Below are 72,089 nucleotides of genomic sequence, written 5' to 3'. Positions count from 1 at the left end.
GATGGCCTCAAACCGGGAGCGTGTCATGGCCGTACTGTACAGTGGGGTCTGGTAGAGTATGTCCCCACTCCAGTATTGCCTGACACTGGGTTTTTGCACTAGACCCATATGCAGCACGAGGCCCCAAAATGTCCTCATCTCGGCTGCACTGACCGGCGTCCAGCCACCGGGTCTAGCCAAAAATGAGCCCGGGTTTTGAGCGACGAACTGTTGGGCGTACAGATTCGTCTGCTCCACCATCAGATTCACCAGTGGGTTACTGAAAAAAAAACTAAAAAAGTCCATTTCAGTAAACCCCACTGTGGGAATCTGGATTCCTGGATTGCCAGCAAAATCCGGAATCTCGGGCTCAAAGTCCACTGGGGGACACCAGCTAAGTTCATCGGCAGGGGGCTCCGATGGGCTTATTTGGTGGGCCGGGAAACCAGTACGAACCCCAGGGCGGCTCGTACTAGGGTGGGCCACAGGATCCCTAGCATGTGGGGCCCCTGGCTCCGCCTGGCGGCGTCTCCGCTGCCTTGGTGGCTCATCGTCATCCGATGATGATGAGGAGGATGCGGATGACAAAAGGAACGTGGGGTCATCCTCATCCTCACTGGGGCTCTCGGAGTCGGAGGCAATCTGGGCGTATGCCTCCTCCACCGAGAACATCCGGCGGGCCATGGGTGTGTGTGTGTGCGTGTGTATGTGCGTGCGTGTAAACCTTTATTCTATGTGCGTGTGTGTGGGGGCACGGGTGTTCACGTACTAAAAAGTCCAGGCAAAAAAAATGGGCAAATGTTAGGAAAAAAAAAAAAAAAAAGTTCAAACTTGCTGATCAGCGGTTCAACGCTGATCAGCGGTCGGTGGGGTGGTGGGGCGGGCGATGCGCTAACAGTGGCCGGACGCTAAGAGTGCCGGAAAGTCAGCGCACGCAGAAAAAAAAAAAAGTGGTGGTGGGGGAAGGGTCTGGTGGGGGGGGGGGGGGGGGGGTTGGTGGGTGGATTGGGGGGGCTGGTGGGGGGGGGGGGGGCTGGTGGTGGGGGGGATGCGGGGGGGGGCTGGTGGTGGGGGGGATGCGGGGGGGGCAAGTGGCAGGGGGGGTCTGGGGTCTGAAAGCTGAAACAAAAAAGTGCTGGACAGGAAGAGGAGGGGAGAGAGGAGCGCAGGAAGTTTGAATCTCGCGCCTCTCTCCCCTGCACCAATCAGCACCCTGGACAGCGGCATTCAGCACCAGGGCCAGCACCGCCTCTCCAAATCCTCGGACTGCGATAGGTGGTGTATAATTACGCCACCGATCGCAGTCTTTTTCCGGTTCATCGGGTCACAGGACACCCGAATGGACCGGAAACGCAGAAAACCGCAGGTCTGAATTGACCTGCGGTTTTCTGCGATCGTCGATGCGGGGGGGTCAAATGACCCCCCCCTGCATTGTTACAGGATGCCGGCTGAATGATTTCAGCTGGCATCCCGTTCCGATTAACCCCCGCGGCGCCGGCATCGCTATTTAAAGCCATGACGTACCGGTACGTCATGTGTCCTTAAGGACTCGGGAAACATGCCGTACCGGTACGTCATGTGTCCTTAAGGGGTTAAATAAAAAAAATCCCCTCACTGGAATACTTTCAGTCTTTTGACTGTATGGATTACAGATGGAATGACTGTTATATGTGAGTACCGCTTTCTTTGACAGATTCTAGTATGGGTACATATATGTTTTCCCAACCCCAGCACATTAGTTTGCTAATTCCAGATGTATGAAACGCAGGCCTAACTGTATCTAGTATATTGAACGCCAGATAAACTAACTTGGCCTTTTTTAAATAAAAAAAATTCCCTCACTGGAATACTTTCAGTCTTTTGACTGTATGGATTACAGATGGAATGACTGTTATATGTGAGTACCGCTTTCTTTGACAGATTCTAGTATGGGTACATATATGTTTTCCCAACCCCAGCACATTAGTTTGCTAATTCCAGATGTATGAAACGCAGGCCTAACTGTATCTAGTATATTGAACGCCAGATAAACTAACTTGGCCTTTTTTAAATAAAAAAAATTCCCTCACTGGAATACTTTCAGTCTTTTGACTGTATGGATTACAGATGGAATGACTGTTATATGTGAGTACCGCTTTCTTTGACCGATTCTAGTATGGGTACATATATGTTTTCCCAACCCCAGCACATTAGTTTGCTAATTCCAGATGTATGAAACGCAGGCCTAACTGTATCTAGTATATTGAACGCCAGATAAACTAACTTGGCCTTTTTTAAATAAAAAAAATTCCCTCACTGGAATACTTTCAGTCTTTTGACTGTATGGATTACAGATGGAATGACTGTTATATGTGAGTACCGCTTTCTTTGACAGATTCTAGTATGGGTACATATATGTTTTCCCAACCCCAGCACATTAGTTTGCTAATTCCAGATGTATGAAACGCAGGCCTAACTGTATCTAGTATATTGAACGCCAGATAAACTAACTTGGCCTTTTTTAAATAAAAAAAATTCCCTCACTGGAATACTTTCAGTCTTTTGACTGTATGGATTACAGATGGAATGACTGTTATATGTGAGTACCGCTTTCTTTGACAGATTCTAGTATGGGTACATATATGTTTTCCCAACCCCAGCACATTAGTTTGCTAATTCCAGATGTATGAAACGCAGGCCTAACTGTATCTAGTATATTGAACGCCAGATAAACTAACTTGGCCTTTTTTAAATAAAAAAAAAATTCCCTCACTGGAATACTTTCAGTCTTTTGACTGTATGGATTACAGATGGAATGACTGTTATATGTGAGTACCGCTTTCTTTGACAGATTCTAGTATGGGTACATATATGTTTTCCCAACCCCAACACATTAGTTTGCTAATTCCAGATGTATGAAACGCAGGCCTAACTGTATCTAGTATATTGAACGCCAGATAAACTAACTTGGCCTTTTTTAAATAAAAAAAAAATTCCCTCACTGGAATACTTTCAGTCTTTTGACTGTATGGATTACAGATGGAATGACTGTTATATGTGAGTACCGCTTTCTTTGACAGATTCTAGTATGGGTACATATATGTTTTCCCAACCCCAGCACATTAGTTTGCTAATTCCAGATGTATGAAACGCAGGCCTAACTGTATCTAGTATATTGAACGCCAGATAAACTAACTTGGCCTTTTTTAAATAAAAAAAATCCCCTCACTGGAATACTTTCAGTCTTTTGACTGTATGGATTACAGATGGAATGACTGTTATATGTGAGTACCGCTTTCTTTGACAGATTCTAGTATGGGTACATATATGTTTTCCCAACCCCAGCACATTAGTTTGCTAATTCCAGATGTATGAAACGCAGGCCTAACTGTATCTAGTATATTGAACGCCAGATAAACTAACTTGGCCTTTTTTAAATAAAAAAAATTCCCTCACTGGAATACTTTCAGTCTTTTGACTGTATGGATTACAGATGGAATGACTGTTATATGTGAGTACCGCTTTCTTTGACAGATTCTAGTATGGGTACATATATGTTTTCCCAACCCCAGCACATTAGTTTGCTAATTCCAGATGTATGAAACGCAGGCCTAACTGTATCTAGTATATTGAACGCCAGATAAACTAACTTGGCCTTTTTTAAATAAAAAAAATTCCCTCACTGGAATACTTTCAGTCTTTTGACTGTATGGATTACAGATGGAATGACTGTTATATGTGAGTACCGCTTTCTTTGACAGATTCTAGTATGGGTACATATATGTTTTCCCAACCCCAGCACATTAGTTTGCTAATTCCAGATGTATGAAACGCAGGCCTAACTGTATCTAGTATATTGAACGCCAGATAAACTAACTTGGCCTTTTTTAAATAAAAAAAATCCCCTCACTGGAATACTTTCAGTCTTTTGACTGTATGGATTACAGATGGAATGACTGTTATATGTGAGTACCGCTTTCTTTGACAGATTCTAGTATGGGTACATATATGTTTTCCCAACCCCAGCACATTAGTTTGCTAATTCCAGATGTATGAAACGCAGGCCTAACTGTATCTAGTATATTGAACGCCAGATAAACTAACTTGGCCTTTTTTAAATAAAAAAAAAATTCCCTCACTGGAATACTTTATGGCTTTTCACTGTATGGATTACAGGTGGACTGGTATTAGTAGGGGTGACACAAGCACACCCAAGTCCCTGATGTAGGATTTCTATGGCACAGACCACTATTACAAGTGATTAATGGACGTTGGGAGAGATTGTGCTGCAGCACTAGTCCCAAGATGGCCGCCGCCTATCAGCCCAGTAACATGTGCCACAAAATGGTCTGCACAACCTTTAAAAAAAATAGCCTTGGACTGTGCTGCTAAATCGCTATTGGTCTGAATCCCAGGTGTAGATGTCTGACTTGTTTGGAGCTTTGGAATGCACACTGTGGCAGCTTCTGCTGCAGCACTACAAGTCGCAAAATGGCGGCCGGCGGTCAGCCCAGGTACATGTGGATGGAAAAATCACTCTGGCAACTCTAAAAATAGCCAATCCCTATCAAAAAAGCAGCTCAGCTGCAGTTGTTCAGATGAATCACAGGTGGAGGAGAGAAATTTGCTTCCAGTTATTCAATTATCCCTGCCTATTCTCGCCCTAGCATCAGCTGCGTCTATCCCTGTTCTATTCACATCGGGAGTGAGCACGTCCCGACGTGCGCACAAGCTTATAAAGAGGCTGAGTCACATGCTGCACTTGGCCAATCACAGCCTTGCCAATAGTAGGCATGGCTGCGATGGCATCTTAGGGCAAGTAGTATGATGCATGTTGATTGGCTGCTTTGCAGCCTTTCAAAATGCGCCAAAATACATGCCGAACGACGAACCCGAACTTTTACGAAAAAGTTCGGGTTCGGGTCCGTGTCACGAACACCCCAAAATTCGGTACGGACCCGAACTATGCTCGAACTGTTCGCTCAACACTAATCCTGAGCAGTGGTCATCAAATTAAAATCCCGGAAAACCCCTTTAACTCTTGAGAAGGCATACCTGTTAACTGAAAACCATTTCAGACGACTACCTCATGAAAATGATTGAGAGAACGCCAATGCCAAAGAATGCCAAGAGGGTGCAAAGCTGTCATCAAAGCAAAAGGGGGCTACTTTCAAGAATCTAAAATATAAAACATATTCTGGTTTGTGTAACACCTTTCCGTTTACTACTTAATTCCATATGTGTTTCTTCATTGTCTTCATAACTTTAATATGATTATACAAGAAAAAAAATACAATGGAATGAAAAGGTGCGTCCAAACTTTTGACTGGTAATGTAGGTCTGGGTGATATGGCCTAAAAATCAAATATTGATTATGCACTGGCTTTTTAAAAAATATCATTTTTTTTTACATACACAAGAATACAACCATGCCCACTACGTTTTCGCTGTCCTTTTCTAGGAATATACATATAAGTATAAGTTATATAAGTATAAGTTCCCCAAAAATAACTTTCCCTCCCTGACCCCTCCCACTGAGAACACCCTTACTACCACCCTTCGCCCAGTCCAAATGCCAACCACCTTACTCCACCATCTACCCGCATTACCACTATCCTTAGTTCCCTAAGAAAGTCAATGCACCTTCAGAGCCCCTAACCTTCCCCCTATATCAGTCTTTAATTAAGTACCATTCAGTATCCCTGAACAAGGTCACAATAAGGTTGATGGCTTCCCTGTCATGCAAAGCTATTATAAAACTTCCTCCACTTTCGGAAGAAGGGGGCCATTTTGACGACTTTCCACTGTCTTTTTATACGGCGACACCTTATGGGGTACCTTTTGGTTGGCACGCCTTTCTCACCTGCTGCTGATAATTAAAAGAAAAAAAGTGTCATCCATGATACAAAATCTCTACATTTAACCTCAGTTTAATGTGTCATGAAACAAACCACAAACCATGCCGCAATGTTAGTAGTTTTTGGCCACACAAATATTGCTGCATGTAGAGGTATTTTTCTAGCCGAAACAGAGCATTTATGCCAGAAAGCCACCGGATCTCAATCGGATCCAATTACAGTCAATGGAGATTTGGTGGTGCCTGGTGGTGTGTGGTGGTATCCGGCTTTGCCCGATACAGCAAACTCTAGTAGTCTCTTCCTCTGCCAGAATTAGGGTGGACATTGGCTTCATCCAAGAAAGCTGGTCCTCGCTGGCCATGCCCCCAAAACGATAACCACGCCCACCTCCGTGAAGCCATGCCCCAACTCTCCATGAAGCCACGCCCCCATCACCACTGGTGAAGGGGGGGACTGGGGGAAGGCCCTTCACAATAATTATTAACTCCTTTCAGCAGTCCCCCCATTCACAGTATCTATTAATCCCTTTCAGTCCCCTCTTCACAGTAGTTACCTATTCCCCCCTTTCAGCTCCCACACTAGTTATTAACCCCTTTCAAAATCAGCAGCGCCAGCCCAGTAGACGGAGGACCAGGAGTGTAAAAACCGGACTGTCCGGCCTAAAACCAGACGTCTGACCACCCTAGCCAGAATAGACGGATAGATTTTGTGCAGGAGATGTAAACATAGCGTTAAAGGGGTTGTCCTGCCATATATATTGATGACCTAGCCTCAGGATAGGTCATCAATATCTGATTGGTGGGGTAGCTGAGTGTCGAACCCCGCTGATCAGATATTGATTACCTATCCTGAGGCTAGATCATCAATATACACTCACCTAAAGAATTATTAGGAACACCTGTTCTATTTCTCATTAATGCAATTATCTAGTCAACCAATCACATGGCAGTTGCTTCAATGCATTTAGGGGGGTGGTCCTGGTCAAGACAATCTCCTGAACTCCAAACTGAATGTCAGAATGGGAAAGAAAGGTGATTTAAGCAATTTTGAGCGTGGCATGGTTGTTGGTGCCAGACGGGCCGGTCTGAGTATTTCGCAATCTGCTCAGTTACTGGGATTTTCACGCACAACCATTTCTAGGGTTTACAAAGAATGGTGTGAAAAGGGAAAAACATCCAGTATGCGGCAGTCCTGTGGGCAAAAATGCCTTGTGGATGCTAGAGGTCAGAGGAGAATGGGCCGACTGATTCAAGCTGATAGAAGAGCAACGTTGACTGAAATAACCACTCGTTACAACCGAGGTATGCAGCAAAGCATTTGTGAAGCCACAACACGCACAACCTTGAGGCGGATGGGCTACAACAGCAGAAGACCCCACCGGGTACCACTCATCTCCACTACAAATAGGAAAAAGAGGCTACAATTTGCACAATTTCACCATAATTGGACTGTTGAAGACTGGAAAAATGTTGCCTGGTCTGATGAGTCTCAATTTCTGTTGAGACAGTCAAATGGTAGAGTCCGAATTTGGCGTAAACAGAATGAGAACATGTATCCATCCTCTGATAATGCACCATGTCACAAAGCTCGAATCATTTCAAATTGGTTTCTTGAACATGACAATGAGTTCACTGTACTAAAATGGCCCCCACAGTCACCAGATCTCAACCCGATAGAGCATCTTTGGGATGTGGTGGAACGGGAGCTTTGTGCCCTGGATGTGCATCCCTCAAATCTCCATCAACTGCAAGATGCTATCCTATCAATATGGGCCAACATTTCTAAAGAATGCTATCAGCACCTTGTTGAATCAATGCCACGTAGAATTAAGGCAGTTCTGAAGGCAAAAGGGGGTCCAACACCGTATTAGTATGGTGTTCCTAATAATTCTTTAGGTGAGTGTATATGTCAGGACAACTCCTTTAAGGCCCCTTTACACCGGCCGAGCATTGGCCAGATAATCGCTAACAAGCATCAGTAGGAACGCTCGGTAGCAATTATCTGCTGATGTAAAGGTGACGAAGGACTCATTTATCCTTTGTGCGGTCACCTAAACTGGTGTTTGCCGGCAGCAGTTCATGCCATCTGCTGCCAGCAAACAATGATTCTGTACGGAGACGAGCAATGGTATTACATGCAGCTTTCTAGCTTTTTCCTTCACTTATAAACGCTTTCTTCCCGACAAACGTCTGCCATATCTAGCCGTGTAATGCGGCCCTTACACATATATCTTTTTCTTAGAAAGTCTAAAAATAAGGCATGTAAAACAACCATTTGGTAGGTTCAGCTGTTACTAGCTACCAGCCTGATTAGCCGACCACCTACCTGATTTGTTTGTCATGTGATTATAATGTGACTATGATAATATCATCAACCGGAAAATCTGCTAGATACTATCAGTATATATATGATTCCTGATACTGAATATTTAACTACTATCTTCCACACATTGTTCAAGTGAGTACTACAATGAATTGCCGATAATATTTTATGTCTTTGTGCTTAAAGGGATTGTCTCACTTCATCAAATAACATTTATTATGTAGATGCATTTAATACAAGACACTTATGTATTGTGATTATCCATATTGCTTCCTTTGCTGGCTGGATTCATTTTTCTATCACATTATACACTGCTCGTTTCCATAGTTATGACCACCCTGCAATACAGCACAGTATAGGAAAAAGCACTAGTGTATGTGAACTCCAAGGTACTTTTTCCTATAGTGTGCAAACATGACCACCACTGATGGATTATAGGGTGGTCGTAACCATGGAAACGCGCAATGTATAATTTCCATTGTGATGGAAATATGAATTAAGACAGCAAAGGAAACAATATGGATAATAACAATACATTAGTAAGTGGCTTGTATTACCTTTCTCTACATGATGAATGCCACTTGCTGAAGCTAGACAACCCCTTTAACTTCATGTTCACACTGGGATAAAAAAGGGAAAACTATTCCAATAATATAGGGTGGTAGCTGAGCCCTGGGAGAGGAGGAACTAGGGTACAGGGGGCTCCTTGGACAGGATATTCAGATATGTGTTGCCCGAGGTGCCTTTCTACAGTTCTGCCATAACATGTATTATCAGCAATAGTACTGTATAGATCCACATATCATTCACTGCGTAGCCTATGTTTAATACAAGCATTCAGTGTAAAATACAGTAGGTCTCTTGTGAACAGAGCAGAATATAAGGTGCAGATTTATTGCTGATTTGGATGTAGATTTGCAATGGATTTAACCCTATGCATTACAAATTATGAAATGCAGCATGTGGATGAGAGTTCCTGAAATCTTACCCACTGTAGAAAGCTGAGGACTTGCTGCACACAAATCCACACAGGCAAATTCACACTGTGGTACACTTAGAATTAAAGGGCCCATTCACACAACTGTATTTTTTCATCCGCAACCGCACTTCCGTTCTATGGCCCCGCAAAAAAGATAGAACACGTCCTATTCTTGTCTGTATTTGCGGACAAGAATAGGCATTTCAATCACGGAGAAGGATGTTCCCATCCGCAAAATGCAGACAGCCGGTATTCGTCTTTTGCATATCAGCAATTAGCGTGCGCAAAAGCGGATATGGTTGTGTGAATGAGCCCTTAGCTTGGTAACTAAAGGTGGATTTACAAAGGGCGAGGAGAAGCCGATTGTTCTGAAGGAAGCGCTCCTTCCCGACAGTCGGCCGCTCATTAAGTGGAGGTGAAGCATTTACATGAAGCGATCGCCTCCACAGTATGTTGCTGCTGCTATCACTCGTCCACATACAAAATCATTGCTCCTGGGCAGCAGAGTGCTGTTTAGACAGGAACGATGATTGAGATGTCTGCACCTCCGATCATTTCATCGGAGGCACCTTTAGACGGGCAGATTATCGGGAATGAGTGTTCGTAGGGCCATGTAAATCCACCTTAACTGTGCTATCCAGATATAGATAAGAAGTGGGGTTGTTTATCAAACTGGTGTAAAGCAGAACTGGCTTAGTTGCCCATAGCAACCAATCAGATTTCACCTTTCACTTTCCAAATGAGCTGACCAAAATGAAAGGTGGAATCTGATTGGTTTCTACGGGTAACTAAGCCAGTTCTACTTTACACCAGTTTGATAAATGAGATCATCCTTGTAAAATGTCTTTAAGTTAACCTAATGCATTGTCATAAAACTGGCCATAGACATTTGACAGCTGTTGGCCAAACACTCCTACTGCCGACAGCTGATCCTCCATATGCACACTTGGTGTTTTGAATAGGGAGAGGAAAGGAAGCTGCTGCCAGACACTTTGGCTTATGTCCCTTGATAACAAAGGTGAGGCATGTTGAAATACTGTATAATTGCCCAACTTAGGCTACCTTCACACTTGCGTTTATAATTCCGGTATTGAGATCCGGCAGAGAATCTTAATACCCCAATTAAACTGATGAATTTGGATTTTGCACATCACCAGGGTTTATCCGTTCTGTTAGGATGCGGTTGTGTGAAATCAAAACGGAAAAAAACGGATCTGTCACTACATCCATTGAAAGTTAATGGGTGACAGATTGTTTTTTTTAGGCTCCTAAAAAAACGGATCCTTCACCATTGACTTACATAGTTTTCAGAGCCGGATCAGTTTTTTTTTTTGTTTTTTTTTAGACAGGACACAAAACCGCAGCTTCCAGCAATTGTGTGTCCAGTCACAAAATGAAATGTTGCCAGAACGGAGGACATCCTGATGAATCCTGTAGGATTCTCTTTCCATTCACAATGCATGGGGACAAAACAGAAATGTCTTTTTTCCAGTGTTGAGATCCTCTGCCGGATGTCAATATCGGAAAACAATAATGCAAGTGTGAAAGTATCCTAAGAACAAACAAACATCAGCTGAATATCAAATAAATATTTTAATGTTGGCCAGTCCCGCAGAAATTATTGTGCTCAGATGCCCTTCGTCTAATATAGTTACCTTAAAGGGAATTAAGAAAATTAAAATACTTAAAGGGGTTCTTAAGTTTGTTTAAACTGATGATCTATCCTCTGGATAGATCATCAGTTTCTGATCGGCAGGGGTCCGACACCCGGGACCCCCAGCCAATCAGCTGTTTGAGAAGGCAGCGGTGCTCCAGCAGCGCTGCGGCCTTCTCACTGTTTACCGCTGGCCCAGTGACGTCACTACTAGTATCAATGGCCTCGGCTGGGCTACGCTCCATTTAAGTGAACAGAGCTTAGCCGCGCACAGGCCAGTTGATACTAGTCGTGACGTCACTGGGCCAGTGGTAAACAGTGAGAAGGTCGCGGCGCTCCTGGAGCGCCGCTGCCTTCTCAAACAGCTGATCGGCTGGGAGCCCCAGGTGTCAGACCTCCACCGATCAGATGCTGATGATCTATCTAGAGGATAGATCATCAGTTTAAACAAACTGCAGAACCCCTTTAAATATTAATTTGTTCTAAATATATTTCCAAAAGCCTTTTATTAGTTAGAATGTCTTGTTTTGTCTGGGGAGTAATCATTAGGGGAAGTAAAATGGCTGCCGTCCTATTAGTACACACAAAACCTGTCCGAATCACACAGAAAGACAAGTTACTTCAGAGAACTGAGCTAATGAGCTGTCTCATCCTCCTCTATGCTCTGCTTGTCAGGGATTATGATCCTGAATACAGCTGATGAGATCTTTAGCTAAATATCTGTAGGAAATGAGGAGACATGAAGTACAGAGAGGACAAACAAGACAGACTGTGGTAATAGAGACTGCATACAAGTGCTGATGCTTATTACCCCACCCTTTTCTCTGTACCTCATGTCTCTTCATGATCTCCATTCCTACAGGGATTCATTTTATCAGCTGTATTCCAGATCATAATCCCTGACAAGCAGAGCAGAGAGGAGGCTGAGGCAGCTCTTTAGCTCAGTGTTGTGAAGTAACTTGTCCTGCTGTGTGATTAGGACAGGTTTTTTGTGCACTAATAGGATGGCAGCCATTTTGTTTCTCCTAATGATTACTCCCCAGACCAAATGAGCCACTATAGCTAATGAAAGGTATTTGGGAATATATTTATAATAAAGTAATATTTAAGTATTTTCATTTTCTTAAGTCCCGGAGAACCCCTTTAAGTTAGGTAATATTACAATATTAAAATGACAAATTCATCACTTCTACATGCCACACCAGCATAGCCAGTAGTGGAAGCTTATTAAATACTACACTTTATACTGTAAGAGTCTTTTAAAAATGTTTTTGTTGTAATAGTATGTGAGAATAGCATCCATTTCTGGGAATGCATTAGAACACTGAAGCAAAAACCTCACATTTAATATGCAATTTTTATATTTGTGGTAACAATCACTACTATAAAAAATGCAGAATCCTAGCTTCCTGCTAACCATTTATTTATTACCATGTATTTTACGATTTCCATAGTAAATCAATAGGGAAATAATTTCAACTTGACGGCTGAGAAATATAGCATTAAAATTTAGTCCATTAATGTGCAGCGCCACCTAGTGGCTATATAGAACATTCTAGTGCAAATAAAACTACAGTAATACCTCTTTGAGACATCTTTGGAAAATGGGTGTCTAAAGAGGTGGCCAGTATTGACAGTATATGATGGAACTGAAACTTGGTGACAAAACTGGTCTAAGAAGTGGTCAAAGAAGGGACCCTTGGGAGACGTTTTACTATATTTTCTTTACCCTATAAAAGCAGACTTCACATGCAAAGAACACAATACCAGTCTGAAAAATATGCCACAAATAAATCCTGACAATACGGTTTGGTTTCTAAGGGGAACTGCATGATCTGATAATAAACGCAGGATGCTCCAAACAGACAGACAAATAATTGACTAAAATGCTCAATGGAAGCCCAACCAAAAAGCTTCAAAATAAGTGTTGGAGACCATGGAGACTAAGGGTGATTTCACACAATTTTCACGCAGTTGTTTGAGCCAAAGCCCTAAGTGGATTCAATGGGATTCAGTGGGCTGGTTCCCCTGCTAATGTAAGCTGTTTGAGGGAGTTGAACCCCCTGTGTCCAGCCATTCATTCAGGAACCTAAGAACTCCAGTAAGTTCCCGTGGCATGCCTGTATGTGGCTGAAAACTGCAGTTTTATTGTGGTTTTATTGTTGTTTTCACATCGGTTATTAACCCCTTAAGGACCCGTGCCGTACATGTACGGCGCAGCTGGACTTGACTTAAAGGGGTTGTCCGAGTTACGGAAAAAAAAGATATAGCACTGTAAATCTGATGGTCAGCGATATATAACTAAGCAAAGCAAGTTTTAGGTAAAAAAATATCTATTTCCTCATTTCCCTGGTTCTCTTCTGGCCCTTTGTTTACATGCAAAAACAATAATCTCTGCCCTTCCCCTGCTTGTTAAGGGAGTGAATACAAGTACTGCCCTGAGTGACATGTCTGCCTGCTGGGAGACTCTTCAGCATGTTGTATGTGTAGAACTACAAGTCCCAGCTGTATAATGACACTGCTAAGGGAGTGAATACAAGTACTGCCCTGAGTGACATGTCTGCCTGCTGGGAGACTCTGCAGCATGTTGTATGTGTAGAACTACAAGTCCCAGCTGTATAATGACATTGCTAAGGGAGTGAATACAAGTGCTGCCCTGAGTGACATGTCTGCCTGCTGGGAGACTACAAGTCCCAGCTGTATAATGACACTGCTAAGGGAGTGAATACAAGTACTGCCCTGAGTGACATGTCTGCCTGCTGGGAGACTCTGCAGCTTGTTGTATGTGTAGGACTACAAGTCCCAGCTGTATAATGACACTGTTAAGGGAGTGAATACAAGAGCTGCCCTGAGTGACATGTCTGCCTGCTGGGAGACTCAGCAGCATGTTGTATGTGTAGGACTACAAGTCCCAGCTGTATAATGACACTGCTAAGGGAGTGAATACAAGTACTGCCCTGAGTGACATGTCTGCCTGCTGGGAGACTCTGCAGCATGTTGTATATGTAGAACTACAAGTCCCAGCTGTATAATGACATTGCTAAGGGAGTGAATACAAGTGCTGCCCTGAGTGACATGTCTGCCTGCTGGGAGACTCAGCAGCATGTTGTATGTGTAGGACTACAAGTCCCAGCTGTATAATGACACTGCTAAGGGAGTGAATACAAGTGCTGCCCTGAGTGACATGTCTGCCTGCTGGGAGGCTCAGCAGCATGTTGTATGTGTAGAAATACAAGTCCCAGCTGTATAATGACACTGCTAAGGGAGTGAATACAAGTACTGCCCTGAGTGACATGTCTGCCTGCTGGGAGACTCTGCAGCATGTTGTATGTGTAGAACTACAAGTCCCAGCTGTATAATGACACTGCTAAGGGAGTGAATACAAGTGCTGCCCTGAGTGACATGTCTGCCTGCTGGGAGACTCAGCAGCATGTTGTATGTGTAGGACTACAAGTCCCAGCTGTATAATGACACTGCTAAGGGAGTGAATACAAGTACTGCCCTGAGTGACATGTCTGCCTGCTGGGAGACTCAGCAGCATATTGTATGTGTAGGACTACAAGTCCCAGCTGTATAATGACACTGCTAAGGGAGTGAATACAAGTGCTGCCCTGAGTGACATGTCTGCCTGCTGGGAGGCTCAGCAGCATGTTGTATGTATAGAACTACAAGTCCTAGCTGTACAATAACACTGCTAATACACACAGGATCTTCCCCCTACCTGCAATGCTCTGCAGAACTTCTCTTTCAGCTCCTGTGCCCAACATTTGTCTCCTCATTGCCTGCAGCTACACAGTAAACACTTCAGCCCTGAGTCTGTGCAGCTGAAGGGGTTAAGAATCCTGGGAGAGAGCAATAAGCAGCAGTCGGTGTTCTAACAAAAATCCTTACTCGTGAAAATACCTTACCCCTCGTGACTTCCGGGGGTGTGCGCCTCAACCTCCAGGGGTGTGCGCCTCGGCGCAAGTGCACTAACACGGCACGGGTAAGGTAAAATTACAGGGAGCGCTGACTCACGGACAACGCTCGTGCGCCCTCAGAGGTAAGGAGATCTGACGATTTTTACTCCTTAACCTCACACTGCGCAAGCGCAGATTGTGAAATCTTCTTACCCTCACAAGGGTTAGGGTATGCCCCCCAATATGCTGCAACCACCCCCCACCCTCCAGATGGCTGATAGTGCTAGGAGCAGAAGAAGATTTCACAATCCGCGCGTGCGCAGTGTGATGGTAAGGAGAAAAGACCGTCAGATCTGTAATTTTACCTTACCCGTGCCGTGGTAGTGCACTTGCGCTGAGGTGTACACCCCCGGAAGTTGAGGCGCACACCCTGAGGGGTAAGGTATTTTCACGAGTAAGGATTCTTAACTCCTTCAGCTGCACAGACTCAGTGCTGAAGTGTTTACTGTGTAGCTGCAGGCAATGAGGTGACAAATGCTGGGTTTTTCGTTAAAACACCGGCAGTGCAGGGGGGCATGGCCAGCACAGTGACGTCGTGTACAGTTCTCTCAGGCTTGTGCACTTCAGAGCAGGAAGAGAAGCTGACATCACAGGTCATGTGACCCTCAGTGAAATCCGAGAAACCAGCCACTAAAGAAAAAGTGAGTTAATTGGAAAGCTGTTACATTTTACAGAAACATATAAAGAATAAAAAAATAACTCGGACAACCCCTTTAAGAACCAGTGCCGTACATGTACCCTGCCAGGTGCTGAGAAGGAATCGCAGGGGAATCGGGGCACCATGGCTGCTCTTACCTGGAGGCATCCATGCCGGGTAAGGGCAGCATGGTGTATTTCCGCCCCCCTACAGCTCCAAGCACTGCGATTGGCCGGTCAATGGAGACCGGCACATCGCAGCGCCAGAAGCAGAAGGAAGCTGCGGGGCGGGTAGGGGGGGAAATGGGGAGGTGACCAGTGCTGAACTAGTCAGCAGCGGTCTCCTCCAAGGTCAGGCAGGGGACTCCAGTGTTTGGTGTCCCCTGCCAGCGCTGTAACAACGCTCCAGCCAATGGCAGTGCTACAGCAGCAGAAGGAACCGGAAGAATCCCTCTGCAGGCAGTCATTCTAGCTGGCGACTGCATGCAGAGTGGACCTGTGCCCCTCTGTGCTGTACCACCCCCCCCTTCCGAAGCCCTAATCCCTGTCCCTATCCCCCCTCCCCCCATCCGATTTTGCCTACGGCAAACAAATTATTACTTTTTTTGTCACTTTTATCTGGCTTTTTTTTTTTTTTTTACCTGCTCTGCACCAATTTTTTTGTTTGTGAGCTGTGAACACCAAATGCTGATCAGTCCGTAATCCCCTGTTCAGCACGTGGGCTAATTTTTTTGGTGCAGATATATATATTTTTTCATCTGTGCTTTTTTTTAAGAATAAATAATTAGAATCTTTTATATATACAGTACAGACCATAAGTTTGGACACACCTTCTCATTCAAAGAGTTTTCTTAATTTTCATGACTATGAAAATTGTAGATTCACACTGAAGGCATCAAAACTATGAAATAACACATGTGGAATTATATACATAACAAACAAGTGTGAAACAACTGAAAATATGTCATATTCTAGGTTCTTCAAAGTAGCCACCTTTTGCTTTGATTACTGCTTTGCACACTCTTGGCATTCTCTTGATGAGCTTCAAGAGGTAGTCCCCTGAAATGGTTTTCACTTCACAGGTGTGCCCTGTCAGGTTTAATAAGTGGGATTTCTTGCCTTATAAATGGGGTTGGGACCATCAGTTGCAATGAGGAGAAGTCAGGTGGATACACAGCTGATAGTCCTACTGAATAGACTGTTAGAATTTGTATTATGGCAAGAAAAAAGCAGCTAAGTAAATAAAAACGAGTGGCCATCATTACTTTAAGAAATGAAGGTGAGTCAGTCAGCTGAAAAATTGGGAAAACTTTGAAAGTAAGGGCTATTTGACCATGAAGGAGAGTGATGGGGTGCTGCGCCAGATGACCTGGCCTCCACTGTCACCGGACCTGAACCCAATCGAGATGGTTTGGGGTGAGCTGGACCGCAGAGTGAAGGCAAAAGGGCCAACAAGTGCTAAGCATCTCTGGGAACTCCTTCAAGACTGTTGGAAGACCATTTCAGGGGACTACCTCTTGAAGCTCATCAAGAGAATGCCAAGAGTGTGCAAAGCAGTAATCAAAGCAAAAGGTGGCAACTTTGAAGAACCTAGAATATGACATATTTTCAGTTGTTTCACACTTGTTTGTTATGTATATAATTCCATATGTGTTAATTCATAGTTTTGATGCCTTCATAGTCATGAAAATAAAGAAAACTCTTTGAATGAGAAGGTGTGTCCAAACTTTTGGTCTGTACTGTATATATATATATATATATATATATATATACAGTACAGACCAAAAGTTTGGACACACCTTCTCATTCAAAGAGTTTTCTTTATTTTCATGACTATGAAGGCATCAAAACTATGAATTAACACATGTGGAATTATATACATAACAAACAAGTGTGAAACAACTGAAAATATGTCATATTCTAGGTTCTTCAAAGTAGCCACCTTTTGCTTTGATTACTGCTTTGCACACTCTTGGCATTCTCTTTATGAGCTTCCCACTTTTTGGGACTCGTGCTGCATATGAGCATTGTAAAGAAGCCAAATGTTAGACAAAATTGGAGTTCGGATATTTTCTACCAGACTCCAATCTACAGTAACACCATGACCTCGAAGCAATTTGAGTCAATTCGGAAATTCCTACACTACAATGACAATGCACAGTGCCCACCCCAAAACGACCTGACATTTGACCATCTGTTCAAGGTTAGGCATGTCATTGACCACTTTAACACCAAGTTTGCTGAGGTGTACAACCCTGATAAAAATGTCTGTTTAGATGAGTCCCTATTACTTTTCAAAGGGAGGATTAGATTCCGCCAGTAAATGGGCAAAGTATGGCATAAAAATTTACAAACTTTGTGAGTAGCTCTGAGTACACCCACAAGTTCTGCATTTAAGAAGGGAAAGATTCCCGGATAGAACCCCCAGAATGCCCCCCCCCCATCCTAGGAGTTAGTGAGAAGATCGTGTGGGACTTACTGCACCCACTGCTGGATAAGGGTTAACACCTGTATGTGGATAACTATTATACCAGCATACCCCTATTCAGGTCCCTAACTGCCAGAGGTACTGTGGCTTGCGGCACAGTGCGCAAAAATCAGAGAGGCCTCCCTAGATCCCTGGTAGGGCAACCACTGAGAATGGGTGAAAGTAGGGCTCTTCTCCATGAGAACATGCTGGTGGTTAAGTACAAGGACAAGAGGGACATCCTTGTATTGACCACCAGTCACACTAACACCAGCTCCCCTACTCCTGTATGAGGTACCACAACCACTACCCCAAACCAGTTTGTATCCTGGACTACAAAAGGGACATGGGAGGGGTGGATCTTTCAGATCAACTTCTGAAGCCTTACAGTATCACACGAAAAACAAAAGTGTGGTACAAAAAGCTGGCCGTACACATTGTAAAGATGGCAATGTGCAAAGCGTACGTGCTATTTCAATCTGCAGACCACACAGGAACTTTCCTTCAGTTCCAAGAGTTGGTTATCAAGGCCCTAATTTTTCAAAGCCAGGCCGGGGAGGGTCCCAGTACTTCAGGAAGTCATGGTGCCCATGTTGTACCAGGGTAACCTTTTCCAGGTCAAGTCCCCCAGACTACAAGGAAGGGAAGGACCCAAAAAAGATGCAGGGTGTGTACCAAAAGGGGGATAAGGAAAGACACCATTTACAACTGTGAAACCTGCCCTGAAAAACCTGGCATGTGCATCCAGGAGTGTTTTAAAATCTACCACTCATCCATGGAGTATTAATTTAATTTCATCCTTGATGTACCCTGTAGTTTTACCACCTTATACCTCTGATTTAGTCTGCACTCTGCATAGCTTACAGATCCACTTTTCACCAACCACTACTTATTAATTTCTGTAAAAAAACACCTGTTAGGTCAAAAGTGCCTTTCCACCCCTAAAATGTTTGTACAGGGGTGCTCTTTCCAAAATGGGGTCACTTCTTGGGGTTTTTAATTTCTGGGGACCTCAGAATATATATATTTTTTAAACATGAAATTTTTTATTTATTTTCCACAAAAGATAAGATACATGTTACAAGGTTCGGTACAAATGTAAAATAAAAAAGGGGGGAAGGGGAGTCAAGTACATAAATGTGTGGATTAAGGCTACTTTCACACTCACGTTTTGGGCAGATTCGTCATGGATCTGCAAAAACGGATCTGTTACAATAATACAACCGCATGCATCCGTCATGAACGGATCCGTTTGTATTAACTGTAACATATCTAAGACGGATCCATCATGAACTCCATTAAAAGTCAATGGGAGACGGATCTGTTTTCTATTGTGCCAGATTGTATCAGAGAAAACAGATCCGTCCCCATTGACTTACATTGTGTGCCAGGACAGATCCGTTTGGCTCCGATTCGTCAAGCGGACAGCAAAACACTGCAGGCAGCGTTTTGGTGTCCGCCTCCAGAGCAGAATGGAGACTGAACGGAGGCAAACTGATGCATTCTGAGCGGATCCTTTCCCATTCAGAATGCATTAGGTCAAAACTGATCCGTTTTGGACCGCTTTTGAGAGCCCTGAACGGATCTCACAAACGGAAAGCCAAAACGCGAGTGTGAAAGTAGCCTAACACAAAAGTGTTGTGGTACAAGAGATAAATGCGAAATCAAACTTAAGCTTGAATCCATGTCACTAACATACTGGCATAAGGAGGAAAAGTTCCACAAAAGGGTATTATCCTCATGTAAAGTAACATGTTATATCACCAGGAGATTAGATGGTTTAGTTGTTGAATGATATGAACTGGTGAGCCAAATATCCCATTGTTTATAGAATTTATCCATGCTATGAAAAGTAGTAGCTGCTGCTTCCTCATACCAACAATTTAATAATCTCACTGAGAGAATGGAGGGATTTGGCTTTCCAGATACTTGCTATCAATTGACTGGAGACTACACAGAAGTGGCTAATCACTGTTTTGAAAATATATGGGAAAACATCTAAGTCAATGAAAAGGAGAGCTAGCAGTGGGGGTGGTGATATCTAAATACCGCGAATATTAGAGACAGTCTGAAAGACCTGAGACCATAATGAGTCTACCAGAGGACAGTCCCACCAACAAAGAAAAAGGGTACCCTCAGAATTCTCACATCTCCAGCATAGAGGTGAAGTGTTCGGAAACAATCTATATATTTTAAGATAGAAGTACCATCTGTATAGGATTTTCCTAAACATCTCAAAGTGGTTAATACATCGAGACACAGATGGTAAGATTTCAAAAGATTGAGACCATTTGACCATTGAGATTTAATTTTCCCTAAGGGATCACCCATAGGAGATGTGAGAATCCTATATACTGTAGTAATCCCCTTAACATTGGGAGAGCTCTGGAGAAACCATTTAGTGAAGGAAGTCTGGGCCTGCACTTGTGTGTCTGTAGAAGATAATGAGAGATCTGTTAACACATGTCTAACTTGGAGGTATTTATAAAAGTCCCTGGCAGGAAGGTTGTAAGAATCTGATAATTGCGAGAAGGACATAAATGTTTCATTGAGATATAAATCTCCTAATGTAGAAAGGCCTTTCTCCTTCCATTCAGATAAATTTAAGTCTGGAATAGAGGCTTCTAAAATCAAAATGGGCGATTATCGAAGATGTATGGATAAAAGTTTGTGTTTAATAGTAACTGGGTCCCACACCACTATTATAGCTTTTATAGTGGAGAGGGTACAGCTGATGTGTGAGTTTAGTAGATATTTGGAGATAAGGAGATCCTTTAATAGATGTTTGCCTAGGAACTGCTTTTCTATTTGGATCCATAGATGCATCCTCATGCCAAATGCATTTCAGTTGCTGTATTATTGTAGCCCTATAATATTGAATAAGTGAGGGACAACTCAAGCCTCCCTCACTCTTAGGTAGAAAAAGGATCTCTGCGTTGACCCTATGTCTTTTCACACATCAAATAAAATATTCAATATTTTTTTGTAATCTCTTAAGATATGAAGTAGGTACTGTAACTGGTATATTTCTAAAGTAATATAGGGTTTTGGGTAAGATGTTCATCTTGACCACTGCAACCTTTCCTAGGAGATGCCTTGCGTTTTTAATTTGCTTAAGGTATTTTTAATGTTCTGGAATAAAGGGGTATTTGTATTGGAACTCTTGTTTAAGGATATTAACAATTCTCGGAGGGATTCCCAAGTTTAAAATTTGGGATTTGGTGGTATTAATCTTGTAATAAGATGCTTGGAAAAATCTGTTAAGACACTGGTCGTGGCTCGCAAGGATTCAGCAGGATTTGACAATATAAGAAAGACATCATCTGCCAATAAACAATAATTCGATGATCCCTCCAAGAAACTGAGATGCCTGAGACAGAGGTTGAGGATCTGACATGCTGAGCTAAGGGTTCCATTATTAAGGCAAATATGAGGGGAGAGAGCGGACAGCCTTGTCTAGTGCCATTAGTAATAGGAAAAGAACGACTTAAATCCAGAAGAGTATACATAAGCCTGGGGAATAGAGTATAAGGATAGCAATCCAGTTAAAAAGGGTCCAGAGATCCCAAATCTCTTCAACACTGCCCCCAGAAATCCCCAATGAAATCTGTCCATTGCCTTCTCCGTATCAAGAGAAAAGAGCAGAAAAGGAGTTTGATGAGGTTATTTCGATCAGGTCTAGGAAGCGCCTAGTGCCATCTGAGGTCTGACGGCTTTTGACGAATCCCACCTGATCATCGCCAATTAGAGAAGGTAATATGTCTGCTAATCTGTTGGCGAGTATCTTGGCGAATATTTTAAGGTCTGTGTTCGAAAGGGAAATGGGTCAAAAGTTTGCTGGAGTGTCAAGTTTCTTCCCTGGTTTAGGTAGTGTAATGAAATTGCTTGGCGCATCTCTGAAGGGATTTTGTTCAGATGTATTATATTGTGGAAATATAAATATACAGTACAGACCAAAAGTTTGGACACACCTTCTCATTCAAAGAGTTTTCTTTATTTTCATGACTATGAAGGCATCAAAACTATGAATTAACACATGTGGAATTATATACATAACAAACAAGTGTGAAACAACTGAAAATATGTCATATTCTAGGTTCTTCAAAGTAGCCTTGCTTTGATTACTGTTTTGCACACTCTTGACATTCTCTTGATGAGCTTCAAGAGGTAGTCACCTGAAATGGTCTTCCAACAGTCTTGAAGGAGTTCCCAGAGATGCTTAGCACTTGTTGGCCCTTTTGCCTTCACTCTGCGGTCCAGCTCACCCCAAACCATCTCGATTGGGTTCAGGTCCGGTGACTGTGGAGGCCAGGTCATCTGGCGCAGCACCCCATCACTCTCCTTCATGGTCAAATAGCCCTTACTTTCAAAGTTTTCCCAATTTTTCGGCTGAATGACTGACCTTCATTTCTTAAAGTAATGATGGCCACTCGTTTTTCTTTACTTAGCTTCTTTTTTCTTGCCATAATACAAATTCTAACAGTCTATTCAGTAGGACTATCAGCTGTGTATCCACCTGACTTCTCCTCAACGCAACTGATGGTCCTAAAGCCATTTATAAGGCAATAAATCCCACTTATTAAACCTGACAGGGCACACCTGTGAAGTGAAAACCATTTCAGGGGACTACCTCTTGAAGCTCATCAAGAGAATGCCAAGAGTGTGCAAAGCAGTAATCAAAGCAAAAGGTGGCTACTTTGAAGAACCTAGAATATGACATATTTTCAGTTGTTTCACACTTGTTTGTTATGTATATAATTCCACATGTGTTGATTCATAGTTTTGATGCCTTCAGTGTGAATCTACAATTTTCATAGTCATGAAAATAAAGAAAACTCTTTGAATGAGAAGGTGTGTCCAAACTTTTGGTCTGTACTGTAAATGTTTTGAAGTACTCATTTATAAGACCATCTGGGCCTGGGTATTTATTGATTTTTAGTGATGTAATTGTATTCAAGATCTCCGGAAGTGATATTTTTGCGTTTAGAGTGTCCAATTTTTTTGCGAGACTTGGTGAAGAGAGTTGTTTTTAAGAAAGTTATTAATGTCTGAACGAGTAGGTTGATATGAATCTGAGTCATTTTTTCATATTATAGAGAGAGGTATAGTAATTAGCAAACTCATCAGCAATGTTTTGAGTGTTCATTACTTTAGTCTTCTAAGGAGACCATAAGTAGGGGATCCTTGAGTGTGCCGCTCTTGTTTTAATTCTATGGGCTAGTAATTTACAGGCCTTATTTCCTTGTCTGTAAAACTGAGCCTTAGACAGTCTGAGATGGCATTCAAAATTATTTTGCATAAGAAGGTATATCTCATGTCTGGTAGTTTTAAGTTTGTTGGCAAGTTGTATAGTAGGGGACGCTTGATTAGCTTGTTCTAAGTCTCTAAGCTTTTTTATACAGTTCTTCTATTTTGGCTGATCTTTTCTTTTTTTCCAAGGCAGAGTATTTAATATATAGGCCTCTCATTACAGCTTTGTCTGCACACCACACTGTGGAGGGATTAACTTCCCCATTTGCGTTATGTGAAAAATATTCTACTAGAGCTGAGGATATCAGTTATTTTTTGTATTTATTAGAAAGGAGAAGATTGTTCAATCTCCAGTGGGAAGAGTGCTGAAGGTTATGAGTTTCTTGGATAGTAATGGTAATTTGAGCATGGTCAGACCATATAATCAGGTCTATCCTGGAATCCGCCACCTTTTGAAGAAGTCACTTGTCTACTTAAAAGAGATTGATCCGAGAGTATGAATTGTGAGGATTCGAATAGAAGAAGTAGTCGATCTCCGAGGCATGAAGGATCCTCCAAGTATCGAAGAGCTCCTCTCTGTGACACAAATCTTTGAGTTTATAATCTCCAGATTTATTTACATGGGATGACTTATCTAGAAGGGATCCATGACAAGGTTAAAGTCCCCGCAAATAATAGAGGAAGAGACTGGAGTCCAGGACAGACCCAAAGAAACTCAAAGACCTAGAATTAGGGGCATACAGAGAAACCAAAGTACATGGGATGTTGTTAATACATATCACATTTAAATATCTACACATAGGGTCAGACTGAAGAGATAATAGTTGAAAGGCTACTGAACTCTTTATGGCTATCAATACACCTCTTTTTGTTTATAGCATGAGAAAAAAAAATAGTTGAGAAGTCTTTATGTTTAAGTCTAGTACTGTCTGCTTTATTCAGGTGCGTCTCCTGTGCACACATAATATCACAATTTAGAAAGTGTGCTTAGCTGGGCTGTTGAGGCCCTTAACATTTAGAGATGCTATTCTCAAAACCATTAGACTATGCTAAAATAAAAGCTAAAGATGGAGACACATCCAATATCTGCAGACAGTAAAAAGACCAGTGACATGTACTCACTAAATATTGTACCACAACTAAATTCAAAAGGAACATGCCTAAGGGTATAATATAACTGACTGAACCAAAAATTGAAAACTAAGAAAATAAATTTGCTCAGTCTGGTTCTATGTGAACCAATGCGGCCCCAGATCGCCATCCACTGGGGGTGGGTGGATTTGCTGGTTGATATGTTGATTGTAGAATGGTAGACGGTCATAGATGAGATGTTGGTAGATCAGGTGAATATGTATTTAGGACGACCTATAGATGGAGTTTAGGAAACATAGAAACATAGAATGTGTCGGCAGATAAGAACCATTTGGCCCGTCTAGTCTGCCCAATATACTGAATACTATGAATATCCCCTAGCCCTATCTTATATGAAGGATGGCCTTATGCCTATCCCATGCATGCTTAAACTCCTTCACTGTATTTGCAGCTACCACTTCTGCAGGAAGGCTATTCCATGCATCCTCTACTCTCTCAGTAAAGTTATACTACCTGATATTACTTTTAAACCTTTGCCCCTCTAATTTAAAACGATGTCCTCTTGTAGCAGTTTTTCTTCTTTTAAATGTTCTCTCCTCTTTTACCTTGTTGATTCTCTTTATGTATTTAAAAGTTTTGATCATATCCCCTCTGTCTCGTCTTTCTTTCAAGCTATACATGTTAAGGTCCTTTAATCTTTCCTGGTAAGTTTTATCCTGCAATCCATGTACTAGTTTAGCAGCTCTTCTCTGAACTCTCTCCAAAGTATCAATATCCTTCTGGAGATATGGTCTCCAGTACTGCGCACAATACTCCAAATGAGGTCTCACTAGTGCTCTGTAGAGCGGCATGAGCACCTCCCTCTTTCTACTGGTAATGCCTCTCCCTATACACCCAAGCATTCTGCTAGCATTTCCTGCTGCTCTGTGACATTGTCTGCCTACCTTCAAGTCTTCGGAAATAATGACCCCTAAATCCCTTTCCTCAGATACTGAGGTTAGGACTGTATTACTGATTTTATATTCTGCTCTTGGGTTTTTACGCCCCACGTGCATTATCTTGCACTTATCAACATTAAATTTTAGTTGCCAGATTTTTGACCATTACTCTAGTTTTCCTAAATCCTTTTCCATTTGGTGTATCCCTCCAGGAACATCAACCCTGTTACAAATCTTTGTGTCATCAGCAAAAAGATACACCTTACCATCGAGGCCTTCTGCAATTTTGCTGATAAAGATATTAAACAATATGGGTCCCAGAACAGATCACTGAGGTACCCCACTGGTAACAAGACCATGGTCTGAATATACTCCATTGACTACAACCCTCTGTTGTCTGTCCCTCAGCCACTGCCTAATCCATTCAACAATATTGGAGTCCAAGCACAAAGACTGCAATTTATTGATAAGCCTTCTATGTGGGACAGCATCAAAAGCCTTACTAAAGTCTAGATAAGCGATGTCTACTGCACCTCCGCCATCTATTATTTTAGTCACCCAATCAAAAAAATCAATACGATTAGTTTGACATGATCTCCATGAAGTAAACCCATGCTGTTTTACAATCTATGGGATTTTAGATGTTCCACAATCCTCTCCTTAAGTATGGTTTCCATTAATTTCCCCACTATTGATGTCAGGCTTACTGACCTATAGTTGCCCGATTCCTCCCTACTACCTTTCTTGTGAATGGGCACAACATTTGCTAATTTCCAATCTTTTGGGGCGACTCCTGTTACCAGTGATTGGTTAAATAAATTTGTTAATGGTTTTGCTAGTTCACCTGTAGCGGTCAGAGGAGGAAAAGACCGCAAAGCAGGATTCAAGTACATTACAGCGGACGAGGAGACTGAAGCAAAAGCCGGCTTTATTAAGGAGCAAAATGAAACTGCCGGAAAACCTGAGTAACAATACAGTACCACCGCACAGAGGCACAATGGGTCAGAGACAGGAATGGTATTAACAGGTGAACATGAATCAACAACAATGGCAATGGAGTTTTGCATATACACAGAATGAGCTAAACAGTAAGCAGTCAGCTTGCAGGCTACTCTCACTACCAATTTCCTATCTAGCCCTGCTATCCAGGGAACGCTTCTACATCGCACTGACTAAGTCCCTGACTCTATAACCTATCACAGGAAAACACCGGTGCCACTCACAGTTCTGCAGATTCTCCTGGGTACAATAAGATGCAGTCTGGGTCCAGGTCCGGTTGCTTGCTTGGCTGTCTTTCTCTCTCACAGCAGATGCAGTTCTCCACCTAGTTTCAGCTCTGGCAGAAAGGATCCGACTTGTACTGGTCTCTACACACGGTCCCACTCCTCTGGAACACACAGTGAAGTCCTCTGTGTGCAGCTCCACAGCTGTCAGGAAAATCTCAGCTAATATAGCCTCCTGCTGCTCCAGTCTTTTACTGTTATCTCTCAGCAGTCCATCTCTCCCTGTCAGCAAGGTCCCAGAAACTTCTCGAACAGCCCGGGAAAAACCTCTTAACTCTTTCTTAGCCTCTGGCTAGCACAACTCAGGTTCCTGTTTAGTCACAGTAGCCTCTGGTGGTCGGAGGTAATATGACAGTCTGTATAGATATAAGTGCTGGAAATGCTGCTGGTTGATTCAGGGCTGCCTCTTACATGCCTCCCCACTTAAAGGTGGCCGTCCTCGGCCTCGCTATATAGTCCATGAAAAACAAAGGGGTTAATGGAACATTTAAACGGCAGTACAACATTGTCCACAATACCTACAGGCAGACCAAATGAGCTCATCAGCAGCGTACCTGTTTGGTGGAACCCCTGCAGTAGACCTACTGGATCTCTGGAGTCTTGACTATCTGCTAGGACCTGACTTTCTCCACTGGGAGTTGTTAACCTGGGCTCTTCCATTACAGCAGGAGATCTGGGTGTGGTCGCGGGTTCCTCCTCACTACAGGACGGTAGTGGTTCTGTAGCAGGAGCCTCATCACCTATGGCCTGGGGACCTTCCACAGTGTCAGGAACTGTCCACCAGTCTTCACATTCGTTTCCATTGGAGAAAACATGTTCTGGGTATGGGGCAGGAGGAGAAGGTGTCCTCTGAATAGGTGCAGGATCTGCGGACCGGCATGGCCGTAGCATATTCCTATGTAAAGTCCGTGAAGCAAACTCCTCATTTTCAACCTGCACTTCGTAAACCGGACCATTAGGGTACACTCTCTTGATCACTTTGTATGGCTGTACTTCCCAACGCTCACTCAATTTGCCTCTGGGGCGTTTCTCTCGTACCAGGACCCGGTCTCCAGGCTTCAGTGGCACCTCCTGGACTAGAGGACTGTCCGTATGAGTTCTCTCCTGTAACCGCTGGCCTGCCAAACGGCGGATGGTCTGGAGTCGCTGACAGTGTTCTTTCACCCATGAGGTGGTTGATCGCTCCATTAGGTCTTCTGGCTGTTCCAGGTTCAATTCAAAGATTACTCTACCAGCTCTCCCAAACAGTAACATATACGGGGTGTAACCGGTGGTGGTATGGACCCAATTATTGTAGGCCCAGACTAGTTCCGGCAGGTAATCAGGCCAGTGTGCCCTCTTGTCTTCCTCTAGCGTTCTCAGCATTTGTAGCAGCGTTCGGTTGAAGCGCTCACAGGCCCCATTCCCTTGGGGATGATAGGGGGTCGTTCTGGATTTTTCAATACCGTACAGTCGGTGTAGCTCCTCCATTACTTTCCCTTGAAAGCATGCCCCTTGATCTGAGGGGATCCGCTTTGGACACCCGTAGACCCGGATGAAATCCTGACAGCGCGTGCTGTGGACTCAGCCGTCTGATCCCGAGTTGGGGAGACTACTGCAAACTTGGAAAAGTGGTCAACCATGACCAGGCAGTACTGTGGACCTCTTGATGATTGTCTCACGAGGAGGTAGTCTATCATCAATAATTCCAGCGGTTCTTTGGTCTGTATGGACTGGAGGGGTGCCCTCTGTTCCATGCTTTTAGTGAGTTCACACACTCGACACTGTTGGCAAACTTCCTCCACCACGGCCTCCAGTCGCGGACAATACACATAACGCTGCAGCCACTGGTAAGTCTTGGCGGGCCCGAAGTGAGCTCCAAATTCATGGGCTTCTTTGGCTATCTCACATGCCACGCTTCCGGCTATGACTACTTGCCACCTCGCCTCTAGGTCATTGGGCTGTTGCCACTTGCGGTACAGAACAGCTGTAGAACGGACTTCATCTCAGCATCCAGGTCAGCCCTTACTTCTCTGTTGGGCTTCCTTTGCTGGGTTACCCAGCTTTTCATTTGCCGCAGTCCAACATCTTCATCCTGTAATCGGCCCCAGTCCTCATTAGTCCTCCTCAATGCCTTGGGTAGCTTACGGGCCTCCCCACTTGTCTGGGCCGTGACTGTGGGCAGAACAAACTTGCGGAAATCCGGAGTTTCATCTTCTTCCTTTTGTTCATCGACATCCCCTACTGGGGTCTCAAAAGTAACCCTCGACAGGCCATCGGCATTAGTGTTCTCCGTAGCGGAACGGTAGCGAATTGAGAAGTCATATTTTGCAAGGCGGGCTGCCCAGCGTTGCTCCAGGGCTCCCAATTTGGCAGTATCCAGATGGGCCAGGGGATTGTTATCAGTCCGTACAAAGATCTTAGCTCCTGTCAAATATCCTGCAAACTTCTCCGTCATATCTCACACCAGGGCAAGGAGTTCTAGCCGGAAGGAACTGTAGTTGTGGGGGTTTCGCTCTGTCTCTCGTAAGGATCTAATGGCATAGGCGATCACTCTCTCATGTCCATCTTGTACCTGAGACAGGACTGCCCCGAGTCCGTAGAGACTGCCATCAGTAGATAAGAGAAATGGTTTATCAAAGTCAGCATAAGCCAATATGGGGGCCGATGTCAGAGCTTCTTTCAGGGCCTGGAAGGCCTCTTCCTGCTTCTGCCCCAAGGGAATACTTTGGCCCTTGGGTTGCCCAGCCGTTCCTCTCAACAACTCATTCAGAGGGCCTGCTATCTTGGCATAGTCTTTGATGAACCGCCGGTAGTACCCGGTCAGTCCAAGGAAGGCCTTCAACTCCCACAGCAATCTGGGCACTAGCCATTGTCGGATTGCAGCCACTTTGTCTTGGGACGGCAACACTCCGTCTTGGGACACCCTATGGCCCAAGTACTCGATCTCCCTCTTGAAGAGATGACACTTCTTTGGCTTTACCTTCAGGCCATGGGATCGCAGTCACTCGAGTACCTGCCCTAGCCGATTCAGGTGTTCTTGAAAAGTAGCAGAGTATACGGTGATATCGTCCAGGTATATCAGAGTGGCTTAAAAATTCAGGTCTCCCAGGCATCTCTCCATCAGCCGCTGGAAGGTCCCCGGGGCATTAGTCAGCCCAAATGGCATCCTGTTGAATTCGAATAGTCCCATGGGGAGTATGAACGCCGTCTTTGCCTTGTCTTGCTCGGCCACTGGTACTTGCCAGTACCCGCTCACCAGGTCCAAGGTAGAGAAGTATTTGGCTCGTCCTAGAGCAGTCAGAGACTCCTCGATATGTGGCAGAGGATACGAGTCTCGCGCGGTGCATGGATTCAACCGCCGGTAATCCACACAAAACCGAATAGTGCCATCCTTTTTCTTAACAAACACCACTGGGGCTGCCCAAGGGCTCTGGCTACCCCGCACCACTCCGGAATCTATCATCTGTTTCAACAGCGTTTTCACTTCCTGGTACAACTTGGGCGGAATCTGCCGATATCTCTCCCGAATTGGTGGAGTGTCCACCGTCGGTATCTCATGTGTGATAGCATCCGTGAAGCCAAAGTCATCGGCGTGATGGGCGAATGCAGCCTGATTCTCCCACAGCATGTTTTCAACTGCTTGCCGTTGGTCTGAACTGAGAGCCTTCACATCTATTTCCATTTGATCCAAGATGGTTCTCTCATTCCATTCTGCGGTCGGCATCTTTTCTACACTGGCAGTAACTGCCAGTGTCCAAACGGCATCACCTTACGGAGCTAGAGTCACTTCTCTCTGACTCAGTACTTCTCCCCGATGTAGGTACACACGAGCCAGTTCCACTCCTGGTGTCAAGGAAACTTTTAGATGTCCCATATTCACAGCTCTTATGGGTACTCGTCCATTCTGGACCACTCCCTGTGTTCGGGCCACAAGGACATCCTGACCCAACTCTCCTAGGGCCGTCAGTTCAACAAACACCTCCATACCTTCAAGATTGCGGAAGGTTCCCACGGGTAACATCAACACAGTCTCCCGTCCAGGGGGGAAGGTGAGGGTAGCCTTTCCTGGTACTCGGATCGTTCCCACAGACTGGTGTGCTGGGACACTTTTCTGTGTCCCACAGAATCGGATCAGCCGTTGAAACGCTTTCTGAGTAGGTTTGTGCGGAGTGGCTTGCTTCCAATAGCCCGGCCCCTGTTTGGTAAACATTATTTGATCCAATTCTTGCAGAATATTCATGCCCATTATCACAGGCACATCTTCTTTGAACGTCTCAGGGACCAACAGGATACCTTTCCATCCCACTTTTTGCCCACATAGCCATACATTCATCCATACGACTCCTGTGACAGGGATCTGTTGTTGATTGGCCACTGTAACCCGGACCAGCGACTCTCGCTCTGTCTTGGCCAGCGCTTGGAAGTAACGGTAGAAGAGTGACTCAGGCATAGTCGTTACTTGTGACCCGGTATCCACTAAGCAGTCGACCGGAATGCCTTCAAATTCAGCTCAACAATGGCAATGGAGTTTTGCATATACACAGAATGAGCTAAACAGTAAGCAGTCAGCTTGCAGGCTACTCTCACTACCAATTTCCTATCTAGCCCTGCTACCCAGGGAAAGCTTCTACAGCGCACTGACTAAGTCCCTGACTCTATAACCTATCACAGGAAAGCACCGGTGCCACTCACAGTTCTGCAGATTCTCCTGGGTACAATAAGATGCAGTCTGGATCCAGGTCCGGTCGCTTGCTTGGCTGTCTTTCTCTCTCTGGTCACAGCAGATGCAGTTCTCCACCTAGTTTCAGCTCTGGCAGGAAGGATCCGACTTGTACTGGTCTCTACACACGGTCCCACTCCTCTGAAACACACAGTTAAGTCCTCTGTGTGCAGCTCCACAGCTGTCAGGAAAATCTCAGCTAATATAGCCTCCTGCTGCTCCAGTCTTTTACTGTTATCTCTCAGCAGTCCATCTCTCCCTGTTATCTCAGCAAGGTCCCAGCAACTTCTCGAACAGCCCGGGAAAAACTTCTTAACTCTTTCTTAGCCTCTGGCCAGCACAACTCAGGTTCCTGTTTAGTCACAGTGGCCTCTGGTGGTCGGAGGGAAACATGACAGTCTGTATAGATATAAGTGCTGGAAATGCTGCTGGTTGATTCAGGCCTGCCTCTTACACACCGCTGAGCTCTTTTAATAGCTTTGGGTGTATCCCATCAGGCCCCTGTGACTGATTTGTATTAATTTTAGACAGCTGACTTAGAACCTCTTCCTCTGTAAAGACACATGCATCAAAAGATTCATTAGTCTTTCTTCCTAACTGAGGTCCTTTTCCTTCATTTTCTTTTGTAAAAACTGAACAGAAGTATTCATTGAGGCAGTCAGCTAGTTCTTTATCTTCTTCCATATACCTTCCTTCTATGTTCCTATGTTTCTATGAGAGAGGTCTGTAAGTAGGGAAATTTGCTTGACGCTATCGGGAATATCCATTGCTTTTGCTGCTGCTTTCAAGAGGGCATCTTTTATATTATAGTAGTGAAGTATTGCTATAGTGTCTCTAGGAAAGGAAGCAGAAAGGTTTTTTGGTTTTGGAATCCTGTGGATTCTATCTATTAGAAAATCTGCATCTAAGGCATGAGGTAAAAGTGCAGAAAACAGATCCACAAGATATTCTTGGAGTTGAGAATCTTGTACCGATTCCGGTATATTTAGAAATTGAATATTGTTCCCCCGGGACCTGTCCTCTATATCTGCCAATTTGAGTTTTATGGCCACTATGTCATCTTCCGCTGTATTATGGGCATCAACCAAGTTGTTATGGGCTGAGATAAATTCCTAAATTTTTTCTTCTAAATGTGCGGTGCGCTCTCCTATGGCAACTATGTCAGATTTCAAAGATGATAGGGCAGATCGGAGGTCATTATTAAAACATTTCTTAATATCTTATAACAGTTCTTTCATAGCCTCCACTGTGATAGGGGTGGCTGACAAGCCAAAATCTGCCCAGCTAAAACCCTTTTGTATGGTGGAGGATGAGGAGGAGTGCTCCTTGTTAGGGTTAGGTGACTTCCCTGGAGATTTGTCCGAGATGCTGGATGGAGAAAGGCCCGAGGGGAGATCTAGATGAGCAGCTGCAGAGGAAGCGCCTCTATGCCTGCACGCTGCACTCTCTTGTTTACCGGTGCCATCTCGGATTTGTGCAGGGCCAAAAAAGGTGGTAAGTTTCGCCGGCATATCAGTTTTTAAGACCGCTACTGACGGAGCTACAGGAACATGCATACACTCCGATGCATGGTAAGCCATGCCCCCTCAGTCATTTTTTTTATGCGACATGGCACCTAAAATCAATGTCTGCTAATTCAGGTCAACAAAATCCTGCTGTGTGCCTATACATCATCTTTTGAGAACATATGGGGTGTTGATGTATTCGGGGGGAAATGGGGAACAAAATTTGGGGTGCATTTTCTCCTGTTACCCTTTAGGAAAGTGAAAAATGTTGGTGTAAAGCAACTTTTCTAGAAAAAAATGAAATTTTACATTTTCCCTGCCAAGTGTTTCCTAATTCTAGGAAACACCTTTGAGGTCAAAGTGCTCACTACACACCTTGAAAGATTCCTTGAGGGGTGTAGTTTCCAAAATGGGGTCACTTTTTGGGGGTTTCCACTGAAGGGTGTCTTCATATGCGACGTAGCTCCCAATAAGTATTACCATTCCAGCTAAATCCGCTCTCCAAAAGCCATATGGTGCTGCTTCCACTCCGAAGCCTGCTGTGCTCCCATACATCATCTTTTGAGCACATATGGGGTGTTGCCGTATTCGGGGGGAAATGGGGAACAAAATTTTGGGTGCATTTTGTCCTGTTACACTTTGTCAAAGTGAAAAATGTGGGTGTAAAGCAACTTTTTCTAGAAAAAAATGCAATTTTTCATTTTCACTGCCAATTGTTTCCTAATTCTAGGAAACATCTTTGAGGTCAAAGTGCTCACTACACACCTTGAAAGATTCTTTGAGGGGTGCAGTTTCCGAAATTGGGTCCCTTTTTTTCAGGGTTTCCACTGTAGGGCCACCTTAGGGTGTCTTCACATGCGACATAGCTCCCAATTACCATTCTAGCTAAATCCGCTCTCCAAAAGCTGTATGGTGCTCCTTCCACTCTGAAGCCTGGTGTGCGCCCATACATCAGTTTTTGAGCACATATGGGGTGTTTCTATAAACTCCAGAATCAGGGTATTAGATTTTGACTTTTGTTTGTCTTTTAATTCTTGATGTGTTGCAGAAAAAATGTATTAAAATTTAAAATCCCTTAATTCTTGTGGGACACCTAAAGGGTTAACAAAGTTTGTAAAATCAGTTTTGAATAGCTTGAAGTATGTAGTTTCTAAAATGATTTATGGGTGGTTTCTAATATGTAAGCCCCACAAAGTGACTTCATAACTGGTCCTTAAAAAATTGGGTTTTGGAAATGTTCTTAAAAATTTTAAGACTTGCTTTTAAACTTCAAAGCCTTCTAACGTCCCAAAAAAAAAAATCTTTTACAAAATGATTCAAACATGAAGTAGACATATGGGGAATGTAAAGTAATACCTATTTTTGGAGTTATTACTATTTTAAAAGTAGAGAAATTGAAATTTGGAAATTTGGAAATTTAAAAAAAAAATTGGTCAATTTTGTGTTTTTTTTATAAATAAAAATGAAATATTTTGAATTAAATTTACCACTGTCATGAAGTACAATATATGATGAGAAAACAATGTCAGAATGGCCTGGATAAGTAAAAGCTAGTGTTGGGCAAGCATGCTCGGCCGAACACTAGTTTGGCTCGAGCATCGCAATGCTCGGCACATCACGGTGTTTGACCGAATACGCAGCCAATAAACGTGCAGGTAAGTGCTGCTATTCACTGTAATGCCGTTGCCATATTGGCTGCTTGCATTACAGTGATTGGCTATAATATATATAATATAGCCGCTATATAGCACCCGATGACACGTGTTCGGCTCAGTATTAGTCAGGGAGAGTAGGAGAGCAGAAGGGAGAGATAGTGTAGGGATTGAAATAGCAATATTTTAGTTTTTATACTTGTTATAGACCTAAAAGTCCTTTTAAGGACTATTGTGTGTGGCCGCAATATATATTTTTGGTGCAACCTGCACTAAATTGCTAAAACCTGTTAGAGACCCAAAAGTCCTTTTAAGGACTATAGTTGTATCTGGCAGCAATATATATTTTTAGCGCAACCTGCGCGAAATAGCTTGCAATTGTTTGGCTGCTGCAGACAGCGACATTATCTGCGCTACATCTCCTGTCTAACGTGTGCGCAGCCTAAAAATATCTGTGACATCCAGTGTATTTTTTCTGTATAACGTTGCGCTACATCTCCTGTATAACGTTTGCCTATCCGAAATATCAGTGACATTCAGTCAAATTTTTTTGCTACTGGTGGCAGCGACATTACCTGTGCTACATCTACAGTATAACATTAGCGCATCCGAAATATCAGTGACATTCAGTGTAATTTTTTTCGTCGCTGTTGACAGCGACATTGCTTGTGCTATACCTCCTGTATAATGTTTGTGCTTCCTAAATATCAGTGACATTAATTCTGTGTAATTTTTTATTAGCTGGTGGTGACAGTGACATTACTTGCGCTATACCTCCTGTTTAACGTGTACGCATCCTAAATATCAGTGACATTCATTCAGTTTACTTTTTATTAGCCAGTGGTGACAGCGACAATACTTGCACTATACCACCTGTATAATGTTTGTGCATTCTAAATATCAGTGACATTCATTTAGTGTAATTTTTATTAGCCGGTGGTGACAGCGACATTACTTGCGCTATACCTCCTGTTTAACGTGTGCGCATCCTAAATATCAGTGACATTAATTCAGTGTAATTTTTTATTAGCCAGTGGTGACAGCGACATTACTTGCGCTATACCCCCTGTATAACGGTTGTGCAGCCTAAATATCAGTAACATTCATTCAGTGTAATTTTTTATTAGCCGCTGGTGACAGCGACATTACCTGCGCTATACCTCCTGTATAACGTTTGTGCATCCTAAATATCAGTCACATTCATTCAGTTACATTTTTTATTAGCCGGTGGTGACAGCGACATTACTGGCGCTATACCTCCTGTATAACGTTTGTGTAATTCTAAATATCAGTGACATTCATTCAGTGTAATTTTTTATTAGCCGCTGGTGACAGCGACATTACTTGCACTATACCTCCTGTATAACGTCTGTACAACCTAAATATCAGTAACATTCATTCAGTGTAATTTTTATTAGCCGCTGGCGACATTACCTGCGCTAAAAACCTACCCCAATTTGCCTGAGCAACTGGTGAAGGTGTGCCGCAAGTCATCGACAGCTTCTGCCGCTCTGGCAACGCTGAAGCAGCGCTTGCAATTGCATGCTCACCGACTGTTGTGCAACGTGAGCACACGCTGGAACTCCACGTTCCACATGTTGGCAGAAGGCAGTAGTGGAATACCAGCTCTAACATGGTCATCGCCTTTCCAGTCAGTTCCGCTCTTCACACGCGATGAGTGGGAATTGATGTCTGACATCTGTGAGGTTTTAAGGAACTTTGAGGAAGCAACACAGATGGTGAGCAGCGATAGGGCTATTATCAGCGTAACCATCCCACTTCTGTGTCTACTCAAACGATGCTCACAATTAAGGTGGACGCTTTGCATGTGGAAGAGGTGGAAATGGTGGAAGAAAGTACACAGTGTGATAGCCAGACCACCCTCAGTTCGTCTTCTCGCGCGAATTGGATGATGATGAGGAGGAGGAAGAGCAGGAGACGGTTGCCTCCGCTACAGAGGGTAGTACCCATGGAAGTTCTATTCTATCTGTTCAGCGTGGATGGGTAGAAGAGGAGGAAGAGGATGAGGAGATTGAGAGTTATCCTCCTGATGAGGACAGCGAAGTCTTGTCTGTTGGGACTCTGGCACACATGGCTGACTTTATGTTAGGCTGCCTTTCCTGTGACCCCTGCGCTGTACGCATTTTGGTCAACACCGATTACTGGTTGTTCACTCTTCTCGACCCCCGCTACAAAGAGAACTTCTCATCTCTCATTCCTGTGGTGGAGAGGACGAGCAAAATGGTGCAATACCAGAAGGTCCTTGTGGATAAATTGCTCCAAAAATTTCCAGCTGACAACGCTGGCTGAAAAGTATGTAGTTCCTTAGCCAACCAAGGAGGGGAGACACTCTCCAAGGCCTGGGACAGCTTTATGACACCCCGCCAGCACCCTCAACCTGATGCGCGGCCTAGTGTCACAAGGAGGGAAATTTTTTGGAAGATGGTGAAGGAGTACGTAGCAGACCGTGTCAGCATCCTTAGTGATCCCTGTGTGCCTTACAACTATTGGGTGTCCAAGCTGGACACGTGGCACAAACTCGCACTCTATGCCTTGGAGGTGCTGGCCTGCCCCGCCACCAGTGTTTTGTCAGAGCGGGTATTTAGTGCTGCTGGGGGCATAATAACTGATAAGCGCATCTGCCTGTCAACTGAAAATGCTGACCGGTTGACTCTTATTAAAATGAACAAGGCCTGGATTGCACCTGACTTCTCTATTCTACCAGAGGAAAGCGGCTGAACATAAAGGCACTCTAAGGCCCCTTTCACACGGGCGAGTTTTCCGCACGGGTGCAATGCGTGAGGTGAACGCATTGCACCTGCACTGAATCCGGACCCTTTCATTTCTATGGGGCTGTGCACATGAGCGGTGATTTTCACGCATCACTTGTGCGTTGCGTGAAAATCGCAGCATGCTCTATATTGTTTGTTTTCCACGCAACATAGGCCCCATAGAAGTGAATGGGGCTGCGTGAAAATCGCAAGCATCCGCAACCAAGTGCGGATGCGGTGCGATTTTCACGCATGGTTGCTAATATGACAGTCTATTCGCTGTATTATTTTCCCTTATAGCATGGTTATAAGGGAAAATAATAGCATTATTTAATACAGAATGCTTAGTAGAAGGTCAATTGAGGGTTAAAAAATAAAAAAATTAACTCACCTCCTCCTCTTGATCGCGTAGTTGCCGATCTCTACTTACTTCTTTAATCATGAGCTGTCGGCTAAAGGACATGTGGTGACATCACATCACATGGTCCAATCACATGGTCCATCACCGTGGCGATGGACCATGTGATTGGACCATGTGATGCGCTCAGCGACGTCACCACAGGTCCTTTGACAGGTCCTGAAGAAAGAACAGGAGATCGGCAGCTACGCGATCAATTGAAGGAGGTGAGTTAATTTTTTTTAAAAAAAAATTAACCCTCAATTGACCTTGTACTAAGCATTCTAAATTAAAGAATGCTATTATTTTCTCTTATAACCATGTTATAAGGGAAAATAATTACATCTACACAACACCGAACCCAAACCTGAACTTCAGTGAAGAAGTTTGGGTCTGGGTACCACATTCAGTTTTTTATCACGCGCGTGCAAAATGCATTGCACCCGCGCAATAAAAACTGAACAACGGAATGCAATCGCAGTCAAAACTGACTGCAATTGCGTACCTACTCGTGCGGGTTTGCCGCAATGCACCCGGGACGCATCCGGACCTAATCCGGACACGCTCGTCTGCAAGGGGCCTAAATGTGTCTTTTATGGTGTATTAAATACACTGTATTTCCATGCACCCCTTCCACCACTAAAAAGGGTATATGGTTCAATCTCCCTTTTCTCGTCCTCCTCCTGCATCATATCAACATGCTCGCTCCTAATGTTTTAGAGGGTCAGCTCAGCAGCGAGCCCTCACTCATAATGTTTTAAAGGGTCACCAGCAGGCCCTTGCCCACAAAAATTTTTAGATGGTCAGTTCGGCAACAGACCCTCGCCCACAAATTTTTTTAGATGGTCAGCTCGGCAGCAGGCCCTCACCCACAAAATTTTTTACATGGTCAGCTCGGCAGCAGGCCCTCGCCCACAAAATTTTTTAGATGGTCAGCTCGGCAGCAGTCCCTCGCCCACAAAATATTTTGGATTGTCAGCTCGGCAACAGGCCCTCGCCCACAAAATTTTTTACATGGTCAGCACGGCAGCAGGCCCTCACCCTAATGTTTTAGATGGTCAGATCAGCAGCAGGCCCTTGCCCCTAAAATTTTAGATGGTCACCAGCAGGCCCTTGCTCCTAATATTTTGGGGGTCACCAGCAGGCCATCAATCATAATTTTTCAAGGGTGTGTATAATGCCCTCCTTTATGTGTAATAAAGGGTGTATTGGAGTGCCGGTTCCTTGTAATTTTTGGCAGCCCTTTCACTTAGTGGATAGGCTTTATGAGTGTAGGAGTCCTAATACCTAAACTATTGTACCACAATGTGAATGAGGCCCTCCATTATTTGATATACAGGTTGTATCGGAGTGCCTCTTCCTTGTAATTTTTGGCAGCACTAGCACTTTATATACAAGTAAATATACAGGAAAGAATGTTTCCTAACAATTTTCCCTCTAAAATCGATTTTATCTTTTTGTTTTGTGCGTATTATTTTTAGTCTGTATAATTGGCGTACTACTCGGACAACATCGTTCGCAGCAGCGACCTGGGAGTCCAAGATGCATCCAGACATCCTCCCCATGCAGTGGTGTTTCCATCAATTTCTGACCTTTTCCTGTGAACCAGACACCCTCCCCTCTTCAGAGGTTTAATGCTCTGGTTCTCCCATTGACTTCCATTGTGCTTGGGTGCTCGGTAGAGCATCCTGAGGTGTTCTACTCGAGCACCCGAGCACTAGTAAAAGCGTTTTAAAGTTATCACCACATAAAGTGACACATGTCAGATTTGCTAAAAAATGGCCTGGTCCTTAAGGTGGAAAATGGCATGGTAACATTGGCTAATATCACAAAAGCCTCCAGGCAGTTAGAAAAAGTCAGATGAATTAACTGATACCACCACATTTCCTTGTCCTCTTTCTTGTTATCCTCCTTCCTATCCCTAACAAGATTAAAATGCTCAATGGGGAGCAGAGAAAAATATCCACAATATAGTCCCCTTTAAAATATTGTCCTTCACCACCTTCTTTAAATGGGCCCCTAACAGCCCCTCAAAGCAAACGTAGACCTCCCCATTGGCTGTATCGTCCAAAGCAATCGCCTTCACATGCCAATGCCAAACCGGTCACTCGTGGCAGGACGCTACGTGCCTGACATTGCCCCCTACTGGCCCCATGTCATAACTGGGGACCCTGCAACTACCTAGCCCTGAAATCAACCATTCCTCTGCCAGCCTTCCATGACAGGCCCTCCTCTCCCAGGAACCCATTCATATAACAGAGGAGTCAAAGACAGGAGAATCCCAAGTTAACTTACCAGGCTGCACAGATACTGTGAATCTACCAGCTTGACCATGATACTGTGGTTACTGCATGCTGGGCTCCCTTGCGCTGACTGGACTCTGGGGGTTAATGCTACTGTGGTATTCTTCCTTCCTGATAAAGTCATCGATCCTAGGCCGCACTTCATCCTTGGGCCACTGCCCGATCTGCATACCTAGCGCGAGGCCTCTGACCGAAGCCAGCTGTCCTAACCTCGGCCTGAACCAGAGAGTACCTGAAGGGGCTCTGCAATCAGACCAGGGTGGTCTCATTGGGACTGAGGCGCACCAGAAGCCTAGTCCTGGTGACTTTGTGGGGAAGCCTCTACAGTAGACTCCCCAGACCCTAAAAGCAGTCCTTGCACATGAGCCTCTAGAAAATTTGCTCCCTGCTGGTCAGCTGCTACCCAGAGCTGGGCAAGCAGCATATCTATGGCTGCCATTGTGTACATTAGGAATAAAATAATACTGTAATTAATGTAAACCGCAACGGTCCGATATAGTTTTCACCTGACGAGGCAGCTACCAAAATAGCTGCCAACCCATGCTTTTTTCCTCCTCATAAAGACTCTCATTCTCCGCTCTTTTCCTTTACCCCCTTCACCCTCTCAATACTATAACTCCTCCCTACCTCAAACGTTCACTCCCTCCAAGACCTTCATCCTTTAGTCTGGCCCTTTCTTTCTTTCTTCTTCTTTTAAATAAAAAACATGTACCCCTTAATTCAAGTACATAACTAGTTGATATTGTTCCATTTCATTATTACTACAATTTTGTATTTGTTTCTATTATACTAGTGATTTCATTCTATTCCAAAATGTTTATTTCTAGGATGCATCTGGAGAAATTTGTGCTGTTTTTGTCTACTTTCATCGTATGCACCCTTTCGTCACAGTTTCTTGACCAGGAATGGAAAGCGTGGAAATCTAAATATGGTATTACATCTTCCTTCTTGTATAGACATTATAGGGAAGGAAAATGGGGCAATTGCCCTTCACCTGCAATCACCTAGGAGCTTCAGGGGGACTGTGCAAAACACTGGGGGAGATTTATAATTATTGTCCTAAAGTTTGGTTAAAACTAGACCAGACAGACAGAAGCTGCACCTAAATTTATCACAGTGACACTTACCATATAATAAACTTGGTGCATCTTGCAAAACATATTAGACACTTACCTTACCCCCACCTCTTGGCTGGCCTAATTTATACATTTTGTGTCAAAATAATGGTGTGCGCCTTTAACAGACATTGCATATTTTATATTACGTTTAACCACACACCCTTTTCTAAATAATTGTTAAAACTCTCCAGATTATCAACTAAATATCAGGGGACTGAAAATGAATCAAGCAATGAAAATTGCAGTCTTCAAGTTAGTGCAGCAATTTTTTTCAACTTGCAGTAACCACAAACATATGTCAAAATATATATATTCATGTTTATATCCTTTAAGCAGCCTGTACAGTAGTAATCCATAAACTCACGCAGTAAGTGATCTAACTATTTATTATTATTTCATAAAATCAATATAGAAAAGAATTATGGCAATTTTCGCAATGAGATGTTCCGGAGGAAGGTTTGGGAAGAAACCTGGAATAAAGTCCAAAAACACAATGAGCTGGCTGACCAGGGTCTGTCCAGATACAGAATGGGCATGAATAAGTTTGCGGATATGGTAAGTGTACAAAACTAGCTTAATAATAGGTAAAAGTAAAGAAGGTGAAGTGGACCCCATGTCGCTTGGCTTATATTGTGCCTAGTAGTGTTAGTTACATATTAGTTACCTCCAGATAAACACCCAAAGAAGAACTTTTGAATGTGTATCCACAGATACAACAGATTATATTAGTATGGTAACTGATTTCTGTAGTGTTGAATAGTTTTGATAACTTGTACATCATACTTATTTTTTATCATTTCAGACACCAGAGGAACGTAGTTCCAGAAAATGCTTTATTGCAAATACAAAGTCAACACCCCAGAGCAATGTACCTGTTCAGCCTTACTCCAAAAATCATGACATACCAGAATCGGTGGACTGGAGGGAATCAAATTGTGTGGGCCCTGTCAAAAATCAAGGGCTTTGTGGATCCTGCTGGGCGTTTGCCGCCGTAAGAAAACGTCATAATTAGAGATGAGCGAATCGACTTCGGATGAAATATAGTTGTGGTTAACTATGTTAATTAGGTTGTCTCCACATTGATCACTGTAACTTTTTCGCAAGAAAAGTTGCAAACTCATTCCAGTAGGAGGATGGGGCAAAACTAAAGTAACATTTCTAGTCAAAGATGTTAGGTTTAGGCCTCTTTCACACGGGCGTTGCGGAAAAAGGTGCGGGTGCGTTACGGGAACACCCGCGATTTTTCCGCGCGAGTGCAAAACATTGTAATGCGTTTTGCACTCGCGTGAGAAAAATCGCGCGTGTTTGGTACCCAAACCCGAACTTCTTCACAGAAGTTCGGGCTTGGGATCGGTGTTCTGTAAATAGTATTATTTTCCCTTATAACATGGTTATAAGGGAAAATAATAGCATTCTGAATACAGAATGCATAGAATCACCATGGTAAAAGATCATGTGACGTACCATGTGATGACCGGAGTGACGTCATCCCAGGTCCTTAAACTATAGTTAATGCTCTCCACAGGTCCTAGACAGTAAAAGAGTCAGACGGAGATGACGGGCATCGCGAGCAAGTGGATTAAGGTGAGTTAAATGATTTTTTATTTTTTTTAACCCCTCCAGCCCTGTTTTACTATGCATTCTGTATTCAGAATGCTATTATTTTCCCTTATAACCATGTTATAAGGGAAAATAATAAGGTTCGGGTCTCCATCCCGATCGTCTCCTAGCAACCGTGCGTGAAAATCTCACCGCATCCGCACTTGCTTGCGGATGCTTGCGATTTTCACGCACCCCCATTCATTTCTATGGGGCCTGCGTTACGTGAAAAACGCACAAAGAGGAGCATGCTGCGATTTTCACGCAACGCAAAAGTGATGCGTGAAAATCACCGCTCGTGTGCACAGCCCCATAGAAATGAATGGGTCAGTATTCAGTGCGGGTGCAATGCGTTCACCTCCCGCATCGCATCCGCGCGGAATACTCGCTCGTGTGAAAGGGGCCTTAAAGAGGACCTGTCACCAAAAAATGCTTGCAGGAGAAGCTGAGTAGATTGATATATATTTTTGTGGCAAAAGATTCAGTAAAGCTATTGGTACAGGAGGGAGGAGTTATCAATGATTGATAGCATTGTGTGCATAGAGAAATAGCGGTCAGTCACTGATAACTCCTCCCTCCTGTACCGATAGCTCTTCACAGGGCTGCATATGTAAATTAAAAAATTACAAGTTATACTGAATCTTTTCCCACAAAACTATATTTAAATTTGTTGCAGAAGATGCAACAAATTTATTGAGAAGCATGCGCCTCTTAAAAGCAACCTGTCACCATGATCTTGGACTATTATCTGCAGTAATAAATGAGTAATACTGCAGATAAAGAATCTGGATCACTACTTTTCTATTTTCCTACTGCCCCAGGTTACCTTGCATTGCACGTCCGACGCAGACTCCTCCTCCCTCTTTATCAGCCGGAGGGAGAGCACCGCCGATTCCCTGTGACAGCAGCTTTGAGTGCTAACAGTGGGGGGTATGCGGGGCAGTAGGAAAATAAAAACTTGCGATCTGGACTCCTTATGTGCACCATTGCTCATGTATTACAGGAGATAACAGTCCAAGATAGTGGCGACAGATTTATTTTAACCCCTTTAAGGACACAGCCCTATTTTACCTTAAGGACCAGGCCATTTTTTGCAAATCTGACCAGTGTCACTTTAAGTGCTGATAACTTTAAAACGCTTTGACTGACCCAGGCCATTCTGAGATTGTTTTTTCGTCACATATTGTACTTCTAAAATTGGGTCAAAAAAGTTTATTTTTTTGCATAAAAAAATACCATATTTACCAAAAATTAAGAAAAATTAGCAAATTTCAAAGTTTCAGTTTCTCTACTTCTGTAATACATAATAATACCCCCAAAAATTGCGATGACTTTACATTCCCCATATGTCTACTTCATGTTTGTAGCATTTTGGGAATGATATTTTATTTTTTGGGGATGTTACAAGGCTTAGAAGTTTAGAAGCAAATTTTGAAATTTTTCTGAAATCTTCAAAATCCCACTTTTTATGGACCAGTTCAGGTTTGAAGCCACTTTGTGAGGCTTACATAATAAAAAACACCCAAAAACTACACCCCTCAAGGTATTCAAAACAGTTTTTACAAACTTTGTTAACCCTTTAGGTCTTCCACAAGACTTCATGGCAAATGGACATAAATTTTAAGAATTTAGATTTTTGGGAAAATTTTCCAATATAATAAATTTTTTCCTGGAAAAAAACAAGGGTTAACTGCCAAACAAAACTCAAAATGGGTTGCCCTGATTCTGTAGTTTGCAGAAACACCCCATATGTGGTCGTAAACTACTGTTTGGCCAAACGGGAGGACATAGAAGGAGGGGAACACCATATGGGTTTTGTAAGGCAGATTTTGCAGGACTGGTTTTGTTTATACCATGTCTCATTTCAAGTCCCCCGTTGCACCCCAAGAAAAGAAATTGCAAAAAAGTGACTCCATCTAAGAAAGTACACCCCTCAATGTATTTAAAACTGGGTTTACAAACTTTGTTAACTCTTTAGGTGTTCCACAAGAGTTAATGGCAGATGGAGAACCAATTTAGAAATTTCTATTTTTTGGAAAATTTTCCATTTTAACCCATTTTTTCCAGCAATAAAGTAAGGGTTAACAGCCAAACAAAACTCAATATGGGTTGCCATGATTCTGTAGTTTGCAAAAACACCCCATATGTGGTCGTAAACTACTGTTTGGCCAAACGGGAGCACATAGAAAGAGGGGAACGCCATATGGGTTTTGGAAGGCAGATTTTGCAGGACTGGTTTTGTTTATACCATGTCCCATTTCAAGCCCCCCCTTGCACCCCTAGAATAGAAATTCCAAAAAGTGGCTCCATCTAAGAAAGTACACCCCTCAAGGTATTCAAAACTGGGTTTACAAACTTTGTTAACCCTTTAGGTGTTCCACAAGAGTTAATGGCAGATGGAGAAACAATTTTGGAATTTCTATTTTTTGGAAAATTTTTCATTTTAAACCTTACTTTATTACTGGAAAAAATGGTTTAACAGCCAAACAAAACTCAATATGGGTTACCCTGATTCTGTAGTTTGCAGAAACACCCCATATGTGGTCGTAAACTACTATTTGGCTAAACGGCAGGACATAGAAGAAGGGGAACACCATATGGTTTTTGGAAGCCAGATTTTGCTGGACTGGTTTATTTACACCATGTACCCTTTCAAGCCCCCTGATGCACCCCTAGAGTAGAAACTCCATAAAAGTGACCCCATCTAGGAAACTACAGGATAAGGTGGTTGTTGTTTTGGGACTATTTTAGGGGTAAATCTGATTTTTGGTTGCTCTATATTACACTTTTTTGAGGGAAGGTAACAAAAAATTTAAATTCTAAAATTGTTTCTACATTCGCTATTTAGTTTTGTGGAACACCTAAAGGGTTAACAAAGTTTGTAAAGTAACTTTTGAATACCTTGAGGGGTGTAGTTTCTTAGATGGGGTCACTTTTTTGGAGTTTCTAGTCTAGGCTACATCAGGGGGGGGGCTTCTAATGGGACATGGTGTCAAAAAAAACTGTCCATCTAAATCTGCCTTCCAGAAACCATATGGAGTTCCCATCGTTCTATGCCCTGCCGTGTGGCTATATAGCCATTTACGACCACATATTGGGTGTTTATGCAAACTACAGAATCAGGGCCATAAATATAGAGTTTTGTTTGGCTGTTAACCCTTGCTTTATTACCGGAAAAAAAGGATTCAAATGGAAATTTTGCCCAAAAATGGGTGTTTTGGCACCATTTTTATTTATATTATTAACGCTGTTCATCCGAGAGGTTTGGTCAAATGTTATTTTTATAGGGCAGATTCTTACGAACGCGGCGATACCTAATATGTCTACATTTTAGAATTTATTTAGATTTTACACTATATTATCATTTTAGGAACCCAAAAAAATTATTTTAGTATCTCCATAGCCTGGGAGCAAAATTTTAATTTTTTTAGTTGGGCGACTATCTAATGTAGGGGCTCATTTTTTGCAGGATGAGATGGCGGTTTTATTGGCACTAATTGGGGGTGCATATGACATTTTGTTCGCTCGCTATTACACTTTTTGTGATGTTAGGTGTCCAAAAATGGCATTTTTTTCCACTTTTTTTTTTTTTAACTCTGTTCATCCGGGGGGGGGGGGGGTTGGGTTACATGTTACTTTTATAGAGAAGAATTTTACGGACGCGGCGATGCCCAATATGTATGGCTCTCAGACTTTGGAAACAATAAGCAGGCATCCTAAAACTGCGGCCCTCCAGATGTTGTAAAACTACAATTCCCACCATGCCCTGCTGATGGCTGTAGGTTAATATAAACAAAGGATCCCAGCAGTCGTGTCTTTTGATGCAAATCAGATGTCTTTTATTCCATAAATGAAAATAGTCCTATGACCAGGATGCGTTTCGGCAATATGCCTTCATCAACAGGTATGTCCAAATACAATCTTAACAAACTATATATGCTCTACAGTCACCGCCCACAGGAGCTAAAGTCCATTCCATAAGGGGAATGGCCACAAAGTTACAGGTGTAATCAATTTAATAATAAACAAGCCAAAAGAGGAAAAAAAAGAGAAAAAAGCATCTAGATAGATATTTCATCTTATATTTGTAGATAATGTTCTTGTATAACGTTCAAATTTTCAATATCTAAGAAATAAACAACAGATATATTGTAAATACATAACAAAATTATTCTATTACAAATACATGACCTCATATTCCCTATTGAGGCCTCTAGGGTGCAATGTGTCCAATGTATGGATCCAAAAGGCTTCCCTCCGTAGCAACATCTTATTGATGTCACCCCCCCCCCCCTCCGTGGTCTGATCACCTGCTCTATAACCTGGAATTTCAGCTGGGCAATAGAATGTCTGCACTTTTCAAAGTGGCTTGGTATGGGTAATAGTAAGTTTTTAGTTCTAATAGTCGATTTATGCTTATTAATTCTGTCCCTCACTGCCTGCATTGTCTGACCAATGTACAACAGACCACAAGGGCATTTAATCAGATAAATGACATTTGAAGACTCACATGTAAAAAAATCTTTTACTTCAAACGGATTCCCGGTATGTGGATGATAAAATGTAGGGCTCTTTATGATGTGTGAACATTGGAGACAATGCAGGCAGGGGAACGTACCTTTACGTGGGGTCGATAATACACTTTGACGCAACCTATGTTTAGTGCCCCCTATGTCCGCTTTAACTAGCATGTCCCTATAACTGAGGTTCTTCCTATTACAGATCAGGGGTAAACTTTTAAATTCTGAGACCTCTGGATAGGCCTTACCCAATAGATGCCAGTGTTTTCTTACAATATTGTCAATGTATGCATTAAAGGGGTGAAATTTATGAACAAATGCCATCCTAGCATCATCCTTTTTCTTATATTTAACCCTCGCTATTACTTGACAAGCACCACTATTAGATAATACATCTGAGGGATATCCTCTTTCTTTGAATCTAGTAGTCATTTCCCCCAGCCTCTGATTCTGTAAAAGCGGATCCGTAACAATCCGCATTACCCACTGATATTGAGATTTAGGTATAGACCTTTTTAAGGAAGGGGGGTGAGCACTCGAATAGTGCAAAATACAGTTTCGATCCGTTTCCTTCCTATAGAGGTCAGTAGATAATTGACCTTCCTGGTTTTTTATGACCAGTGTATCCAAAAAGCTGACTTTATCTCTATCACATGTCATTGTAAACTGTAGACCCTCACATGCTAAATTCAGATGATCCATGAATGCCACCAGGGACTCACGTGGCCCCGCCCATATGCAAAAAATATCATCAATAAACCTTTTCCAAACCAAAATATTCTCAATATATAATTCATTGGTATATACATATGTTTCCTCAAATGCAGCCATGAATATATTTGCATAGGGCGGGACCACGTTTGACCCCATCGCGGTCCCACGCTTCTGGAGATAATAATTATCCCCAAATAGAAAATAATTTTCCATCAGAACAATACTCAACAGATGTAGATAAAAATCACGTAAAGATGCAGTATATTCACTAGTCTCCAAAATCTTAGAAACCGCCATCTCCAAATGAGTTCTGCGGCTTCTACATTGAGCTTTGATACTGCTGAAGCAGACAGGATCCTCTCACAGGTAACGTCAACATCGGAATTTCTTAATATTCCTACAAGCGAATTGAAAAAACGTCATTTAGAAAGAGAACTTAGAAGATTGACCTCTTATGAACTTCATGCGGCCACATTAGCCGAATACTTTAAAGTGAACAGAATTCCAAGAGGTCTCAGAGTGCATTTGTGTCCAACCTTCTTTGCTGAGGACAGTGAATATTGTAAGGACTTTGAACGTATCATTAACAAATGTTCATATGACCTGATTCTACTCACGATTAATCGCATCCAAAAGGCGATTGGTGACATCACAGAGCAAGTAGCAACTACGGAGCAACAGTTGCGGGATTCATTAACCTCTGAGGAATTTGAAAAACTAAAAGAAACTGTCGACGCTCATATTGCAACCTACAAAAGAGAGACAGAAGATAGGAAACGATCCAAATTCCTACGAGATTGCGAAGATTATCACCTGAACAAAGTCTACAGATGGCAGGACACGTCATTTTGTCAGCGATCAGGATTCAGAAGACCCGCGAGATCAGGATCTTTCACGCCAAGCTCTGGCAACGAATCAACAGGCGCACGTGAGGCGCGCCCTTTTCAGAGAGGCAGACGGCGTCCGCGCGGCGGAGGAGGCATAGGCGAGCAGGACGCAAACATCGCCGGCATCGCACCGGAGACGGGACTGCAACAAGTACAGATCCGGTCTCAGGTAAGAGTCAATCTCTGATTATAAATCTATCGTCCCGATGTCTCAATAGCAGCAAGTTGAAGCATTGCAAAAAGGCCTGTCGTTTAGCCCCTCACCTAGGTTTGACAGTTTTCAAATGGATATAGATATACAACAATTTCTTCATAAGGTGAGGCTGAAAGCACATTTTGCGCAACCGGTTCTGCCTGTTCAACGTACTGACATTGTACCAGCTGAAATATGCCTGCATTTGAAAGATCTGGGACTCAGTAATAAGTCCACATTTATGCCGCCGAAAACGTACCATCCGGTGGAGACATATGCACAATTAATACTTAAAGAAATAAGAGAGCATTGTGACAAGGTAAAGCATGGTGGACTATTCATGACTCCAAACATTACTGTAGAAGAAAAAAGAGCGATCAGGGCTCTTATGGAGGACAATACTCTTATGATAAAACCTGCTGATAAGGGGGGTTTGATTGTGGTGATGGATAGGGAGAAATATATTAATGAGGTCATGAGACAGCTGTCTGATGTTCAAACATACCAATTACTTGATAGAGATCCAGTTTGGAGAATTAAAGAGAAAATTGTTACTTTGGTTAAGCATTTTGAAACAGCTGGGACGATTGACTCAGATATGAGTAGATTCTTGATTAAGCAATCTCCATCACCCTGGTATTATACATTTTACCTAAAGTGCATAAGACCCTTATAGATCCCCCTGGACGCCCCATTGTGTCCTCAGTAGATTCTATTCTTAGTCCATTGGCCATAGTATTAGAAAAAGCCCTGACACCACTTGTTAGAAACACTAAATCTTTTCTATCAGATACACCTCATTTTCTACGATTGATTAATGATTTGGGTCATGTTCCTGAGGACAGCCTCCTTGTGACTATCGACGTTGTGAGTCTTTACACGTCCATTAGCCACAGGGATGGGATCCAGGCGGTTTCTAAGATTTTGGAGACTAGTGAATATACTGCATCTTTACGTGATTTTTTTCTACATCTGTTGAGTATTGTTCTGATGGAAAATTATTTTCTATTTGGGGATAATTATTATCTCCAGAAGCGTGGGACCGCGATGGGGTCAAACGTGGCCCCGCCCTATGCAAATATATTCATGGCTGCATTTGAGGAAACATATGTATATACCAATGAATTATATATTGAGAATATTTTGGTTTGGAAAAGGTTTATTGATGATATTTTTTGCATATGGGCGGGGCCACGTGAGTCCCTGGTGGCGTTCATGGATCATCTGAATTTAGCATGTGAGGGTCTACAGTTTACAATGACATGTGATAGAGATAAAGTCAGCTTTTTGGATACACTGGTCATAAAAAACCAGGAAGGTCAATTATCTACTGACCTCTATAGGAAGGAAACGGATCGAAACTGTATTTTGCACTATTCGAGTGCACACTCCCCTTCCTTAAAAAGGTCTATACCTAAATCTCAATATCAGCAGGTAAGGCGGATTGTTACGGATCCGCTTTTACAGAATCAGAGGCTGGGGGAAATGACTACTAGATTCAAAGAAAGAGGATATCCCTCAGATGTATTATCTAATAGTGGTGCTTGTCAATTAATAGCGAGGGTTAAATATAAGAAAAAGGATGATGCTAGGATAGCATTTGTTCATAAATTTCACCCCTTTAATGCATACATTGACAATATTGTAAGAAAACACTGGCATCTATTGGGTAAGCCCTATCCAGAGGTCTCAGAATTAAAAAGTTTACCCCTGATCTGTAATAGGAAGAACCCCAGTTTTAGGGACATGCTAGTTAAAGCGGACATAGGGGGCACTAAACATCGGTTGCGTCAAAGTGTATTATCGACCCCACGTAAAGGTACGTTCCCCTGCCTGCATTGTCTCCAATGTTCACACATCATAAAGAGCCCTACATTTTATCATCCACATACCGGGAATCCGTTTGAAGTAAAAGATTTTTTTACATGTGAGTCTTCAAATGTCGTTTATCTGATTAAATGCCCTTGTGGTCTGTTGTACATTGGTCAGACAATGCAGGCAGTGAGGGACAGAATTAATAAGCATAAATCGACTATTAGAACTAAAAACTTACTATTACCCATACCAAGCAGCTTTGAAAAGTGCAGACATTCGATTGCCCAGCTGAAATTCAAGGTTATAGAGCAGGTGATCAGACCACGGAGGGGGGGGGGGTGACATCAATAAGATGTTGCTACGGAGGGAAGCCTTTTGGATCCATACATTGGACACATTGCACCCTAGAGGCCTCAATAGGGAATATGAGGTCATGTATTTGTAATAGAATAATTTTGTTATGTATTTACAATATATCTGTTGTTTATTTCTTAGATATTGAAAATTTGAACGTTATACAAGAACATTATCTACAAATATAAGATGAAATATCTATCTAGATGCTTTTTTCTCTTTTTTTTTTCTCTTTTGGCTTGTTTATTATTAAATTGATTACACCTGTAACTTTGTGGCCATTCCCCTTATGGGATGGACTTTAGCTCCTGTGGGCGGTGACTGTAGAGCATATATAGTTTGTTAAGATTGTATTTGAACATACCTGTTGATGAAGGCATATTGCCGAAACGCATCCTGGTCATAGGACGATTTTCATTTATGGAATAAAAGACATCTGATTTGCATCAAAAGACACGACTGCTAGGATCCTTTGTTTATATTGCTGTGGATTGACGTCCTCTCCCGTGCAGCGTGCACCTGAGTGAGTGCTGGTTTCTCCACACCAAAAGATGGCTGTAGGTTGTCTGGGCATGCTGGGAGTTATAGTTTTACAACATCTGGAGGGCCGCAGTTTCAGGATGCCTGCACTAAAACTAATATTTTTTTGGGGAAAAAAAAATTGTTTCTGTGTCTCTCCAAAGTCTGAGAGACATAGTTTTTTATGTTCTCTAGGAGACTGTTGGGGATTATAAAAACTTAGTACTCCATGGAAGTGTGATACTCCCTGAAGCAATCGATAACGCAGAGGCCCGGATGATCGGGGCACATGTCACACTGAGTGGTGGTGTCCTTCCGTATCCCCCTCTTGTGACACACTCTGCATCTTTTTTGGGTTCGTCCCTTCTTTCCAGTATGGGGGACCACACCTGGAAAATGTTGGCATGGGACGATCCGGGAGCCTCCAGTTCCCGAGGTACTCCGGCCTGCTCTTTCCCGGTCCAAAAAGATCAGGTCCTTGAGGACTGCCTCATAGAATTGGAGGAATGTCCCAGTGCTGCCAGCGCTTCGGGATAGTACAAAAGAGTTGTACATGGCAACCTGTACCAAGTAGACCGCAACTTTTTTGTACCATGCCCGGGTTTTGCGCATGGCGTTATATGGCTTGAGGACTTGATCCGAGAGATCAACTCCTCCCATATACCGATTGTAGTCGACTATACAATCGGGCTTGAGGACCGTTGCCGCGGTACCTCGCACAGAGACGGGGGTGGTGCTGTTACCGTGGATTGTGGACAGCATAAGGACATCCCTCTTGTCCTTATACCTGACCAGCAACAGGTTTCCACTGGTAAGGGCACGGGTCTCACCCCTGGGGATAGGTACCTGGAGGGGGTGGGCAGGGAGGCCGCGTTGATTTTTCCGCACGGTCCCACAAGCGAACGTGGATCTGGCGGCAAGGGACCTGAACAAGGGGATACTGGTATAAAAGTTATCCACATACAAGTGGTAACCCTTATCCAGCAGTGGGTACATAAGGTCCCACACGAGTTTCCCGCTAACACCCAGAGTGGGGGGACATTTTGGGGGTTGAATCCGGGAATCTCGCCCCTCGTACACATGAAATTTGTAAGTGTACCCTGAGGTACTCTCACAAATTTTGTATAGTTTCACGCCATACCTCGCCTGCTTTTTAAGCCCACCGGAGCCCCCTGCGGGGGGGGGGGGGCAAGTGGCAGGGGGGTCTAGGGTCTGAAAGCTGAAACAAAAAAGTTTAGAATAAAAGTGCTTTTTTTTTTTTTTTCCTAACTAACATTTCCCTTCTATCCCTGCCTAACGGTGCCTCTCCCTCACTGACCCTAACCTACCTGGAGGGCGATGGGTGCAGGAGGGTGATGGATGGCGATTAGGGGGGACTCAGGAGCTGGTGCTGGATGGTGCTGCAGGGTGCTCATGCAGAACAGGAAGAGGAGGGGAGAGAGGCGCGCAGGAAGTTTGAATCTCGCGCCTCTCTCCCCTGCACCAATCAGCACCCTGGACAGCAGCATTCAGCACCAGGGCCAGCACCGCCTCTCCAAATCTTCGGACTGTGATTGGTGGTGTATAATCACGCCACCGATCACAGTCTTTTTCCGGTTCATCGGGTCACCAGAGACCCGAATGGACTGGAATCGCAGCAAACCGCAGGTCTGAATTTACCTGCGGTTTTCTGCGATCGCCGATACGGGGGGGGGGGTCAAATGACCCCCCCTGGCTTTGTTACAGGATGCCGGTTGAATGATTTCAGCCGGCATCCCGTTCCGATTAACCCCTGCGGCGCCGGAATCGCGATTTAAAGCCATGACGTACCGGTACGTCATGTGTCCTTAAGGACTCGGGAAACATGCCGTACCGGTACGTCATGTGTCCTTAAGGGCTTAAAGGGCATTTGGCAGCAGTTTTCTATGCATGTGCATTTGGCAGCTAAAGGGTTCGGTGTTAATATGTGCCCGCATAAAATAAATGAATAAAATGAATTGGGCACATCTCCACCTGGATATATTGGACCAGACAATACACATAAAATTTAAACAATGTAATAGTTATGATACAGTATAATAAACAGCAGAGCCCTTGCTGATCACAAAACATTATACAAATATATAAAAGATACATAAAAAATAACTGTTGTGTATGTCTTTGTGCAATAAAGTCTCAAATAACATAAGATAGTTTCCTTATCACCAAGCGTTACCCAATGGGTGGTGAGCTGTAGATCCTGCTTCACCGCAGCTCCAGTGAGCGTTGTCCCGTCGGTTTGGGAATGGCCGCTAAGGTGATGGTGATTACAGCGTGACTTCTCTAATGCAGCATTTCTCTTCAGTGTGTCCCACTCACGTGTCTGCCGTCGGGTACAGCTGACCGCTCCTCTCTGTAGTTACCAAGATGTTCAATCTGGGTAATGCTGGTGGTAGTCTCGTATTCTATAGGCCAAACGCATTTCGGAGTTGCCAACTCCTTCCTCAGTGGCTATGCATACTGTATGTCTGCCCAGTCTAGGGCATGCACATCTATTTGTTTCTGTGTGCAAAATGCAGAATCCTGTATATACTCTTACCTACCTGTCTGCACTGCTTTCTGATTGCAGGCATCAGCAATGACAACAAAAATGTCTGCCATGTTTTATCCATTTGAATAAAATGGCAGTTGAGCATGTGCACTGCCTCTCCATTCAAATTCTATGGGTCTGCCAGAAATAGGCGAAAGCTGTATTGACTATCCAAAGGTGGATGAGGTGATATTCGGACAGATTATTGGGAACGAACATTACTGTGGATGCTTGTTCCTGACAATCTGTCCATCTAACAAAATTCTCATTCATCGGGTAAAACTGTAAGTAAATTATAATTTCTGGGCAGCAGGTTGTGCAGTCTAAACAGCGATCTGCTGCCCAGAAACAATGCAGTTGTATGAGGATGCGCGAACACAATAGTGGTCCTTCGCCCTGATACTGTGGAGGTGATCGCTGCTTCACCTCCTCTTAACGAGCAGGCGACTGTCAGGAAGGAACGCTTCCTTCCTGACAATCGGCTTCTAGTCACCTGTGTAAATCATCCTTTAGGCAATCCTTTTTGTAATGGAGTGGCAGTGTGCATATTTGACCACTGTTCCATTCGAATGGACCCCCACCGATTGGACACTTATCACCTGTCCTGTGGTTAGGAACACCCCTTTGACTATGTTAAAAACATTTTTAAGAAAATAGGCCTAAGTGTCCCACAAATGCATAACTTTTAAGATGTAATGTTCTATCTTTAAGGTGGGTGTATTTGAAACACATCATTGTCTGAAGACCAAAGAGCTGATCGAATTCAGTGAGCAGCAGCTTGTAGACTGTGATGGCAATAATGACGGTTGCTGTGGAGGATTTCCACATACAGCCATGGCGTATGTTTCACATCATGGTATGATGAGTGCGAAAGATTATGAATATTCAGAGAGGGTAAGCTTTTTCTATATTTTTCACACTGTTTTCAGAAATGATAAAGTTTGCTATACAGAGAATTCTTGTACAGTCACTCAGAATTGAGAAAGCTCGTTGGAAGAACGAGTGAAACGTTTTCAAGAAACCTACAGTAAGTCCAGTTGCCTTGATTTATTCTTTACAGATATACCATTACCTGGATAAATGAGAACCTTCACAGACATATACATAAAAGTACCTCATGTATCAGAAGAACAGAAAGCTAAACGGTGATGTGAATGCACCCTTGCTTGTACAGAGGTGTTTCTAGACTTGAGCAATTTGGTACAATATATATATTTTTTCCCTTTTAACAAAAATACATGCTGAGAAACATAAAGGAACCTCATATAAAAAAACAGATTCCACCATCTGGAGAACAATAAAAACAACACGTGTATGGGGCGCCACAGTATGTTTTCCAAGTTAATAGAATAAAACGCCACAATTGGAATAAAAAAGAGCAATCTTATATTTTAGCTCATAAAAAGGTATACACCTAGGAGGTATACACAATGATTAAACCATCTGGAGAAGTCAGGATTACTGACTTGCCTGTCCCCAAGCCATTTCATTTCATTTGGCCTTCGAGTTTTCTACCTTATCCCAATACAGTGGAAAAGGGCAACCTTACACCTATTGGAACTGGGGATGGTGGCAACCAGAGCCCTTCTGTTTCCACTGGTCCCACAGAAGGTTTTCTGGCATATGTTGATTCTTCAGAAACATCGGGATACATTACCCCCTAAGGCCTCTTTCACACGGGCGTCATGGATTTTGGCCGGATAAGATGCGGGTGCGTCGCGGGAAAATGCGCAATGTTTCCACGCGAGTGCAAAACATTTTAATGCATTTTGCACGCACGTGAGAAAAATTGGCATGTTTGGTACCCAAACATGCCGTTAGGTTAGGGTTAGGTGTTGTGTAGATTTTATTATTTTCCCTTATAACATGGTTATAAAGGAAAATAATAGCATTCTTAATACAGAATGCTTAGTAAAATAGGGCTGAAGGGGTTAAAAAAATTATAATAATAATTTAACTCACCTTAATCCACTTGTTCGCGCAACCCAGCTTTTCTTCTTTCTTCTTCTTTGAGGAAAAGGACCTGTGGTGACGTCACTACGCTCCTCACATGGTCCATCACATGGTGATGGATCATGTGATGGACCATGTGATGAGCGCAGTGACGTCACCACAGGTCCTTTTCCTCCTGGACAGCAAAGAAGAAGACAGAAGAGAAGCCGGGCTGCGCGAACAAGTGGATTAAAATTAGTTAAGTTATTTTTTAATTTTTTTAACCCCTCCAGCCCTATTTTACTAAGTATTCTGTATTAAGAATGCTATTATTTTCCCTTATAACCATGTTATAAGGGAAAATAATAATGATCGGGTCCCCATCCCGATCATCTCCTAGCAACCATGCGTGAAAATTGCACCGCATCCGCACTTGCTTGCAATTTTCACGCAGCCCCATTCACTTCTATGGGGCCTGCGTTGCGTGAAAAACGCACAAAATAGAGCATGCTGCAATTTTCACGCAACGCACAAGTGATGCGTGAAAATCACCGCTCATGTGCAAAGCCCCATAGAAATTAATGGGTCCGGATTCAGTGCGGATGCAATGCGTTCACCTCACGCATTGCACCTGCACGGAAATCTCACCCGTGTGAAAGAGGCCTAAGTGTAAACTTAGGGGGTGATGTGTCCAGGAAAGTGGCGTGCCTAGAAAAAGGAGTGATCGGTGGAGTAGGCATTTGCTCCAAATGTATGATGTATTTGCGTTATTTTTAGGGTGGTTTGCGACATGACAGGTAGTTTACTTTAACTAAGGGGCAGCCAGATGTTTTGTGGGCCAGGCAACATTTTTAGCCAGATTTATTATTGCAACTTTTTGCAAAATGTAAAAAAAAAAAAAAAAAAAACGCAAGTGTACTTCAGGCCTCTGGTGGTATACAAAATGACAGACTTTGTAATAAATAAGATGAGACAAGCAGAAGAAATATATAAACCAACTATAAACCATACAAGCCAGGCACTATTGTGGTAAAACTCACTGGTATTACTGTTGCCTTTGGTCATGGATCTTCCAAAAGTTCACGTCTCCTAGTTGCTACTCCAGTGAAAGCAAGCACACTGTGAGCTTCACGATGTGCCCTGGGTGGTGTTCTTTGGAGCTAAAACACATTTTTGTTTTAGTACATGTGGCTTTGAAAGCCATAACTTTATTTCTGTTTTGGTTATTTTAATAATGTGTGTGTGTGTTTTGGTGATACATGGGGTTTTAGGCCATTTTTATTTTGAGAATTTTTTGCCTTGACTTTTTATAGCCAGGAAAATGTAAAGTGCAACTAAAATACTTTTTTTTAAACAGTGTCTCATTTAGTTACAGATGTTTTCATATAGATGTTACCGGTATATAGTTTACAGTCACTGTCATCTATAGAAGATGCAAATGTGGGCAGTGGTGGCATTCTTTTTTTATTTGTATTTTTTATGTTATTTTGTCTTTATTTTATTTTTTATTTTGTACTTTGTGCCCTACATTGAGTCGTATATACACTGCTCAAAAAAATAAAGGGAACACTTAAACAACACAATGTAACTCCAAGTCAATCACACTACTGTGAAATCAAACTGTCCACTTAGGAAGCAACACTGAGTGACAATCAATTTCACATGCTGTTGTGCAAATGGGATAGACAACAGGTGGAAATTATAGGCAATTAGCAAGACACCCCCAATAAAGGAGTGATTCTGCAGGTGGTGACCACAGACCTCTTCTCAGTTCCTATGCTTCCTGGCTGATGTTTTGGTCACTTTTGAATGCTGGCGGTGCTTTCACTCTAGTGGTAGCATGAGACGGAGTCTACAACCCACACAAGTGGCTCAGGTAGTGCAGCTTATCCAGGAGGGCACATCAATGCGAGCTGTGGCAAGAAGGTTTGCTGTGTCTGTCAGCGTAGTGTCCAGAGCATGGAGGCGCTACCAGGAGACAGGCCAGTACATCTGGAGACGTGGAGGAGGCCGTAGGAGGGCAACAACTCAGCAGCAGGACCGATACCTTCGCCTTTTTGCAAGGAGGAACAGGAGGAGCAGTGCCAGAGCCCTGCAAAATGACCTCCAGCAGGCCACAAATGTGCATGTGTCTGCTCAAACGGTCAGAAACAGACTCCATGAGGGTGATATGAGGGCCCGACGTCCACAGGTGGGGGTTGTGCTTATAGCCCAACACCGTGCAGGACGTTTGGCATTTGCCAGAGAACACCAAGATTGGCAAATTTGCCACTGGCGCCCTGTGCTCTTCACAGATGAAAGCAGGTTCACACTGAGCACATGTGACAGACGTGGCAGAGTCTGGAGACGCCGTGGAGAACGTTCTGCTGCCTGCAACATCCTCCAGCATGACCGGTTTGGCATTGGGTCAGTAATGGTGTGGGGTGGCATTTCTTTGGAGGGCCACACAGCCCTCCATGTGCTCGCCAGAGGTAGCCTGACTGCCATTAGGTACCGAGATGAGATCCTCAGACCCCTTGTGAGACCATATGCTGGTGCGGTTGGCCCTGGGTTCCGCCTAATGCAAGACAATGCTAGACCTCATGTGGCTGGAGTGTGTCAGCAGTTCCTGCAAGACGAAGGCATTGATGCTATGGACTGGCCCGCCCATTATCCCAGACCTGAATCCAATTGAGCACATCTGGGACATCATGTCTCGCTCTATCCACCAACGTCATGTTGCACCACAGACTGTCCAGGAGTTGGCAGATGCTTTAGTCCAGGTTTGGGAGGAGATCCCTCAGGAGACCGTCCGCCACCTCATCAGGAGCATGCACAGGCATTGTAGGGAGGTCATACAGGCACGTGGAGGCCACACACACTACTGATCCTCATTTTGACTTGTTTTAAGGACATTACATCAAAGTTGGATCAGCCTGTAGTGTGTTTTTCCACTTTAATTTTGAGTGTGACTCCAAATCCAGACCTCCATGGGGTGAAAAATTTGATTTCCATTTTTTTTATTTTTGTGTGATTTTGTTGTCAGCACATTCAACTATGTAAAGAACAAAGTATTTCAGAAGAATATTTAATTAATTCAGATCTAGGATGTGTTATTTTTGTGTTCCCTTTATTTTTTTGAGCAGTGTATTTTAATATTGCATTTGTTTATTGCTGATTTCTCCTGTAACTGTCATATTAGCCCCTGTTACTAGGGAAATAAAGCCTCTAGATCAGGGGTGCACAACCGTTTCTGGTTGGGGGCCACAATGTCAGCCTAAACCAATTCCAAGGGCTGAAAATACAACTTAAAGTGGTATTACCAACTGAAATACAATATTTTTGGCATATTGAACATACAGCATGTATCATAAATGTCTAGTTACACTTCTAGTACTCCCATCTAATGGGAGAATATATGAAAGATACAAGTGAGCAGCCGTAAGACATAGACATGCATGTCTGTTACCAGATGGTTGGGGGCCGCACAGAATGGTATCGAGGGCCACAGGTTGTGCACCCCTGCTCTAGATCCACATTGCAGAGCTGATCTAGGTCTACTGAAACCCAACAACTCCAGCAGGTACCCAGGACCCAACAAGTGCATGATCACTAGGAATGGAGCAGGACATGGCCCCCTGATCTATACGCACAGTGCTCCTTGAACCATCTCCTTCTTCTCAGTGGGGAGCCTGGCTGTCACCTGAAAAATGGTTCCCTGAAACTCTGCAGTGACATTCAGAAACGTCCTTGCAGAGTTAAATGCAGACCATCGGGACATTATTAGTCTATGGACAGACATCCTCCTTACAGGCTAAGCTAAACCTCCTTGTTGATCGAGGCACAATAAGTGTCTAAAACACATCATAAATATGATACAAAGCATGCACAACAGTTTTGGGTCACAAATGATGTCAGAATTCTGGTGCATTTAGTAAATCTCCCCCAATATCGAAAAACTACTTCCAATGCTGTATTACATAGAATAACCTTAGGCTGCATTTACATCTCCATTAGAGATGATCCAGAAGCCTGATTAATTATGCCGGAAAGCAGCCCATTCACCGCTGGATCCCATTATAGTCAATAGGGGCCCAGTGGTGATCTGTTGAATCCAGCAATGCCAGATCCAGTGAATGTAGGGAAATATTACGGCCCATTGCGCAAGTGCGGATAACTCCTGAAAATCCATCTGATCTCCGCGCCTGCGCAGTGTGGGGGTAGGGAAAAATTAATGTCCAAGTGCGCAAGAGCCGAGGGTAGTATAAATATCCATTTCGCAAGCGTTGCTAACACTTTGCTGGAGCAATATGAGAATAGCAACAGCAAAGGGTTAGCAGCACTTGCGAAATGTATGTTTATACTACCCTCGGCGCTTGCGGACTTGGACGTAATTTTTCCCTACCCACACTGCGCAGGCGCGGAGATCGGATGGATTTTCAGGAGTTAACCGTGCTTGCGCAATGGGCCATAATATTTCCCTACTTCGGCTCTCCGGCGCATGCACAGTGTCCCAGTGTGATGCTGAACTCCGCAGTGAGATTTTCCCTAAACTGTCCTTTTGCGCAGAACGTCAAATCTAAGGAACTCCTCCTCACGTCATTTCCGGTGCGACAGGAAGTTAGGAGGTAGGGAAATCTCAGGAAGTAGGGTAATGTAACGTTACACCGGCAGGCTGTTCTCTGCTGGAACAGCCTGGCGGAAACGTTTACTGGAGGTGTGAACATGGCCTTACAATTATTCTTTACTGATAGTAATTAGTTACTTAGCGTCTGCATTCATAGCAAGAACATCTAGTGATGTAAAAAGAAGCAATATATTTTCAGGGTACGGTGTAAGCTAATGTTAAACTAATTACATCTAATAACTGTCCAATCAATTTTTTTCTCTATCCAGCAATTGAAGTGTTTTTTCAACCCTGAGAATGCAGTATACTTTAATTTAACTAAATATTACACTCTGCCTGAGGAACACAATATGGCGATATCCGTGGCAACTAGTGGACCCATAGCAGTTGGAATTGATGCAAGTCAGGACTTTCAGCAGTATTGCGGTGGTAAGTTATGCCTGATAAAATTCAAGATAAAATGTAAAGAGGTTGCGATGAATTAAAGGAGTTGTCTCACTTCAGCAAATGGCATTCATCATGTAGACAAAGTTAATACAAGGCACTTACTAATGTATTGTGATTGTGCATATTACCTTCTTTGCTGTCTCGATTCATTTTTCCATCTATTATAGGTTTTACGACCACCTTGCAATACAGCAGCGGTGGTCGTGCTTGCACACTACAGGAAAAAGCTTTTTTTTCCTATAGTGTGTAAGCACGGCCACCGCTGCTGGATTGCAAGGTGGTCGTAAACCCTATAATACAGGCATCCTCAAACTGCGGCCCTCCAGCTGTTGCAAAACTACAACTCCCAGCATGCCCGAACAGCCTACAGGTATCAGCCTACAGCAGGGCATTGTGGGAGTTGTAGTTTTACAACAGCTGGAGGGCCGCAGTTTGAGGATGCCTGCTATAATAGATAGAAAAATGAATTCAGCCAGTAAAGGAAGCAATATGGACAATGACAATACATTAGTAAGTGCCTTGTATTAACTTTCACTGCATGATAAATGCCATTTGCTAAAATGTGATAACCCCTTTAAGGGGGTATTTCTGTTTGTAAAAGCTACCCTCTATGCACTGAATAGGGGATAATTAACTGAATGGTGGATTTCCAAATGCTGGCACTCCTACAATTATGAAAATGGGAGTCCTGTAAACCCCCCCCCCCCCCCCCTGTCCTGATAGAGCAGGAAGTCGAGCATGTGCCCTGTCACTCCATTCATTCTCTATGTGAGTGCTATCTTAGGCAGTCCCATAGAGAATGAATGAAGCTGCAGGGTGCATGCTCAACCTGCTGCTCCATCAGGGTGGGACCCTCATTCTCGTGTATAATGCATGTATGATATTTTTAATCAAACTTCATTTAATTCATAGAATACTGCATCACTGTCCTCAGAAACAGTTATACTGATGTTCCATAAGGACCCTAGTCCAACACAGGTGGGGTGTCGGAGTCCAACCCAATCAGCTGTTTGAAGGGCTCTTTGCAGTGATCTAAGAACATGCTGTACATTGTATGGTGGCTGGGCTTGGTATGGCAGCTCAATCTCATTCACCGCGATCGGAATGGACGTGATGTCACAGGCTGAGGGGAGTGAGACTAGGAGCCAGATCACCACAATCTGAGGATAGGCCATCATTACTTAAGGCAGGGGTGTCCAAACTTTTTTCGAGGAGGGCCAGATTTGATAAAGTGAACATGTGCGAGGGCCGACCATTTTGCCCAACATTCTTTGAACCATTAAAATTACATGCAAATTAACTATTTTATGCAGATTTTATTGCAAAACGGCATACCTTTCATTTTGTGACTTGGATGACAAATCTAAACAGGTGTTAAATCACTCTGCCTTCAATATAAAAAACAGGAGGCAGAAATATGTCGGAAACAGTACATTACAAGGTTGTCTGTTAACTTTTAAATTCCAAAAATGTGAACAGCAACATAACACCAAGTATACACATATGTTCAAATATATTTATAACTGATTGACCAACTGACATTGAAGGAAACCTGTTATCAACTTTATTCCGCCCATACTATACTAAAGGCAGAATAAAGTAGAGACAGGTGAGTTGATTTCAGCGGTCGGTCATTTATAAGTTAAAAGTAAGTGGTTGCCGAGAACCAACATCACAATCATTGCAGACTGGGCCTGGAAAAGAGTTACGGCCACCTGAGAAGAGTCCTGGTTATTCATGAATTCTTGCTCTCCCGCCCGCCTGCTGATGACTGACAGTCTAATACCTAGTTTTCTCCTTTTCTCTCTAGGAGAGAACTGTCAATCATCAGCAGGTGGGGAGAGCAGGAGATTAGGAATAACCAGGACTCTTCTCAGGTAGATCTGACTCTTTTCAAGGCCTGGGCTGCAATGATTATGATGCTGGTTCTCAGCAACCAATTACTTTTAGCTCATGAGTGACACATCGCTGAAATCTGCATGTCTGTCACTAATTTATGCTGCCCTCAGTGAGGTTAGCATAACGTTGATGAGAGGTTCCCTTTAAAACAGTATATGGTAAACTCCTTCATTAGTGGCTGTAGATTATCTTTTTGTTTTATCATTTTGCTCAATATGTATGAAGTAGATTTGGAACTATGTATAAGAAAAAAAAATGGAGATCCAACCTGCTCTAAAAATGTATTAAAGTTTTTTGATGACAGGTTCCCTTTAACTGAGATTTTACAATGTATTCATCTCAACTGAAAAAAATCTTGCCTGCACTAATGTGAAGGGTGAAACTGAGATCTGGACTGCAGCAGATAGGCTAGATCTGGTCCAAAGGCTGTGGTTTTGATGCGCAAAATATCCTGCAAGTGAGAGTCACTTAGTCTTGTCCGCATGCGATTCTTGTTAAGGTTCATAGCAGAGAATGTCTTCTCACACAAATATGTGGAGCCAAACAAGCTCAGCATTTTCTTTGCCAATGTCCGAATCTCTTTAAAACGGCTCTTATCCAGTTGGCTGTAAAATTTCACAAGAGAGAGCTGTTGGTGCCGACTGCGTAACTCACTGTCACAATGCAGGTCAATGAGCTCGAGCTGCAGCTGATCTGGAGCATTGTCGGGGTCAACAGAGAATGGAGAGGAGAAAAGGCTGATCTCCTTTTCAATAGCTGCAAAATCTTGAAAGCGCCGTCTAAACTCCCCAGCAAGAGATACGATGTCTGCTGCATACCTGCTCGCTTGTGCACTGATATCATCCTGTGGAAAACTGTTCATTATTTCCTGCAACGCTGAAAAATGAATGGTATTGGGCGGTGTTTGTGACAAATGCTTTTAGAAAAGTTGCAGCTTTGTTCCAAAGGCTTTGAGGTGTGAATAAAGCTGGTTCACCGCTGCATCTTCGCCCTGAAGACTCGTGTTCAGTACATTCAGATACTTTGTTATGTCGACTAGAAACCCTAAATCAGCCAGCCAAATAGGATCAGATAGTTCTCGCATCGGTTGTCCCTTTGTTTCCAAGAATTCTTCAATTTCTTTTCTGAGAGAGTAGAAACGCTGCAGTGCAGACCCTCGACTGAGCCATCTTACATCGTTATGATATAAAACATATCTCGGACGTTGCCGCGAGATTTGGCCTTTGCTGATGCAGCCTCTTCCTGTGAAGCTGTGGGCTCCCGGTGAGTAGCTGGCGGTGACTGGTGAGAGAGGCCGGGGGCCGGAATACCAACGATTTAATCAAACCTCTGGGGGGCCGTTTTACTCTGGACCGCGGGCCGCAATTGGCCCGCGGGCCGGACTTTGGACATGCCTGACTTAAGGGGACTCTGTCACCTATGTCACCTATGTCCTTACAGCACTTCAAACCTTTTCATATGTGCTTTTTTTTCCTTGCTGCTCACTTTATATCTTCAGAAAATCCACTTTGATCCATATGCAATTGAGGTATTAAGGTGCCCAGAGGGGCGTTATTTTCATTCAAAGGAGTCCAGGAACGCCCCCATCTAGTGCTCAAGCTCACTCTCCTGCAGAGCCAAAGCGCACCTTCCCTCTGCTCAGAAACGACACCCAGCGGCTGATAACCCAGCCCAGCCCACCCTTTCTCTTCAGCATCGCCTACAAATCTCACGCAGGCGCACTGCTGAACCCTGCGTGCGTTCTTCTGGTTCAACTGAGAGCAACAACCTCAGCTGTTCCATTGGGCATGCTCCAAGCCCAGTAAAATGTTCGGCGCATGCCTAGTTGAACTGTTGAGGCTGATGCCTTCAGTTGGACAAGAAGTGAACAGGTGCAGGCAGTGTTCGGTACTGCGCCTGCACGAAATTTGAAGGGAAAGGGCAGACTGGCTTATAGGCTGCTAGTGACGTAGCTTTAATATTTGAATATTACTTAAAATTAAAGGGCTTCTGTCACCCCACTAAACAGTTATTATTTTTTTTGGGTTACTTATAATCCCTATACTGCGATTTATGCATACATACTGTAATTAATCATTTTGGTTCAGCAGATTCTGTTAAAAATGTACTTTTAAAATATGCAAATTACCTTGCTACCAGCAAGTAGGGCGGCTACTTGCTGGTAGCTGCCGCATCCTCCTATCCTAAAGACGCCCCCTCCGCATGTTGATTGACAGGGCCAGCGGACGGGATCGTCCTGTCTGCTATCAAGATCTCGCGCCTGCGCCGTAACGGTATTCAGTCGGCGTAGGCGCACTGAGAGGCGGCCGTTCCATCCTCAATGCGCCTGCGCCGATGACGTCATAACGTACACCCAGAAGAGAAGACGCCGGCATCGCTGGAAGGAGGCGGAGAATCTGGTGACGTCGCTGGATGCTCGAATCAGGTAAGTATGTAAGTAATAAGCATGCTGCCACAAAAACCACCAACGAAATGGGAATAAATCATTTTATAAAAATGACAGTTATTAAAACTATACCACCAACGATTATTAATAATAAATCTCTTCCGGGTGTACTTGATGACGTCATCGGCGCAGGCGCATTGAGGATGGAGCGGCCGAGCGAGCGTCCGCCTCTCATGATTTTTGGAGCATTCTGTTCTGTTCAGTTACATTTTGTCCCCATTGACAATGAATGGGGACAAATTGGAAGCGCTTTTCTCTTGTATTGAGATCCTCTGCCGGATCTCAATACCGGAAAAGTTAAACGAAAGTGTGACAGTAGCCACAGAATGTCATTCTGCAAATACCCTTAGGCCTCTTTTACACGGGCGTAGCGTGTGAGGGCCGGATAGGATGCGGGTGCGTCGCGGGAAAATGCATGATTTTTCTGCGCAAGTGAAAAGCGCTTTAATGCGTTTTGCACGCGCGTTAGAAAAATCGGCATGTTTGGTACCCAGACCCGAACCCGTACTTCTTCACAGAAGTTCGGGTTTGGGATCGTTGTTGTGTAAATTTTATTATTTTCCCTTATAACATGGTTATAAGGGAAAATAATAGCATTCCAAATACAGAATGCTAAGTAAATTAGGGATGGAGGGGTTAAAAAAAGTTTTAAATCAAACTCACCTCATCCACTTGTTCGCGCAGCCCGGTTTCTCTTCTTTCTTCTTCTTTGAGGACCAGGGAGAAAAGGACCTTTGGTGACATCGCTGCGCTCATCACATGGTCCTTCACAGAAGGGTGTTTGTAAAGTGCACTGCTGCAGTAATGTATACTACTACGCTTTGTACATCCTGTATACCAGTGGAAGAATACATATAGCATTGAATTCAATACATGTCATTATTTCAGGTATCTTTGAAGGTGACTGTACTACAAACGCAAACCACGCAGTCGTTATTGTGGGGTATGGTACAGAATATGATGCAAAGACTGATGAAGATATAGATTACTGGATAGTAAGGAACAGGTGAGTCTTACCATCGTGACCATACAGAATCATGGATGGATTATGATAAATAAGAAGATTGCTGTATTGCAGGCATGGCCAACCTGCGGCTCTCCAGCTGTTGTAAAACTACAACTCCCACCATGCCCTGCTGTAGGCTGCTAGCGGTAGGCAGTCTGGGCATGCTGGGAGTTGTAGTTTTGCAACAGCTGGAGAGCCTCAGGTTGGCCATCCCTGCTGTATTGTATAAGCAGTTCAATTCATTCATAGGGGTCATAGAAAGTTGCAGAGTAAATTCAGTGGTGTAACTTAAAGCACTTGGGCCACTATGCAAGATAGTTACACTAAGGCCTCCAAGTTATTGGATAGTGTGTGTTATTTCGAGTTATTTCTTTTTAGCTTTTTGGCCCCAGACTATTTGTCTATTTCAAGATCCACTTTATGATTCGATAACAGCAGTGTATATTTGTGGGCTTTTTTTAAATGTCTTTGTTTCATTGCTTTTCATACAGCTGGGGCGAAGACTGGGGTGAAGATGGTTATGTCAAGATGAGACGTAATGTGAACCTGTGTGGTATAGCAACATATGCTTCCTCTGTGGACTTTGCACGCTAACTCCTCAGTGTCTGAAGAATCAACCTGATCAGTTAGACATGTCATAAAGCAAATCCTTATACTCACAGCTACAGTACCTTCGACTGAATCTCCTCTTGAGCTTAGCAATATATAACTGCATTGATTGCGTTGTAATTTGTATATGTGCTGGTTGTAATGAATAAAGAAAAGATGCATGAGAAAATTTGATATTAAAGTGCACATTACTTTATTACCAATGTAACTGAATAGAAACCAAAAATTGCATTTCTTCCCAAAAATTCAAATAATCTTCATTAACAGGAATCTGTCAGCTACATCCACTGTATATAAATAAAGGCAATTTGTGTACCAGTATTACAATGATACTTTTGTGAGGTTTATCCATGTAGTATTAGGCATATTTCAGGCACAGGCTGCGGCGCGATGGTTAGTAGTACCACAATCTGCGACTTTTCCCCGCTCATGCCAGGTTTAAAAAAGTGGATGTGTGGTGGTCGGGGAAGGGGATGGGCCGACAGGCTCGTCTCATTTATCATTTTCTACACCTGCTTTAGGTATCGAAAATTGTCTAAATGTAAGACAGCTATTAAGCTGTCTTACATTTAGTGTCACGGATGTGGTGTGGGTGGGAAACTCCACACCAAACACAGGAGGAAAGGTGACAGCAACTAGGCCTGGAAACTAGGGTAAAGGAGAAGGACACCTCCTAGAACAACCCTAATCCAAGTCCTGACTACCTATCAGTATGAACTGACCTCGATGGTAAGAAAGTTCATACACAGGAACCTAGAGCCCTAACACACCCTGTAGTGCCCTGGTATAGTGACAGGACTTGAGACAACCTATTCCTCCACCAGAAGAATGAACAGGAGTCTCCCTCAGGCCTAGATACAAAAGACAGGGAAATACAACATACAAAATACAAATAGGGAAGACGACACTGAACAGAGCTGAACCCGGACATTCCTCCATTTTCACCCAGGCAGCCCCCCTGACTTGAGCATTGGAGTAGTTCATGCTCCGATGCTCACCTTTTTTGGAGATCCGGTGATGTACCGGGCTCTCCATGGGGCTGCCAAGAAGCACTGATGGGCATGATTTAGCGCTGCCCTAGCCAGTAAAATGGCTAGGACAGCGCTAAAGCCCGCCCATCAGAGCAGTTGACGTCACCGAACACACTGCCGTGCGGAAGCTTCCGCCTGGCAGTGTGTTATGATAAACAAAAGAGCCCGTGCCCTGCGCGATCTAGCAAGGGAGCGCATTGGAGCATGAGATGCTCCGATGCTAGCCTCAGGGGGGCTGTTGGGGTGAAATTATGGGTATGTCCGGGTTCAGCTCTGAACCCGGACAACCCCTTTAACTTCACATGGAGCAAAGGCAGCGCCAGGAGCTCGGCTGAGATCCAACCACCAGCAGGCCAGAGTCCAAAAACTGAAGCTATAAACGGCCCCCCCAGAAGGGGTAAGCAGTAATAAATAGGGGAGGTTAAATGACCAAACCAACAACACCTACAAAAGGTGTGGTCATTACCAAAAAACACAGACACAAATGATCCACAAGGAACCAGTCAGATTAACCCACGTGTTGCCAGCCTCTCTGATCTACTGGCACCTGTCACGGGAGTGTCTGTGACAGTACCCCCTTCTACGGGTGACCTGCAGTGTCCCACTACCCTTGTGGGTACTGAAAAGTTGTAGTGTTATGCTTTGTATGCTTTATATAACCTGTTTTATGCTGCAGTGCATCTTTATGCATAATCCCTGCCTACAGATGTGTTAGATTCCATTACATTGAGCCTACCACTAGGGTGAGACAACACATCCCATATACAGTTGTAAGAAAAAGTATGTGAACCCTTTGTAATGATATGGATTTCTGCACAAATTGTTCATAAAATGTGATCTGATCTTCATCTAAGTCACAACAATAGACAATCACAGTCTGCTTAAACTAATAACACACAAAGAATTAAATGTTACCATGTTTTTATTGAGCACACCATGTAAACATTAACAGTGCAGGTGTAAAAAGTATGTGAATCCTTGGATTTAATAACTGGTTGAACCTCCTTTGGCAGCAATAACTTCAACCAAACGTTTCCTGTAGTTGCAGATCAGACGTGCACAACGGTCAGGAGTAATTTTTGACCATTCCTCTTTACAGAACTGTTTCAGTTCAGCAATATTCTTGGGATGTCTGGTGTGAATCTCTTTCCTGAGGTCATGCCACCTCATCTCAATCGGGTTGAGGTCAGGACTCTGGGCCACTCCAGAAGGCGTATTTTCTTCTGTTTAAGCCATTCTGTTGTTGATTTACTTCTATACTTTGGGTCGTTGTCCTGTTGCAACACCCATCTGAAGGGTTAAATAGAATAAGCTGTATGATCTGTATGCGGGACAGGATGCTGGGTGACATCATTCTAGAGGGAGAAAATGTTTACATTAGCCTTATGTCCATATAGGGAATGGAGTCTGCCCAGCATCAGTGAATATGTGAATCACATCAGTTTCCAATATGTGTGGAAGAATGTCTATAAAGGTGCTGAATTCCTAGAATTAAATCAGAACGGTTTCAGAAACACGCCGGTGTGTATCTTATTGAAACTAGTTCTCTGGGTACCTGTCTGTGACAAACAAAGGAAAAACCAGGGTGCATTAAGAAGCAGATTTCTTTCAGCTGGGGGCTCTGTCCAAGATAGAACAATACAGCATCTCGGGTAAGTACGGAATGTTCCTGTTTTAATAAGAAGAATGAAAGAAAACCGGCACTCCCAAAAATCTTTGCTGGTGATAGATTTATTGGTCACTCATATGACGTGCACATTGTTGTTTATGTGTCTCCCCGGCAACGTGATGTCATCATCACATGACCAGGGGAGGGTTATTTAAACCTGTTTTGTTTGCATGTTCTTCCACTCATACTGCTGCTCACTTCTTATTTGAAAAAGGCACCTGTGAGTGCCGAAACGCTGCGCGTCATATGAGTGACCAATAAATCTATCACCAGCAAAGATTTTTGGGAGTGCCGGTTTTCTTTCATTCTTCTGATTTTGGGATTACCTCCACACAAACCGAGCACCCCTCAACCAGTACGCTGTGCCGCCTGACTTCATTACACAGTGTTCCTGTTTTAATGACTGGGGACATTCCGATGCTTTCCGAACAAAAACATGCTGTTGCTTCTATTTTGAATCCACTTCAGACACACTGAAAGGAATAGTACCTATCTTTAGGCAAGATAGACTATAAATAGACTACTGGCCAAGTCTAACAGATAAATTCTTTAGGGAAGAATTTAAAAGAGGTATCCTTTAGGGAAGGATTTAAAAGAGGAATTCTTTTGGGAAGAATTCAAATAGTGTCTGCACCCTGTTTTTTTTTTTTCCTCTTGTCCAATTTCTATCGCTTCTTATCTGTCGCTTTCTTTATGCTCTCTTGTATTTTATGATGTTATGAAGCATTAAGTAATTTTATGCTAAGGGTAAGCAGCAAATTAAGTAATTTTTATTCTGAAGGTAAGCAGCAAATGATACTGTGAAAACTGTACTAACTTTATTGTGTGTCCTGGATAACTGTTATACGCCCCACTACTTTGGCGAGGGGAAACCCGCTAACCCAAAACTAGTGAACGCAAGTGACGGTTTGAAGGGATAATACTAACAGTCCATTGAGGAGGAAGTTGAGCATAGACATAAGTCCTCTAATCCAGTTGACAGGATTGTCGGAGCCTTCATGGTCCAGTACAGCCAGTCCTGGGGAGAGTTCAGCTCTGCTTCAGTCTCAATTCAGTTATAAGAAATGGGTGCAAAGTAAGGAAAGGTCTCTCCACCCCCTCCGAATGTAGGAGAAACATGTAAGGATTATGTAGCCCAGGTCTGTGGTACTGATTATTATTTAGTTACTCCCTGGGTGGATAATATGGCAGGATGGTCAGAGGGGATGAAGAGTATAAATTTGTTCCCTCAGGAAGGGGCTAATCACACCTTCCATATGGATATGGTAAAAGGGTTATGTTTGGGTGACACTGAAGCTTACCCATATTATGGTCCAGACCCCCAGTGGGACCTGCAGTATATGAAGTTGGGAGGGAAAGTTGGCTTACTTATGCACCATATTGGTATGACAGACCAAATAAAAAGGTTAAGACACAGAAGGCAGAGAATCAGGAGGGATATAAAAAGAAACATGAGTTAGAAAAAGAATTGACAAGAGGTTCACCTCAGAAACCCCCTCCTCCCTATTTAGGAAATATCCCACTTAGATTAAAAGGGCAGTACTTTGAGGCCCAGTCATTATTTCATTGGCTCAAAAGGAGAAGAGATAACACTCTAGCATCCTTTCACAGTGCACACATCTTCTTCAAAGCATCTGTGGCGAGATAGAGTTTAGACGCTGCCCACAGCGCCGCAGCTCTCTGCCCCCCTTCCTCTTCTCATAGCGTTTCATAGACAGAGCTCGAGTAACAGCAGACAGGGGAGGGGGGAGGTTCCTGAGATGGGAAGAAGTTTGTAACAACTTAAGATTGCCCAGTTACAGTCCTAGAGATAAAAAAATATATAGAATAAAATTCGCACATCTCTAACGCTAGGGATGTCATAGCTCCCATGCGCCTTAGATCACAAAAGTATTTTCCCAAACCTGAACATATACCTCATCATGATGAGGACAATGACCTTGAGGACCAGTTCCCTTTTATGACTGTAGGGGACACCTTGTTAAAAAAATATATAGAATAAAATTCACACATCTCTAACGCTAGGGATGTCATAGCTCCCATGCGCCTTAGATCACAAAAGTATTTTCCCAAACCTGAACATATACCTCATCATGATGAGGACAATGACCTTGAGGAACAGTTCCCTTTTATGACTGTAGGGGACACCTTGTTAAAGAAACCTATTGAAGTAGATGATATTGATAAGATTGTTATTATACCCATAGTCCCTGTGGTTCCAGACGTACCATCTCTGCTATCAGCTATTCCTGCCCATGCAGAGTTTTTCTCTGTTATTGATTTTAAAAAATGCAAGGAGACACGGCCACTTTTTGCTTTTATGTAGACTCCCCAGTAGTCTACTCCATTGTCCTCCAAGTTACACTGCTCCCTTGGACTGCCCCTCATGGTTCTGTCCTTCTACAATATGTGGACGATCTCCTCATATGTAGTCCTACTCGGGAGGCCTGC

The 72,089-nt window shown here is 43.3% G+C and overlaps 1 protein-coding gene across 1 annotated transcript; it reads left to right on the top strand.

Moving 5' to 3' along the window:
• The first annotated feature begins 40,554 nt into the window (after window positions 1–40,554).
• LOC120985714 (zingipain-2-like) lies at window positions 40,555–67,265 on the top strand. Its single transcript, XM_040413815.1, has 7 exons — window positions 40,555–40,657; window positions 41,257–41,399; window positions 41,647–41,835; window positions 54,705–54,887; window positions 60,801–60,960; window positions 66,212–66,329; window positions 66,821–67,265. The coding sequence occupies exons 1-7, from the start codon at window positions 40,555–40,557 to the stop codon at window positions 66,921–66,923; spliced, it is 999 nt and encodes a 332-aa protein (XP_040269749.1). The 3' UTR covers window positions 66,924–67,265.
• Window positions 67,266–72,089: the final 4,824 nt, after the last annotated feature.

This window comes from Bufo bufo, chromosome 1 (genome assembly GCF_905171765.1).
Source record: "Bufo bufo chromosome 1, aBufBuf1.1, whole genome shotgun sequence".
Lineage (NCBI taxonomy): Eukaryota > Metazoa > Chordata > Amphibia > Anura > Bufonidae > Bufo > Bufo bufo.
Note: the sequence above shows the minus strand (reverse complement) of the source record. Positions and strands in the feature narration are given on the sequence as shown.

Bases quoted from the DNA above. Each gene is read 5' to 3' on its own strand.
- LOC120985714 (XM_040413815.1), top strand. From the start codon at position 40,555: ATGCATCTGGAGAAATTTGTGCTGTTTTTGTCTACTTTCATCGTATGC. The intron at 60,961-66,211 runs GTAAGTTATGCC...TCATTATTTCAG, and splicing joins CTTTCAGCAGTATTGCGGTG to GTATCTTTGAAGGTGACTGT. The intron at 66,330-66,820 runs GTGAGTCTTACC...CTTTTCATACAG, and splicing joins TACTGGATAGTAAGGAACAG to CTGGGGCGAAGACTGGGGTG.